Source organism: Leptopilina boulardi, unplaced genomic scaffold (genome assembly GCF_019393585.1).
Source record: "Leptopilina boulardi isolate dan_hultmark-lab unplaced genomic scaffold, ZJU_Lbou_2.1 LbouV2_40, whole genome shotgun sequence".
Lineage (NCBI taxonomy): Eukaryota > Metazoa > Arthropoda > Insecta > Hymenoptera > Figitidae > Leptopilina > Leptopilina boulardi.
Window position 1 is genome coordinate 200,862 of NW_026137974.1, and position 72,089 is coordinate 272,950.

Here is a 72,089-nt window from a genome sequence, read left to right on the forward strand (position 1 = left end):
ATTCTCTCCTTATATATATGTGTCAAAGCGCGATTTTAAAATGTGGTTTGTAACAACTTTTTTTTGCCCCTTTTGTTTTTATGTTGGAGTTTTTTTTTTTTTTTCATTTCCTCTTTAAATACAATTTATTAGCACATAATTAGTAAATAGGAAAAAAATTTATTTCTAGATATATAAATTGCAATTGAGATTTTACTATTTTCACTTTTAACAAAAGAGATTTTTTCTAACATTTTATCAATTTTTTTTTTTAAATGATTTTTATAATATTCAATAATTTTAAACAAAAAAAAAAAGGTATTTGTAAAAAGTTTTTCATGCTTTTGAAAAATAATAATTATTTTATCAAATAAGTTTTTTTTTTAAATTTCCAAAAATTGCAAATTTTTGCATTATTTGATTTGATTTTTTTTTTTTTTGTTTTAAATAAATTAATATTTACGCTTGGAAACAAATAAAAAAAATTTTTCATTAAATAATATTATATAATAAAAAAAAAAATTAAATTAAACGTATTCGCAAAAAGAAAAACATTAATTTTCCATTAAATTTCACTTAATTTTAGAGACTAAATTAATTAGTCATTAATATGCATAATTGATGAAAATTATTACCCTGAAAACTGGTTGTCACGCATCGCAATAATCAATCAACAAGAACTGCGCTTTATATAAATATTTTCATCATTATATCATTTAGCACAAATATTTATCTTTTTTTTTTTTTTTTTTGCAAACAAAAACAGAAAAAAATTTTTGTTTACAAATCTTTAGTAAAATGGAAAAATTAATAATAATAATAATTATTATTATTAAATTAATTTATTTGTTTTATAATAATAATAATAATAATAATAATAATAATAATAATAATAATAATAATAATAAAATTCTCAACCACACGGAAAAAAAATCTTTATCTGGAACAGTGATATGTTTCTCTAGAATAATGAAAACATTCGCTGTTTTAGTGAAATATATCGCTGTTTCAGTGAAACTTATCGCTGTTCCAGCTTAAAAAAAAAAATTTCCGTGCAGTAATAAAAAAAAAATTATAAAATTAAAAATTTAATATTATTTGCCTAAACTTACCATATTCTAAGATGGAAGCAAGCAAACATCTATGATGAAATGTATGAAAGGTTGCCTACTTTCTGGGTTCTTATATATACCATCACATATAGTGATATGCGTCGTGCGATAATTTTCATCATACAATAGAGGCATTGTGTCGTTGATTTCTTATCACATACAAGTGAAATGATGACTTTCTATGTCAAAAAAAAAAAAAAAAAAAAAATTTCCACCGTGAAAGGAAGGTCGTCAACTTGTCGCAAAATCATAATGTTTGATCTAATTCTTCAATGAGTAGATTGACCTGTAACGATACGAAAAAAAGAAAAAAAAAATTTATAACAGCTTTGTTCTGTCTAATATGATTATTATCAGAGGGTTAATTAAAAAAAAATCATTGACATTTAACATATATTATTGAGATTTTTATCGAAATCTTTCTAATTAAATAAAAAAAAAAAAAAAAAAACGAAAAAAAACAAAATTACTAAATAAATTTTCATTAATTACCAATTAAATTAAAAATTACCAATTATTATTATTTCACGTATTTATAAATTAAAGAATAATTTTCAAAAATTAACGAATAAATTTCTATAAATTACCAAAAAAAAAAATACTTTTATCAATAATCTTACATAAATTACCGAATAAATTACCAATAACTTTCCATAAATAACAGAAAAAATTATTTTTTTTCCATGTAATTATAAATTACTGAATAATTTTCAAAAATTACCAAATAAATTTCCATAAATTACCAAAAAATATACTTTTATCAAATAATCTTCCATAAATTACCGAATAAATTTCCAATAAATTTCCATAAATAACAGAAAAAATTATAAATTGCCAATTATTTTTTTTTCCATGAAATTATAAATTACTGAATAATTTTCAAAAATTACCAAATAATTTTCCAATAAATTGTCATAAATTACCAAATATATTACAAAAACAATAGCTTTCCATAAATTACAGAATAATTTTTTAAATTACCAAATAAATTTTCTATAACTTTCCATAAATTACAAAATAAATTATAAATTACCAATTAATTTTTACACATAATTATAAATTACTAAATAATATTTTTTTTCAATAACCGTCCATAAATTACCGAATAACTATTCATAAGTTACAGAATAAATTATAAATTACCATTTATTTTTCTACGTTATTATAAGTTACTGAATAATTTTCAAAAATTACCAAATAAATTTCCATAAATTACCAAATAAATTTCCAATAAATTGCCATAAATCACCAAATATATTTTTCATCAATAACTTTTCATAAATTACAGAATTTTTTATTTTTATAAATTATCGAATAAAGTTTCATAAATAACTAAATTTATTTTCTATCAATAACCTTCTTTAAATTACATAATAAATTTTCAATAACTTTCCATAAATTACAGAATAAATTTCCAATATTTTTCCATAAATTACAAAATAAATTATAAATTACCAATCAATTTTTACACATAATTATAAATTACTAAATAATATTTTTTTTTGTCAATAACTTTCCATAAATTACCAAAGAAATTTCCATAAATTACCAAATAACTTTTCATAAGTTACAGAATAAATTATAAATTAACATTTATTTTTCCACTTTATTATAAGTTACTGAATAATTTTCAAAAATTACCAAATAAATTTCCATAAATTACTAACTATATACTTCTTACCAATAACTTTCCATAAATTACAGAATAATTTTCATATATTACCAAATAAATTTCCAATAAATTGCCATAAATCACCAAATATATTTTTCATCAATAACTTTTCATAAATTACAGAATTTTTTATTTCATAAATAACCGAATAAAGTTTCATAAATAACTAAATATATTTTTTATCAATAACCTTCCATAAATTGCACAATAAATTTCCAATAACTTTCCATAAATTACAGAATAAATTTCCAATATCTTTCCATAAATTACAGAATAAATTATAAATTACCAATTAATTTCCAATAACTTTCTATAAATTACAGAATAAATTTCCAATATCTTTCCATAAATTACACAATAAATTATAAATTACCAATTCATTTCCAAAAAATTTCTATAAATTACCGAATAAATTATAAATTACCAATTAATTTCCAAAAAATTTCTATAAATTACCGAATAAATTACTATATATATATATATATATATGGTAATTTATGGAAATTTTTTGGAAATTAATTGGTAATTTATAATTAAATATTATATGTTGGTAAAACTTTTTCCATCTAATTATAAATTACTAAATAATTTTCAAAAATTTACCGAATAAATTTCCATAAATTACCAAATATATTATTCGACAATACTATCATTTTTCAAATTTATCAATTTTTACAAATTAAAAAAAAAAAGATTATAAAATTAAAAAAAAAATTAAAAATAAAAAATAATTTTTAACTTTATTTTTTTTTCAAATAAAAAAAAAATATGGAATTTAATTTATTCATCGATAATTACAACGAATTAACAATAATATACACAATATTGTATTATTTTAATTTGCAATAATTTATGATGTAATTTATGGAAACTTTCCAGGAAATTCATGTTTGGTATATTATAATGATAATAAAACATAAGTAAAGTTAAGAATGAAAAAAAAAAAACATTAGTAATGCTTCATATAGAAATAATTAACAACTACATTTGGAAAGTTCATAATTTAAAAGATGCAAAAATAATTTACTTTCTACGCGAGTAATATATAGTTTATGGCATTAGGCATAAATTGACAGTTAATTATGCAACATTAGTGCGTAGGTAATTAAAATCAGAAAAAAAAATTTCGGGAATATGCGCACAAGTCAAAAACAAACATTTGTGCATAATTAAATCTGATACTGAGTCAACCGGTCTCATATATGTATATGTATATATATGTACTTATATCGATTAAGAAGTTCCTCGAATGGAACGGAAATGGGGTAAATAGTTCGCGTGCAAAATTGTGTTTACATAAAGATTATAAATTAACGATAAATAAGTCATATATATATAATTATGCAATGAGATCCCATATAATTATATATATATCGACATATTTTAATTAAAAACTGAAATTTAATTATTCAATTATTTAATTATAAAAAGGATTTTAATTGTTTGGTTCATTTTCCCTAACTCCATAAGTAAATTAATTTTATTATTGATAAAACAAAGAATTAGTTTTAGAAAAAAGAAAAGAAAAATAATTTTCTAATATGTTTATTGATAGCAATTTTTTTTTTTTTTTTTTTTGTTATTATTATTAACATTAAAAACACGTTATTTTGCGAAGGTGAAAGTGTCTTCCAAACTGGTTTTATCGAGCACTTTTTAAAAATGCCAAAAGTCATTCTAAAACTGTAGTAGCAAATCGATATTTATTACAATTTTCAATTAATACAATTTTTTTTTTTTTTTTTTTTTTTTTTTTTTTTTTTTTTTTTTTTTTGCGCAAACGTTTATTGAAATTAGATATTTATCTCTTTTATCACATATAATTATTGTTTACTGCTTCAATTAAAAAGCAATAAATAATAACGAATTACAATTATAATTTGTATGTTTGTATATTAATAATAATAACTTAATTAAATTTATACTGAATAGTTTTGAACAAAATTTTCTAAAATTTATTGAAAATTTAAAAAAAAAATTTTTTAATTGTTTCAATTTTAATTAAAAAAAAAAAAAAAAAAAAAATTTGTATTACTTTAAAACACCTTAGAACTAATTTTTGAATAACTTCATTCTTGTATCAAACAGTTTCAAATCGTTTCAAACAAATTCAAACTAGTTTTAATAAGTTAAAAAAAAAAAATTTCAAAATTATTGAAAAAAATTTTCAAACTTATTTTAAACAAGCTAAAACTAGTATCGGACAAATTTAAAAAAAATTTTAAATAGTTTTAAACAGCTCAAAACCACAATTAGACCACTCTGAACAAGTTTCAAACAATTTCAAATCAGTTTCAAACAACTTCAAAGCATTGTCAAATAATGTTAAAACTGTTTAGAACAACTTTCTACTAGTTTTAAAGTGTTTCGAACTTGTTTTGTTCTAGTTCCAACCTGTTATGGCCACTTTCAAACTAGTTTCGGACCATTTCGAACCAGTTCTAAACTGTTTCCATCTAATTGTAACTGTATTAAAACTGTTGAGAACAACCTTATACTAATTTTTTTAGTATTTTGAACTTGTTTTGGAGTACCTCCAACTAGTTCTAAATAATTTCCAACATGTAATGGACAATTTCGAACCAGTTTCAAACAACTTTGAACCAGTTTCAGATGATATTCAAACTATTGTCAAACAATGTTAAAACGATTGAAAACAACTTTCTACTAGTTTAGAAGTGTATCGAACTTGTTTTGGACTAGCTCCAACCTGTTTTGGACAATTTCAAACTAGTTTCGGACAATTTCAAACCAGTTTCAAACAACTTCAAAGAATTGTCAAATAATGTTAAAACTGTTGAGAACAACTTTCTACTAGTTTGAAAGTGTTTCGAACTTGTTTTGTATTAGTTCCAATCTGTTTTGGCCACTTTCAAACTAGTTTCGAACCATTTCGAACCAGTTATAAACGATTTCTATATAGTGTCAAACGAAGTTAAAACGGTTGGTTAGGAACAACTTTCGGTTGGTTTTGGAGTATTTGAACTTGTTATGAAGTACCTTAAACTAGTTTTAAACAACTTCAAACTAGTTTAGGATAATTTCAAACAAGTTTCAAACGATTTTCAAACTATTGTCAAACAATACTAAAAACGGTTGAGAATAATTTTCTACTGGTTCCAAAGTATTTCGAACTTGTCTTGAATTACCTTCAACTAGTTTTGAACAACTTCAAACTAGTTTTGGACAACTTCGAACATGTTTTCAAGTGTTTCAAACTGGTTTTTTGAAATTTTTTTTTCACTTTTTGAATAATTTGGAAATTTTTTTTTACAAAATATCACTGTAATTATTGTCAGGGGGAAAATAAATTGTCAGCTAAAAATTTTAATTAATTTTTTTTAAAAAAATTAATTAAGAGGGAAAAAAAATGGTTTTTCATTTTTTAAATAGAGAAATGAATAAAATAGAAATTGAAATATTGAAAGAAGGCCATTTACATATTTGTATAAAGATTGTATACGCAAACACTGCAATTAGTGTTAATATACAAATAAGCTATTGAAAGATTTGTAAATAATATAAAAGAAGAAAACAAAATTTCTCAATAACAGTAATTGACGCAGAATCCGTTTTGCTGACCAATTAAAGACACGAAAACCAGTGTTACGTGCGTGGTTTATTTTAATTTCATAGTAATATCATTCCATGTGCGTTATATTTTGTATTTTTTTTTTTTTTTTTTTTTTTTTTTTTGTATCATTTGACCAGGTACCAATTGCAAGCGCTCCACTTTCCACGATCACGATTCCTTCTATTACTCGCATATATATATATATATATATACACACACATACACATATATATGTGTGTATACATTTATATATGTTATTCCGCAAACAGTAATTTTTCCGTAATTGTTTCTTTACCCATGAAAACGATAGTGACTTTGTTGAAGGTAATCGCGTAAATTTACCAAGATATATATATATATATATATATATATATATATATATATATATATATATATATATAGTTTTCTATATTAAGAAGTTAGTTCCATTTCAACAACGGAAACTTGCAAAATTATTATTGAAAAATTGAAAAAAATTTTTTTTTTTAATAAAATGAAGAAAACAATTCAATTGTTAAAATAAGAAAATGTTTTTTTTTATTTAATTAAATAATATAGACAAAAATAAATTTTATTTTTGATTTTAAAAATTTTGAAAATTTCCATAAATTTTTATTTATTTATTTTTAATTTATTAATATTTCTTTATAAGTTTTTTTATTAAAATTTTTATTCGAAATTGTTGAAAAGGATTAAATTTTTTAAACCCGTTTACAATTTAAATAAATAAATAAATAAATAATAAATAAATTTTAATAATAATAATAATAATAATAATAATAATAAATAATTTATTAATATTTATAACTATTTATAATTTATTAATATTTATTTAAATTTTTTTTTATAATTTATTAAAATTATTTAAATATATTTATAAATTTATATAAATTTGCTATAGAATTCTTGATATTTGTATATAAATTTTATATTCTAACGAAGAAAGTAAAATTATTAGATAATTATGCCACTTACGTTGCAATACAATCCTTTAAAAGAAATGTTATTTCAATCATACATCAGAAAAAAAGTCACTACAATTCTGCCCTGCAATCCTTATAACTGTACATATATCTAGTTTCGTAATTTTATTAATTGCACAAAATTTCTCTCTCTTTTTTTTTAAAGAACAATTATTTCAATAATCATGATTTAAAAAACAATTTTAAAATACTAAATCATCATTAAAATCCTCAGAATGCGGAATCTTAGAATTTTTTTTCCCTTATAAAACAAATTTTTAAATATTTACATATTTTCAATATTATAATGAATGATCGAGATATAACAGTGAAAAAAAAATAAAACAAAAAAATTGTTCAATTGAATTTAAATAATTTTTTTTTTTCGATTAATTTTTACAATGATTTTTTTCTACTTCTCCAATTTGTTTCAAACAGTTTTTCAATCCAGTCTGAACAGGTTTGAATATATATATATATATATTTTTTTTTTTCAACGATTTTTGAATAATTTACATAAAAATTAAAAACAAAAAATATTGTGTTATTTGTCATTTTTTTTTCTAAAACTGTTCAAAATAGTTTTCAAACATATTCCAACAGATTTGAACTTGTTTTGAAAACAAAATTTTAAATATATTCAAACAAGTTAGAAATTGTTCGAAAACAAATTTCAAATAAAACAAAACAAGTTTTGAACAATATCCGAGTCTGTTTGAACAACTTAGGAGCTAATTGTTTCTGACCTTTTTTTTACAAATCATTCCAAACTGTTTTCAAACAATTTCAAACAAGTTGGAATTAATTTTTTTGAAAAAATGTTTTACTACTTTTCGAATATATTAGAAAACATTTTGAACAATTCAAAACAAGTTCAAAACAAGTTCAAAACTAGTTCAAAACTAGGTCCAAAACTAGTTTAAAACAAGTTCAAAACTAGTTCAAAACTAGTTCAAAACAAGTTCAAAACTACGTCCTAAACTAGTTCAAAACAAGTCCAAAACTAGTTCAAAACTAGGTCCAAAACTAGGTCCAAAACTAGGTCCAAAACTATTTCAAAACAAGTTTAAAACTAGGTCCAAAACTAGTTCAAAACAAGTCCAAAACAAGTCCAAAACTAGTTCAAAACTAGTTCAAAACAAGTTCAAAACTAGGTCCAAAACTAGTTCAAAACAAGTCCAAAACTAGTTCAAAACTAGTTCAAAACAAGTTCAAAACTAGGTCCAAAACTAGTTCAAATCTAGTTCAAAACTAGGTCCAAAACTAGTTCAAAACAAGTTCAAAACTAGGTGCAAAACTAGTTCAAAACAAGTTCAAAACTAGGTCCAAAACTTGTTCAAAACTAGTTCAAAACTAGGTCCAGTTTGTTTTAAACAAGTTTGAATTAATTTTAAACAGATTTTCAAATTTGTTTCAAACAAATATATTTTATTTACCTTGAACGAATTTTAAAAAAAAAAATAAATTGAAACTTGTTTGAAAAAAATTTCTCAACAATCATCTCGATTTTATTTTTATGACTTAATTATATGAAAATTGATTGCGTATAAATTTGTATGCAAGTATTATAGTAGTATAAATCTAAATAAGTAAAGAATTTTCTGTTAAATATTTAGCAGCTATAAGTGATAGAGTGAAAAAAAAAATTAAGGCACCGAGAGGAACTTTGTAAATTGGCATGTAACGACTCCATATTTGTAATGGTAGTTAAAAAATGTGTGTGTATGTGATTATATAAACTAGCCACTTTGAAATTGACTTACTTTTTTTTTTTGCTTCACTTCACTCTAAATAATAATAAAATAGTATTTTTCTTAAAATTTTATGAAAATTTTCACTTTTAACTTGAAGGCCTCTAAAAATTAATTAGATAACACATCTAAATTATAAAATGACTTAAGTGAAGTGTTATCGAATTACTTGCAATATTAATAATTTTTCTTATTTCGATTAAATCAACAAAAAATTTTTTTAAATTTTTTTCCCTCTTAATCTAAATTTATTTATTACTAACTTATGTAAAATAAACACGTGAAAGTATAAAATATATATATATATATATATATATATAGGCGAAATGAAGAATTTTGTCTCTATTTCTTTTTTTTTCTTTTCTGCAAAGAAATAATAAATTAAAAAGAAATTGAAATAATATTTTTTTTATTAATACTATAAAATTATATGCGCACATGATTTGTCATGTGTGTCACAGGTGAGCATTTTCTTTTGCGATCAGTGATGCAAAAATATATGCAAAATGTTACATTTAAAAAAAAAATATATATATACATAATTAAAAATTCAAATTACAAATAAAAATTGTCAAAAAATTGCAAAATAGTAAGTAGAGACAAAAAAAAAAATAGTTAGTAATTGTGAAAAATTTCCAAAATTATTTTTAAAAAACGTGAAAACTGTCCAAAATAAGTTTGAAACAGTCCAAAATATGTTCGAAGTTGTCCGAAACTAGTTTGGTATACTTCGAAACTAGCAGAAATCTGTTTTAACAGTTTTAATATTATTTGACAATAGATTGTAATTATTTGAAACTGGTTTGAAAATGTCCGGAAGTAGTTTTGAAATTCAACAGAACTAGTTAAAAAAGCACCTGTTGAAAACTATTTCAAAGTAGTTTAAAATTGTCTGAAACTAGTTCGGAACTGTTTGATACTAGATTAATAGTAACTGATTTAAAATTAGGTAAAATTATTTCAAAGTAGTCCAAAACGAGTTCAAAGTTGTTCGAAATTGTTTCCAACTAGTTAGAGGTAGTCCGAAACTAGTAGAAATCTATTTTTAACCGTTTTAAAATTGTTTAAAAATAGATATGTAAAACTGTTTGAAACTGGTTCGAAACTATTCAAAACTAGTTTGAAATTGTTTTTAACTAGTTGGAGGTAGTCCGAAACTAATTCAAAATACTTTGAAACTAGTAGAAATCTATTTTTAACCGTTTTAAAATTGTTTAAAAATAGATATGTGAAACTGTTCGTAACTGGTTCGAAATTGTTCAAAACTAGTTTGAAATTGTTTCTAACTAGTTGGAGGTAGTCCGAAACTAGTTCAAAATACTTCGAAACTAGTAGAAATATTTTTTTAAAATTGTTTAAAAATAGATATCTGAAACTGTTTGAAACTGGTTCGAAATTGTCCGAAATTGTTCAAAACTAGTTTGAAATTGTTTCTAACTAGTTGGAGGTTGTCCGAAACTAGTTCAAAATACTTCGAAACTAGTAGAAATATTTTTTAAAATTGTTTAAAAATAGATTTGTGAAACTGTTTTGAAACTGGTTCGAAATTGTCCGAAACTAGTTTGAAATTGTTCAAAACAAGTTGGAACTAGTCCAAAACAAGTACAAAACACTTTGAAACTAGGAGAAAGTTGTTCACTATTGGATTTTTAAAATTCAAAATGTCGGATTCAATGTGGACGTCAAAATTTTAAAAAATTTATCAAATTCGATTACGAAACTTTGTCACTCGGGGGTTTTTGAGGTCGCTGATTACGAATTTGAAGTCAAAATTTCAAAATAAAAAAAAAAAAAATGATGAATCCAGGACAAATAATTTTAATAGTAATAATAATTTTTAAAAAAATGAAATTTTTTTTTTTTGTAAAATAGAAACAAACAAATTTTTTTTGTAGCAAAAAAAAATAATTTTGTTAATGTAAATAAAATGTGGAGAGTCATATATGTATATATGTATAGCAATATCTTGATAAATGCATTCCACAATTGAGTCTTGTCAAATCAATTTTACATCAAAGGAGATTAATTTCATGTCAAGAAATATTTTTTTTTTCTTTTTTTTTTAAATTGATTTAAGATTCGTCGCATGTGATATGTAATACATGTGATTTGACAAGGATAGGCGGTATGGTGGTGAAAGGTTGTCTCGTCTTGATTGAATTGCGAATTCAATGGGGTGCACGCAGTGATGCCAATACAAGTGCACATACGCGTGCCATTCAACATTATATATATATATATATATATATATATATATATATATATATATATATATATATATATATATACCTTTAATCCTATATACGAAAAACATCACGAAACGTCAAATCGCATTTCTCTTTCTCCCTCGCTCTTTCTCTCTCTCTCTCTCACTCACTCACTGTTAGATATCGCGTGGGACATGGTATGGGGTTTAGAAAGATCCCATTCCCATATATATAAGACATTATCCATGAATTCGCAACAGTTTTCATTTTCTTCTGTGCGAGTGTTCAACGACAAGTGTTTTTCATAAATTTTAATATTAAAGTGCTAATAATTACTATTATTATTATTATTATTATTTTTATAATTTTTATTATTATTTTTTTATTTTATTTTTATTTTATTTTTATTTTTATTTTTATTATTATTATTATTATTATTTTTATTATTATTATTATTATTATTATTATTATTATTATTATTATTATTATTATTATTATTATTATTATTATTAGTATTATTAGTATTATTATTACTATTCACGAAAAAAAAATATTTACCTGGAACAGCGATATGTTTCACTGAAACAGCGAAAGTTTTTTCTATTCTAGAGAAACATATCGCTGTTTTAGATAAAAAAAAAATTTTCCATGTTTATTACGCTAGAATTTTTTTTCAAAATTCAATAATTGATAAATTACAAAAGAAAATTAACATATATATTTTTTTTTAATTTAAAAAAAATAAGTAAAAAATAATATAATAATAGTAATAATAAATTATTATAATAATAGTATTATTAATATATTATTTTTTAAAATAAAAAAAATACCCTACAATGCTAAAAATACAAAAAGAAAATTTTTTTTTTCTGTTAAAATAACATTTTTAACGAATGACAAATATTGATATACAATATATATATATATATAGTTTGTGCTAGTTTGTACTAGTTTGTTACTATATTTTTAATTAATTTTTTCTTTTAATTTGTTCAAAAAAAAAAAAAAAACAAAAAAAAATAGATAAATAAAAAAAAAAAATGGAAAATATAAAACATTGGAGAGCCGAATGTGTATTGTTATTGTTGATTGTATTTGTGGGATTTATTGAAAAAAGTGACAGTATACAGGGATGGGGTACACAAATTGGTCGTGCACCATTACTCGAAAGATATGCATGGAATGTATTGGATTTTGCATATCCAGATGAGGGAAGTAGACAAGCGGCCATTGACAAAGGCGATTACATTCCTGAAAATGCATTACCAGTTGGAATTGAAATTTGGCGAAATAAACTTTTTGTCACTGTGCCAAGATGGCGAGACGGTAAGTGGCAAAAACAAAAATGTAAAATTTTATAAATCAAATTTTTTTTTCAATAACAATAATAATTATTATCATCAGATTAAAAAAAAAAATTTGAAAAATTTGAAAAAAAAGAAACTAAATTAACTCTCAACAAGTCACAAACGTATTTTGAACCAGTTAGAATTTGTTCTGAACCAGTTGGAAGCAGTTCGAAACAAGTTCGATTATAAATCGAAAACTGTATGTTTGAAAAGTTTTGTAAACTATTCGAATTTGGTTCAAAACTGTTTTGAATATATTTGAACTTGTTTTAAACTAGTTTGGAGCAGTTTGAACTAGTTTGAACTACTTTAGACTACTTTGATTTACTTTAGATTAGTTTAAACTACTTTGGACTACTTTGAACTAGTTTGGGCTAGTTTAAACTATTTCGAACTACTTTAGACTAGTTTAAACTACTTTGGACTACTTTAAACTACTTTGAACTAGTTTTGACTAGTTTAAACTATTTTGAACTACTTTGAACTAGTTTAAACATGTTACAACTTTTACGGAATTAATTCCATTTTTTTAAAATTCTTTTTAACTATTTAATACTTGTACGCAATTAATTTGTAACAGTACATGAATATTCTTCGAAACTGTTTAGAACTAGTTGATACTTGTACGCGAACTAATTTATAATTGTATAAAAATTTTTTTAAACTATTTTGAACTAATAAAAATTTGTACAGAACTAATTCAAAATTCAAATTTGGTTTAAAACTGTTTTTTAAACTAATTAATATAACAATTTGAAACTTGTGCAAAACTGTTTTTAACAATTTAAAAACTTGTACAAAACTAATTTTAAAAAAAAGTTTAAACATATTTTGAACCAATTAGAACTCGTAAAAAATATTCAAAATTGGTTTAATGTTATTTTGAACCAGTTACAATTTTTGTTCAAAACTAATTTGAAATAGGTTCAAAGTTGTTTTGAACCAGTTCAAAATTGTACGAAATTAATTCAAATTTTTTTTTCAAATTCACTTTGAAACCAGTTAAAACTTGTGCAAAACTAATTCGATGTGGTTCAAAGTTGTTTTAAACCAGTTCAATCTTATACAAAACTAATTTAAAATTTAAATTTTTATTTGAAAACTATTTTTAACTAGTCAAAACTTGTACAAAACTAATTCGAAATTGGTACAAAGTTGTTTGGAACAAGTTAAAACTTGTACAAAAACTAATTCAAAATTAGTTCAATGTTGTTTGGAACCAGTTAAAACTTGTACAAAACTAATTCGAAATAGGTTCAAAGTTGTTTGGAACAAGTTAAAACTTGTACAAAACTAATTCGAAATAGGTTCAAAGTTGTTTGGAACAAGTTAAAACTTGTACAAAACTAATTCGAAATAGGTTCAAAGTTGTTTGGAACAAGTTAAAACTTGTACAAAACTAATTCAAAATTAGTCCAATGTTGTTTGGAACCAGTTAAAACTTGTACAAAACAAATTCGAAATAGGTTCAAAGTTGTTTGGAACAAGTTAAAACTTTTACAAAACTAATTCGAAATTAGTTCGAAGTTGTTTGGAACCAGTTAAAACTTGTACAAAACTAATTCTAAATTAGTTCAAAGTTGTTTGGAACCAGTTAAAACTTGTACAAAACTAATTCGAAATTGATTCCAAAGTTGTTTGGAACTAGTTAAAACTTGTACAAAAGTAATTTAAAAATTGTTATCAAAACTATTTTAAACTAATTTGTAATCATTGCAAAAATTTTCTTTAAAAAAAGTTTTAATAAAAAAAAATATATATATTTAAAAACTTAAACTTCAATTCAAATATACGGACTCAACACAAAAATTAAGGTAGATTGAGCGGAAGTCTGACTCTTGTTCCTTTACTTTCTCTCTCTCTCTCTCTTTCTCTCTCTCGCTGAAATATCTCGTCTGGACGACTTCCGGCTCGCGACAAAATAAGAAACCCCCAAAAAATTTGCGAAGTTTTACTGACGCCTGAATAGAATTTTTGCTTATGCCCACTAAAATCTGAATCAAACTGGTAACCCCGCCGCCGCCAACTCAATGGAACTCATTCAATCTCTCGTTTCTCTTAGATTGGAGAGGGGAATTGTCGTTTTTTCTTCTACTTCTTCCTCTTTTTTTTCTTCTTCTTCTTCTTTCTCTTATTCTTCATCTTCTCTACTTTAGAGTTTCTTGTACTTTATTGTATATGTAATGGCGCGCGCCAGTGCATTGTGAACCTCTTGTTGAACACGTTATAGGAATGACGCTGGCGGCACACACTGTGTATGAGAGATCTCTTCGAGTTCGGCACCTTCTCTCTCTCTCTCTCTCTGGCTTCCTTTTTACTTGAACCCCTCTCCTTAAAAGTACATAAAAATCCTCCAAACAGAGTTAGGTCTCTCTCTCTCTCTCTCTCTCTCTCTCTGTACTCCTCCTTTTCTTTTTTTTATTCTCGGTCTTTTTTTTTAATTCTTTATTTTCAATTCACGAATGAATTTCCGAAACGCGCCAAACCATTGCGGGAAGTACAACCCCTCGAAACTCCCCCCCCCCTCTTTTTTTCTCTCTCTCTCTCTTTTTATCCCCAATCTCTATTTGGACCCCCTCACAAGTTCGTACTATTGTTTAGAGGCAGGTTTTTGTGTGGGCTGCCGGTGCTGTCCCATTATTTCCATATAACGTCAGGTTCCAGACACAAAATCCCTCTTCTTCGTTCAGTGAACTCGCAAATTTCATCCGTCAAACTGGGAGCTAAGTCGATCTTTCTTTTTATTTTCTTCCTTTTTTATTTTCTTTTCGCAAAAAACAAAAAAAAATCATACGAATAAATTATTTAAAACAAAATCCAACATTTTTCAATTATATTTTTTTACATTATTAAGAGGAAAACAAAAAAAAATTATTATTAATTAATAACAACCAGTAATCAGATTATTTAACATTATTTTGAAATTAAAAAAAAAATAAAAAAAAATCTTGTATAAAACTTATTCATACTTGTATAAAAATTGATTTTGAACTTTTATAGACTCGTACTAAATTTATTTTGAAAATACCTGAAAGATGTTTGAACTTGTACGAAACTTATTGGAACTTGTATTAAATCGCTTTAAATTTATTTGAACTTGTACGAAATCCATTTAAATCTTGTACAAAACTTGTTTGAAGTTGTACGAAACTTGTTCGAACTTGTACGAAACTTGTTCAGATTCGTACTAAACTTATTTGAACCTGTACGAAACTTATTAAAACTTGTATAGATCCATACTAAACTTATTTGAACCAGTACGAAACCTGTTTGAACCATGTACAAAAATTTGTTATGGACACGTAAAAAAAACTTATTTGAACTTGTTCGAAACTTATTTGAACCTTGTACGAAACTAGTTTGAACTCGTATAAAAACTTTGTGGTACTTATTCTAAACTAGTTTGAACTTATTTTTAACAAAAACTTGTTTCAACTTGTACATAACTTATTTTGACATTTACAAAACTTGTTTGATCTAGTACGAAATCTATTTGAACCTTGAACAAAATTTATATGAACTTGTACAAAACACATTTAAACGTGTAAGGAACTTGTTTGAACTTGTTTCAATCAATAAGAAAAATGTATTTTAACTTGTTGGAATTTATATCGATTCGTGTTAAATTTATTTAATCATGTTCGGAACGTTTTTAAAACTTGTACAAAATTTGCATGGACCAAACTCATTTAAATGTATACAAAACTTGTTTGAACTTGTATCGACAAGTAAAAAACGTATTATAACTTGTACGAAACTTGTTGGAACTTGCTTCGATCTGTACTAAAGTTATTTCAACATGTTCGAAACTTATTTGAATCTTGTAGAAAATTTTCATAAACACAACTTATTAAAATGTATAAAAATTTGTTTGAACTTGTACGAAACTTGTTTTAACTTGTCTATAACTTATTTAAACATGTATGAAACTTGTTTGAACTTGTATAGACAATTAAAAAAAACACATTTTAACTTGTACAAAACTTGTTTGAACTTGTTTCGATTTGTACTAAAGTTATTTGAACATGTTCGAAACTTGTTTGAAGTTGTACAAAACTTGTTGGAACTTGTATCGACAAGTTAAAAAAAACGCATTTCAACTTTTACGAAACTTGTTGGAACTTGTATCGACATGTTAAAAAAACTCATTTCAACTTGTACGAAACTTGTTGGAACTTGTTTTAATTTGTACTAAATTTATTTGAACATGTACGAAACTTGTTTCAAGTCGTACAAAATTCATTTTAACTTAAAAAAAAGACGTTCGAATAAATTTAAATTTCCAAAATTTAAAGAAAACTTGTTTAAACTTGTACAAAACTTATTTGAACTTGTAAAAAAAATTTTATTTTGACTCATACGGAAAACTCTTTCCAACTTATTCAAAACTGTTTCGATTTTATAGGCAAAAAATTTTTTTGATACCTATGTTTAATTTATTTAAATTTATTTTTAAAATTGTTAAAAAAAGAAATTTGTCTCAACATTTGTATTCCATTATTATTATTATTATTATTATTATTAAAAATTTAATTTGATTCTTATAAATAAAAAATAAAATAAAAAAGTCTATAAAAGAAAAATAAAGAAAAATTTTGTAAACTGTTGATTATTATTTATGACCAAAAAAAAGTCATGTTTCTTTTTTTTTTATTTTAATATGACAGGAACACTTCTATGATATATACCAATCAATGGAATATTGTAATTACTTCTATCCTTAAAAAAAAGCGGAAAAATAAAAACAAGTCATTGTAATTTATTTAGTTCGTTTATAATTTGTTATTAGCTTTATAAGTCAATAATATTGCTTCCTTAATGTATAATCAATGGCAGTTTTTCTTTACTCAACGGGAAAAAATAATATGTGATAGAGAAAGAGAGAGAGAGAGAAAGAGATTGGGTGGGACATACGGTGATCGTGTTTTATAGTCGTTATTAACAGTCGTAAAGTTTAATGAGTACATTGAAACCTTCATTTCAACGTGCTTTTGATGTAATTTCAAATCTCTATCTTTGATTAGAAATATAGAACCAAGTACAGTACACTTTCGATTATTTCTATAACATTAAACGAAACTGAATTTTTAATACAAGGACAGATACTTAAAATTGAAATTAATAATAAGAAAAAATTTCATATTTCCAAATAATTATCTTTCAATTGAATTAATTTTTTGTAACGAATTTTTTTTTTATCCATTTATTAGAGTGTAATTGTCTCTCCTTTTTCTTATAATATCTATAATAATTTCAATTTTGTTTCGTGTAATGTAATTTCATTACAACTTTGCTTACTACATTTTCCCATGGTTTTTTTTCGACAAAATTGTTGGATCTTTTAAAAACAAAAAATCTAAAATGTGATTAAAAAAATATTTCAAAAAAAATTTATAAAATTATTAAATTTATTCAATAAAATTTTAAAAAAAATTTAAACTTGTTTCAAACTTTTTGAAAACAATCAGAAAATTATTTTAAAAAAGTTCAGAACTTTTTTGAAACAATTTAAAACTTGTTTAAAACTTTTTTTAATAATTTGAAACTTGATTAAAACTTTTTAAAACAATTTAAAAATTATTTAAAACTATATTAAATAACTTAAAACTTTTTAAAATAATCTAAAAGTTGTTTAAAAGTTTTTTAAAACTACATAAAATTTTGTAAAACAATCTAAAAATAATCTAAAACCAGATTTAAACTATTTGAAATTTAATTAAACTATTTACAACTTGTTTAAACAATTTAAAACTTTTTAGAATAGTTTAAAACTTATTTAAAACTTTTTTTAATAACTTGAAACTTGATTAAAACTTTTTAAAACAGTTTAAAATAATTTAAAAATAACTTAAAACAAATTTTAAAATATATAAAATAAATTTAAAACTATTTAAAACAATTTAAAACTTTTTGAAACAACTTAAAACATTTAAAAATTTTGTAAAACAATCTAAAAATAATTTTAAACTACTTTAAATAACTTAAAACTTGCTTTAAATTTTTTAAAGCTATCTAAAATTTGTTTTAAACTTTTTGAAATAACTTAAAATTTACTTAAAACTTTTTAAAACAATTTACAACTTGTTTAAAACTTGTTTAATACTTATAAAATCTATTTAAAACAAGTTTAAAACAATTTACAACTAGTTTAAAACTTTTTAGAATAACGTAAAATTTGATTACAATTTTGCAAAACAATTCAAAAATTATTTAAAACTATATTAAATAATTTAAAATTTTTTAAAACAATCTAAAACTTGTTTAAAACTTTTTTAAAACTACTTAAAACTTTGTAGAACAATCTAAAAATAATTTCAAACCAGTTTTAAGCTATTTAAAATTTGTTTAAACAATTTAAAACTTTTTAGAAAAATTTAAAACTTGTTTAAAACTTCTTAAAACAACTTAAAACTTTCTAAAACTGTGTAAAATAATCTAAAAATAATTTAAAACAAATTTAAAAATATTTAAAATAAGTTTAAAACTATTTAAAACAATTAAAAACTTTTTAGAATAATTTAAAACTTTTTTAAAACTTCTTTAAACAACTTAAAACTTTCTAAAACTTTGTAAAATAATCTAAAAATAATTTAAAACAAATTTAAAAATATTTAAAATATGTTTAAAACTATTTAAAATAATTTAAAACTTTTTGAAACAACTTAAAACATTTAAAAAATTTATAAAACAATCTAAAAATAATTTAAAACTATTTTAAATAACTTAAAACTTGCTTAAAACTTTCTAAAATTTGTTTTAAACTTTTTGAAATAACTTTAAATTTGCTTAAAACTTATTAAAACAATTTAAAGCTTGTTTAAAACTTTTCAGAATAACTTAAAATTAGCTTACAATTTTTTAAAACAATTTAAAACTTGTTTAAAACTTTTTAATACAAGTTTAAAACAATTTAAAATTTGTTTAAATAATTTAAAACTTGTTAAAAACTTTTTAAAATAACTTAAAATTTTCTTACAATTTTTTAAAACAATTTAAAATTTGTTGGAAATTTTTTGAAATAACTTAAAACATTTTAAAACAATCGAAAACTTGTTTAAAACTTTTTAAAAACAATTAATTAAATTTAAAATTAATTATAAAACTGAAATTACACTGTTAATTTAACTAGTTGTATTTAGTTCCGATTTTTTTTTATTTTAAAATAAATTAATGTATTTTAAAATTTAACAAAAATAATAAATAAAAAAAAATGTTTGATAGTTAAAGAAATAATTGTTTCTAAGTTTTTTAGAACCACTTAAGAAATTTACAATTTTTGATGAAAAATTTAAAAAAAAATGAGTTCATTCAGTTACTTATATATATATATATATATATATATATATATATATATATATATATATATATATATATATATATATATATATATATATTCTATACACAGGTGTTCATTTATAATGACTATCGACACGCTACTTTTCAAATATTCTCAAATTATATCTTTTTTTTCTATAGACACACAAAGAGAATATTATTATATCGATTATAATTAACATGTCAGTAGAATATTGGTTTGTTCCACAACACAAATTGGTAATTATTAGCTAGATTATTGGTCACTAAATTCTCTCATATTTTTCTCTAATATTTGTTTTTTTCTTCTTCTTCTAAAAAAACGAAATGCAAACATTTCTATTTGCTTTGAATAAATTATTTATAAAGTTCCGTGTGTGCGCGCGCGATAGAAATATCAAATGTGTAACGAGATTTCTCAGAAAGTGACAAGTAAACAGGAAATTCTTTCTAACCCATTGAAATCTGGCAATTAATTTGTAAAAATGTTAATTAACATTTAAAACTTTCTCAACTCATTCATTAATTTATTGAAAAATAAATTCTTAAATCAATTTTTAATTTACATTTACTGCATAATTTTAGTATTTTCCAAAAAAATTAATTTTTCTAAAAAATTTAACAAACAAAAGTACAAAAATTTGTTTTTATAATAAATGAAAAAAATATTTGAAAAATAATAAAAAAATATAATAAAATTTATTTTCTAAAATCTATATTTGCAAATTTTTACAGGTATTCCAGGAACTCTAAATTACATTTCTTTGGACACGAATCAAAGTGGATCGCCAAAATTAAATCCCTATCCAAATTGGGCTCAAAATACAGCGGGAGCATGCGGTAGTGGTCTAACAACTGTCTACAGGTATAGTAATAGTTTTTTCAACTAAAAAACCTGATTTTTCATATGAATAAATAAAAAAATTTCATTTCTTGTAACAAAAATTATTTCTAATTTTTTTCATAATTATTATTTTTTAGAATTCATGCAGACGCATGTGACAGACTTTGGGTATTAGATACAGGAACAATTGGAATTGGAAATACAACAGTTCAAGCATGTCCTTATACCCTTAATGTTTTCGATTTGACAACTGACAAACTTATCAGGCAATATAAACTTCGACCTGATGACATTAATCAGGTTAGTCTTCAAAAAAATAATTTTTATTAAAAAAAAATTTTTTTTCAAGTTTTAAAAACAGATGCAGATTGGATCCAAAGTGGTTTCAACTGGTTTAAATTTGTTTCATTCAAACCGGTTCGAATAAGTTTATAATAGGTTTGAATTTGTTTTGATCTAATTTCAAATTGCTATAAACTGATTTTAAATTGCTACAAACTAGATTTAAATTGTTACAAAGTAGTTTCTAATTGTATGAAACTATTTTAGATTGGTTTCTAACTAGTTTTTATTTGTTAAAATCGGTTCTAGTTTTATTAAACAAGTTTGAATTTGTTTTATACAGATTCAGATGCATAGTTCAAAATGTTCTCAACTAGTTTGCATTCGTTTGAATCAAATAAGTTTGGATATGTTTCAAACAAGTTTGGATATGTTTCAAATAAGTTCAAATATGTTTAAAATTGGTTCGAATTTGTTTCAAACTAATTTCAAGTGATTACAAACTACTTTCAAATTGTCAGAAACTAGTTTCAAATGGTTACAAACTTGTTTTTAATTTTTGATAAAAAGTTTGGCTTCGATAGAAAACATGTTTCAGTTTGTTTCAAACAGGTCCCTATTGGGCCCAAAGCGGTTCAAAATAGTTTTGAATTTAATTAAAAGAAATACGTTTTAAAATTGTTTTAAATAACATCTAGCTGGTTCGAACAAGTTTGGATTTGTTTCAAAAATAAGTTCGTAAATAGTTTTGTAATTGTTTGTAACAAGTTCATAACTAGTTTCAAACTAGTTTTGTACTTGTTTGAAACAAGTTGGAAACTAGTTTTGTATTTGTTTAAAACAAGTTTGTAACTAGTTTCGAAGTTGTTTGAAATACGTTGGAAACTATGTTTTTACTTGTTCGAAACAATTTGAAACTAGTTTTGTATTTGTTCAAAACAAGTATGTAACTAGTTTCGAAGTTGTTTGAAATAAGTTGAAAACTAGTTTTGTATTTGTTCAAAACAAGTTTGTAACTAGTTTCAAAGTTGTTTAAAATAAGTTTAAAACAAGTTGGAAACATGTTTTATATTTGTTTGAAACAAGTTTGAGGCTGTTTTGAACAACTGGATTTGGTTTTAAACAATTTTTGATTAAAATAAAAAAAAAAAAGTTTTCTATTCCAACTTGTTTATATTCGTCCAAAATTGATTTAAACTTGTTTGAAACTAATTTAAATCTCTTCAAAACAAGTTTGTAAAAGTAAAATGAAAAAAATTTTTCTAATAATAATATATAATTAAAAAAAAAAAAAAAATCATTTAATTTCTTTCAGAATACATTTATAGCAAACATTGCCGTTGATTTGGGTAAAAATGGATGTGACGATGCATTTGCCTATATGTCTGATGAATTGGGTTATGGTTTAATTGTTTATTCATGGGCATTGAATAAATCGTGGCGTGTTACTCATGGTTTTTTCATGCCCGATCCATTACGTGGTGATTATAATATTGGTGGTCTTAATTTTCAATGGAGTGAAGAAGGTATTTTTGGTATGAGCCTGTCGCCATTGGCCGCCGATGGTTTTAGAACATTATTCTTTCATCCTTTAAGTAGCAATCGAGAATTCGCCGTATCGACCAGAGTTCTTCGAGACGAACAGCTGGCCCTCGATAGTTATCACGAGTTTCAGGTAATATAATTATTATTAATTTCTCTTTTTTTTAAAAAAAAAAAAAAAAAAAAAACTCATCTCATCGACACCTTTGCGTCAAATGATTTACGAGATTTTAAATCTGTACCTTTCTCTCTCACTCTCTCTTAAAAAAAAAAAAAACTCTGCCGTTAATTCTCTTCAAGGAAGTGTGAACAGTTTTAAGTGGTTTTGAATTATTAAAATAAAAAAAAAAATTTGAAATTCATCTTCACAATTCCAGGATAAACGAAATAATCGAGAGAAAGTTTAATCGGCATAAATTTTTTTTTTTCAATAAGCGAAAAATTAATAAAAAATTAATAAAAAAAATTGTACAATTATTATTTAGTGGTTTCAATATAATATGAGAAAAATTTTTATTTTTTTAAGCCATTATCAGAACGAGGACCACTTTCACATTCAACGGCAGAAATTATGGATGAAAATGGACTTCAATTCTTTAATTTAGTTGATCAAAATGCTGTTGGATGTTGGAATTCTCTTTTGCCTTTTAGTCCTGCAAATCATGCAGTCGTTGCCCGACACGACGAGGCCATAATTTTCCCCGCTGATGTCAAGGTAATTAGTTTCTTAATTATCATTTAATTAATATCCGACTAATTACTATACAAAATGGGACGGGCGAGAGCGCGCGCGCAAGATAATTTACAATTTTTTATTTTTTTTTAATTTTCTCTCTTAATAAGCAAAATATTAAGTAATTATAATATACAATTAATTTACGTTAATCATGTGATAAATTTATATAAAACTTTTTTTAAACATTGTTTGTCAAAATTTGTTAAAAATTATTTTTAAAAGTAATTTTAAATTGTTTCAACAATTTTAAATTGTTCAAAACTAGTTCTAACAAGTCAAAAGTGGTTTTAAATAATCTGAAACTTGTTTTAAATTTTTTAAACTAGTTGGAACATGTTCGAAACTAATTTTAAATTATCATAACAATTTTAAATTGTCACAAACAAGTTCTAACAAGTCAAAAGTGGTTTTAAATTGTCTGAAACTTGTTATAAATTGTTTAGAATAGGTTAAACTTGATTCAAACTAATTTTAAATTGTCAAAAACTAGTTCTAACAAGTCTAAATTGCTTTTAAATAAACGGAAACTTGTTTAAAATTGTTAAAACTCTTTACAACATGTTTGAAACTTGTCCTAACAAATACAAACTGCTTTTAAATGGTTTGAAATATATTTTAAACTTTTTAAAATCATTAAAATATATTCGAAACTAATTTTAAATTGTTGAAAACTAGTTCTAACAAGTTCAAAGTGGTTTTAAATGGTCTGAAACTTATTTGAAATTGTTAGAACTGATTATAACGTGTTTCAAACAAGTTTTAAATTGTCCTAATAATCTTAAAACTAGTTTTAATAAGTCGAAACTTTTTTTAAGTGATCTGAAACTTGTTGGAACTTATTCGAACAAGTTAAAACGTATTTCAAACTAATTTTTTATTGGTCTAACAATTTTAAACTGTCTAAAACTAGTTTCATTAAGTCTAAACTTCTTTTTAATGGTCTAAAACATGTTCGAACTTGTTCGAACTAGTTAAAAAGTGTTCCAAACTAATTTTAAATTGTTCAAAACTAATTCTAATAAGTTAAAACTGTTTTGAAATAGTCTGAAACTTGTTTGAAATTGATTTAATTAGTTGGAACGTATTTGAAACTTATTTTAAATTATCCTAACAATTTTAAATTATCACAAACTAGTTCTAACAAGTCAAAAGTTGTTTTAAATGGTCTGAAACTTATTTTAAATTGTTTAGAATAGGTTACACTTGATCCAAACTAATTTTAAATTGTCCAAAACTAGTTCTAAAAAGTCTAAACTGCTTTTAAATGATCTGAAACTTGTTTAAAATTGTTAAAACTCTTTACAACATGTTTGAAACTAGTCCTAACAAATACAAACTGCTTTTAAATGGTTTGAAATATATTTTAAACTGTTTAAATACATTAAAACATATTTGAAACTAATTTTACATTGTTCAAAACTAGTTCTAATAAGTTAAAACTGCTTTGAAATAGTGTAAAACTTGTTCGAAATTGATTTAACTAGTTGGAACGTGTTCGAAACTAATTTAAAATTATCCCAACAATTTTACAATGTCACAAACTAGTTCTAACAAGTTTAAAATGGTTTTAAATGGTCTGTAACTTATTTGAAATTGTTCGAACTAGTTATAACGTGTTTCAAACAAGTTTTAAATTGTCCTAATAATTTAAAAACTAGTTTTAATAAATCGAAACTTCTTTTAAGTGATCTGAAACTTGTTGGAACTTATTCGAACAAGTCAAAACGTATTCCAAACTAATTTTTAATTGTCCTAACAATTTTAAACTGTCTAAAACTAGTTTTATTAAGTCCAAACTTTATTTTAATGGTCTAAAACACGTTCGAACTTGTTCGAACTAGTTAAAAAGTGTTCCAAACTAATTTTTAATTGTCCTAAACTAGTCCCAAAAAGTAATATCAAATTTGAACGTCATTATTTAAGAGAAAATAATTAAAAAAACGAAATTTTTCTATAAATTCATTCTTAACTATTCAAAATGTATTTAAAAATAATTTTCCATCTATTTTAAAGTTATTAAATATATTTCAATTGACAATAAATTTAATTTTAACATTTTCTAAAGTTTTTCGATTAAAAAAAATTCTAATTTTTCTTAATTAAAAATCATTATTAAAATTTGAAATAGTAAAAAGAAGAAATTAAAATAAAATTGTAGATGTTTAGTAAAAGTAGAAATTGATTAAAAAAAAAGAAAAAAAAAAAAAAAAAAAAATTCACAAAACCCAGAAGTTTGTGCAATAAAATATAAATGTTAAACAGGTTATTCAATAACCAGAATATCATGGGCCTCATCAATAAATGTAACACATATATATATGAAAAAATTGTTGACACGCTAGTTCTAAAAGACCTACATCAAGATAATACGAAAAATTGAACTTGTCTCTCGAGAAATTTTCTATTAAAATATTGCTCAAGCCACACACACACATATATATATATATATATATATTTATAAATATATTATAAATTATAAATGTTTTGGAGAGTGTATAATATTTGATATCATTGTACAGCTAGTGGCATACAATCTGATTCTAATTGCCAATTTCTGAAGCAACTGACAACTAGAGTGAAAGAGGGCGATGCAAATCAAACATAGAAAACGATCGAGATAATATGTTTTACGAATAGAAAATGGTCCATTCACTTCTAACTCTATAATCGTTGACGTGAGATTGGTTTCTCTCACGGTATAAAATCAATTCCTAAATTTCAAATGGAAAATGGAAAATTAATCTCGTATGTTTAAAGAAAGAAAATAAAGAAATAAAATAAAATTTTTAAATAAAAATTATAAGAGAAAGAAGGGGGAAAAATTGTTTATACATTCAAACTGTTTCAAACTAGTTAAAAAATAGTTTAATTTAAATAAATAAATAAATTTCTAAAGAAATAATTTAATAATAAAAAATCAATAATAATAATAATAATAATAATAATAATAATAATAATAATAATAATAATAATAATAATAAAAATAATAATATAATTAATATTAATAATAATAATAATAAAAATAAAATAATAATGATAATAATAACAATAATAATAATAATAGTAATACACCCATAAGACAGATTTCTTTGATTTAAAGAAATCAATTTTTTTGACAAATTTTTTTTTTATACAGAGAAAATTCAATTGTTTCAAACAAATTATCTTTGAACAAAAAAAAATTATCGTCGTTTCAAAGAAACTTTTTATTTAATTCAAATAATTAAAAAACAAATAAAAATAAAATAAATATAAAACAAATAAAAAAAATAAATAAATAAATGTTTCTTTGACTCTACCCTGAAAAAAAAATTATTTGATTCAAATAATCATTTTACTATTATCAAATAAATATTTTCCTGTACCAAATAAATATTTTCCTGTACCAAATAATTTTTATTTGAATTAAATAAACTATATATTTGAATCAATAATTTCTTTATTTAAAAAAAATACCATTTAATTGATTCAAATAAAAATTATTTGGTTCAAGTAAATATTTATTTGATAATAATTTATTTGAATCAAATTTTTTTTTCAAAATCAAAATTTTTTTTTTTTCAATGTAAAAAGTTTTCTTTGTATCAAAGAAAATTTTATTTTGAATGAAACAAAAAAGAGCAAAGAAATTGGTTTCTTTAAATCAAAGAACTCTTTTCTCTGGGTGATATAATTTAATAATAATTATATTTAATCTAATAATAAATATTATTAATTAAAAAAAAAATTACATAAATACAAAAAGTATTAAATTTCATCAAATTTTTAATAATTTAATTTCTAAAGTAATTAATTATTATCAAATAAAGAAATTATTAAAATTATTTATACTTAAATCAATAATAATAACAATAATAATAATAATTAGTCAAAAAATTTTCACGGTGAAAGTTGAAAATTTTTTTTTTTTTGTGGGGGGAAACAAATTTTTTTTTACGCCCCTGTTTAATTATATTAATATATAAATAATAATATATATTAATAAATTAATATATAATTAAACAGGGGCGTAAAAAAAATTTATTTCCCCCCACAAAAAAAAAATTTTCAACTTTCACCGTGAAAATTTTTTGACTAATTATTATTATTGTTATTATTATTGATTTAAGTATAAATAATTTATAGAGCATATATAATACAATTTTAAGAAATTGAAATGAAATTAGCATAAGAGCATAACGAAAGAGAAAGACTAAAAAAAGAAAGAAAAAAAAAAAAATGGTAGAAGGAGAAAAATTATTTTCAGTGGGCGTAACCAGTTTACAATCAGCAGCCGAGCATGATATGGATGGTAATATATAAACTAATTTCCTGATTTCGTTTTCAGATTGACCGCCGAGGCACACTTTGGATAATTTCCGATCGAATGCCAATTTTTCTCATGTCGACCTTGAACTATACGGACATTAATTTCAGAATATTAACGGTACCAGTTCAAGATGCAATTGCAGGTACTGTTTGTGACACAGCGCCCTGGAAACAGCACGTCAGCAATCATCTTTGGTGGAATCGATGATGAAAAAAAAAAAATTGAAATAATAATAAATAAAAACAAAAAAAAAAAAGAAATCATTTCTCACGATTCCTCTTTTTTTTCTTATGTAAAATTTAGAAAATTGTGTTTAGAGATGAGAAAAAATTGTTTTTTTTTTTTTTTTAAAAAAGTTGATCAAAAAAATAAAACAAAACAGGAGGATGTTTCTGTTTTTGCAGAAAAAAAAATTTTTTTATAGGCAAATTATTAATATTAATTAAATTATTTTTTTTATATATAGACGTAGTGTAAATTTTATAGAGACAAAAATTTTTCTATATATATATTTTTTTTTATAAATTATTATTGTAAATAATAATTTTTTATTTATTAAATAATTACGAGTTTTTTAAAATTTGAATTATAAAATATTACACTATTTTTTTAGTCATAAAAATTCCATTTTTTTAGTTATAAAAATTCCCTTTCTTCTAATTAGAAAAATTTAATTTCTTTAATTATAAAAATTGCATTTTTTTTTAAATTACAGGAAAAAAAATCTTTACCTGGAACAGCGATATGTTTCACTAAAACAGCAAAAGTTTTCGCTATTCTAGATAAACATATAGCTGTTGCAGATAAAGATTTTTTCCCTGATATAAAATTATAAAAACTACATTTTTTAAAATTATAAACTTATAAGAAATAGATTTTTTTTTAATTATAAAAGTTATTAAAAAATTACATTTTTTTAAATTATAAAATTATAAACAAAATTTTACAAAATGATTTTACAAAATGAATTATAATTCAAAATTATAATGTATCAGATTTCAGTAAATACGAAAAGAAGAAAAATAATACGAATTTTCTAAAAAAAAAAATTGAGATTGAAATAAAAATTTGGAAAAATTGCGATAAATTTTTAATTATCAGGAATTTTTATGTTTAAAATAATAATAATAAAAAACATGCTTTCATATGTAATGTACCCTATCAATAAAGGACCTCTTGTATGTTTTGAGTCTTAAATTATTTTTTTCCTATTTAATTTCAAGTTAATAATAATATTAATACAGTATAAAATCCCACCGCTGCCACCATGTCACTCCAGCAGTGATAAAAATGATTTTAAAAACAATTTAAAATTATTCCAACAAATTTTAAATTCTCAAAAACTAGTTCTTACAAGTCCAATGTGATTTAAAATGGTCTTAAACTTGTTTAAAATTATTTAAACTCGTTAAAACATGTTTGAAATTAATTTTAAATTGTCACAAACTAGTTCTAATAAGTCCATAGTGATTTTAATGGTCTAAAAATTTTCTTGAAATTTTTTAAACCTTTTGAAACAAGTTCAAAACTAACTTTAAATTGTTCCAAACTAGTTCTAATAAGTGCAAACTAATTTAAAATAGTCTAAAACTTGTTCGAAATTGATTGAACTAGTTGGAACATATTCGAAAGTAACTTTAAATTGTCCTAACAAATTTTTAAATTATCATAAGCTAGTTCTATCAAGTCCAAAGTGGTTTTAAATGGTCCGAAACTTGTTTGCACTTATTCAAACTACTAAAAATGTATTTCAAACAAATTTTGATTTGTAATAAAAATTTTAAACTGTCCAAAACTAGTTTGAATAAATCCAAACTTCTTTTAAATGATTTAAAACTTGTTCAAACTTATCACTCCAGTGGTGATAAATTATTAAAATAAACTGAATTATTATTTTATTATAATAAATATTTTCAATATTATTATATAATATTATAATATATAATTAAAATTTATTATTATAATATTATAATATTATAATATTAATATAATAAATATATTTATTTATAATATGAATAATTTAGTATAGAAATTTAAATTACGCGCCATTTCATATTAGAGGGCGCTGCACTAAGCAACTAGCAATCGAATATTTTAATGTGACGTCATCTTCCCTACCAGATGGTAATTTTTCTCAGATATTTTATTATTATTATTTTATGATCAGCAAATTTCTACAGTAACTAAATTAAAGAAATTATGCCCCAAAGTAATAAAAATGTTAATATGAAAAAAATTTAAAGAAAAATTTTTTTTTTTTTTTGAGAGAGAGGGAGAGAAAACGAAATAAGTCGTTTTTGGTGAAGATGTCTCTCGACATGGTAAGAGTTCCCATTTCTTTTCAGCAGCGCGCATTTATTTGTAAAACACTTGTATGTACGCGTACAAAAGCGAGTAACATTGTGCGCTTCGAATCGAAAGATCTTGGTAGATAGCAATCTAAATACAATCGGTCGTTTACCACGTTACCCATCTTGGTCTTATTTATTCTCTGTCGTTCGCCAGCGCGCCCCTAACCTCACATTTTGCTCTCATTTCATTGTAACTTCTTTTTTTTTTATTCTTTTATTTTTCTTTTACCGCAGCATCCCGCCCAAATAAATCCCAATGATAAAAATCGATATACTACATATATATATATATATATATATACAATATACGTAAATACAACTTTTTTCTTGTATCCGTATTATTCGAATTTAATCGGCGCAAATTCACACTAGAAAATATAATATTTACAATATATGAACACACCGCTGTCACCGGGAAAAAAAAAAATATTTTTTAAAAATATAGAAAAAAAATTCAACATTTTATTTAATTACTAAAAAAAGAAATTAATTTTTAAAAAAATTCTTAATATAATACAAATGTATTTAGAAAATTAATAAAAAAAACAACATATTTTTATAATTAATCGAATTAATTTACAATTGTAATAAAAAATTACAATGCAATTTATAGAGAAATTATAAATTTGTTAATAAAATAATAATAATAATATAATAATAAATAAAGTAATAATAAAAAATAAATAAAATTATTTAATTTCTTTAATTATATTTATTTACACGTGTAAAATTACTAGAAAAATATTTGTGACAATTTTTTTTTTATAAATTTTCGTTAATACTAGGAATAATCTTAAAAAAAAACCTACTAATTGAACCTAAATTGCAGTAGGCTAAGAATAATCAATTTTATTCCATTTTTTTGGATAGAATGTTTTCCTGGAAAATGAAAAAATTCATTACACATTCAAAAAAAAAATTAATCAGCATGTCTCTATTATTTTTTTTACCTTAAACCAACATTGGTAACCTTCAAAAAAACCTACCAATTGAACCTAAATTGCAGTAGACTAAGAATAATCAATTTTATTCCATTTTTTGAAATAGAATGTTTTCCTGGAAAATAAAAAATTCCAAAAAAATTAATCAGCATGTCTCTATTATTTTTTTACCTTAAACCTACATTGGTAACCTTCAAAAAAACCTACCTATTGAACCTAAATTGCAGTAGACTAAGATTAATCAATTTTATTCCATTTTTTGAAATAGAATATTTTCCTGGAAAATGAAAAAATTCCTTACAAATTCAAAAAAAATTAATCAGCATGTCTCTATTATTTTTTTACCTTAAAACAACACGTATAACTTTGTTTTTAATTTTTTATAATTTTGTATTACTAGACTTTCTGAAGAGGAAATCAGTGTGATTTCGATTCCTTTGGGGAAAATTTAATTAAAAATCCATTTGTCCGAATGTTATCGTTTTTTGTTGCATAACCTTTTTTTTTAAATTACTATCGCCCTTTTTATATTTTTTATAATTTTGATTTTGTATTTTATTATAATCATATTTTTCCAATAGAAGTATAAGAAAAAAAAAATTATCAAAACAATTATAACAAATGGTAAAATTAGTTAAGGCTTTAGAAATAATATAGTTTGTGGGGGGGGGGGGAAAGAGGGGTCCTACGTAGATTTTTGGGCGTCAAATCTGGGAGCGCCACACGGTGGTCATATTTTATACTCGCGTGGGCGTGAAACGGATAATTTTCGAAGGAGCGAGAAAACGATACACACACACACACACATTCTCTCTGGTGTTCTGTGATCGTATATCAGGAGAGATCGCGCTCGTACCCTACAAATTATCGGAAACAAGAGCCAAACTAATGGGGCACACACACATACGCACTGCGTGTTTATTCCAAATGTGTGGCGAACCATCTGGCTCCTGCGGGGCTGATTCATACCGATTCGATCGTCCTCTTTTCACGCGGTACAACACTATATAGAAATTAGGGCCATGTTTAGAGGAATATTAACCTAATGCAACCAAAAGAAAAGAATAGCGCCCAAAGTGTAATATGCGCGCGCGTTCCATAAAGAGGACGGAATATATATATATATATATATTTTTTAAAAAAGAGATAAACTTTCTAACGAGGTCGGTTTTTTAAACAAAAAAAAAAATTCTGTCCTTTTCTTAAAAAAAAAAAAGAACAAAATCTTTACGAAAGAATATTTTTATCTGATAGTAATAGTAAAAAAAAGATTACAATTTTTGTTTTTTTTTTTTTGATAAAATAAAAATATTAAAATTAGTAATTTTTTTTCACTTACCATTTGAGGTTTAATAAAAGAGATCCAAATTCCATTAACCTGTTAATAACAACAATAAAAATACAATAGATGAATAAAAATAAAATAGAATTGAAAAATAAATATAAATTTTATTTAAAAAAAAAACACAAATAAGTACTAAAACTACTTTGAAATATATTTTAAACTTGTTCGTAACTATTTAAAACATGTCCAAACTATTTAAAACTATTTAAAACTAGTTTGAACTAGTTTTAATACAAGTTCGAAAGTATTCAAAACATGTCCGAAACTAGTTAAAAACTAGTTTTAAAACAGGTTTGAAACTGTTTAAAATATGTTCAAAACTAGTTCGAAGTAGTTTTAATACATGTCCGAATCTATTTGAAACTAATTAGAACTAGTTTTAATGCAAGTTCGAAAGTATTCAAAACATGTCCGAAACTAGTTAAAAACTAGTTTTAAAACAGGTTTGAAACTGTTTAAAATATGTTCAAAACTAGTTCGAAGTAGTTTTAATACATGTCCGAATCTATTTGAAACTAATTAGAACTAGTTTTAATGCAAGTTTGAAAGTATTCAAAACATGTCCGAAACTAGTTTAAAACTAGTTTTAAAACATGTTTGAAACTATTTAAAATATGTTCGACACTAGTTCGGACTAGTTTTAATACATGTCCGTATCTGTTCGATACTAGTTTGCATACAAGTTAGAAAGTATTCGAAACATATCCGAAACTAGTTTTAAAACATGTTTAAAACTATTGAAAATATGTTCGAAACTTGTTCGAACTAGTTTTAATACATGTCCGAATATATTTGAAACTAGTTTAGTTTGAAAAACAAGTTTAAACCAAGTTCAAAAAAAGTTTGAAACAAGTTTAAAACCATTTCAAACATGTCCGAAACTGTTTGAAACTAATTTAGTTTGAAATAGGTTTCAAATATGTTCGAAAATATTTAAAAACATGTCCGATACTATTTGAGACTAATTTAAAACATTTAAAATTAATTTTTAAAACATTTCTGAAACTAGTTTGAAATAGGTTTAAAACATGCTCTAATCTATTTAAAATGTGTCTGAATCTTTTTGAAACTAGTTTGAAATAGATATGAAACATGTCTGAATCTGTTTGAAACTAGTTTTTAAAAAAACTAGTTTGAAATAGGTTTGAAGCATGTTCGAAACTATTTAAAACATGTCCGAAACTGTTTGGAAACTAATTTGAAATAGGTTTAAAACATAGTTGATGCTATTAAAAAAAATATGTCCTAAACTATTTGAAACTAGTTTTAAAACATGTACGTAACTATTTGAAACAAGTTCGAACTAGTTTTAATACATCTTCGAAAGTATTAAAAAAAAAAAAAAAAAAAAACATGTTCGAAACAAGTTTGAACTAGTTTTAATACATCTTCGAAAGTATTTAAAACATGTCCAAAACTTGTTTTTAAATTTTTATAAAACTAGTTTGAAATTGTTTCAAATATTCTAAAACTAATAAAATTCCAATTATGGAAAATACATATTTTTTTGTATATTTATTTAATATAAATAATACTATAGTTGGGAAAAAAATAACCAATTACTGAATTGTCCATAATTTATTAAAACTTGTTCGATTTATATTTATAAAGCAGAAATAAAAAAAAAAAATGAAATTTAAAATTATTTCTCGGTGAAATAATAATTGAAGTATATATGTGAAATTTTGAAATTTAATTAAATTGTATTATAAGCCACTGTTTTTCTCCACAAAATGAAGAAAAAAAAAACAAGAAAAGAAATTGCTTGAGGCTACGATACCTTATAGCTAATAGGATAAGATCTCTTGGCGCATAGTTGTCCGGGTTAAGAAACCCTGAAGCGTGGATCTTGTTGTTGAGGATCGTGTTATTACATTATATTATATACCACTACAGACTATCGTGAATCATCGAGATGTATTAGATGATGGTTTCTCTCTCTTACATATAGTATCGAAGATACCAACTGTAATAATTGTAAAAGTATCTTCAGAATCTCAATTCCTCTCTCTCTCTCTCTCCCTCTCTCTCTCTCTCTCTCTCTCTCTCTCTTTTGCGTCCTAAGATATAATTAATCAAAGTGTAGGGTACAGCATCATAAAATACTTTCATTCACTCAATTTTTGGAAGGTGTTCATTATCTATCTAACACTTTCAAATATAATTCTCTCTCTCTCTCTCGCGCGCTCTCTCTCTCTCTCTCTCTCTCTCGCTCTCTCTCTCGCACGCGCGCTCTCCCCCCCTCTCTCTCTCTCTCTCTCTCTCTCTCTTTTTCTCTTTTCCATAAGTTAACAAACCCAATCGTAATTCATTCATTTCATTTGGAAAACAAATAAATAGTAATTATCAAAGAATTCGAATAAAAAAGTTATTTTGTAAAAAAAAAAAAATTATTTTTTAAATTTAATATATTTTTTATGGTATAATAATTTAATAAAATTATAGTTTAATAATTGTAATTATAATTTTTATTTGCTGGTAAATAAAAAAATTTTTAGATTTTGAGGTTATGTCAATTGGTTGAATCTCTCTTTAGGCAGATGGTCAAATTTTTTTCTGATTATCCACATTCTAAGAAGTTGCTACGTGTTTTATATTTTATCGATTGAAAAAAAAAGAGGGGGAGACGAATTTTTCTACATAAAATGTATAATATCGTGATTCTCAATCTCTCTCTCCTTCTCTCTTGAACCCAGTAAAAAAATTTTTAGGACTTTTAAACACAAAGTGCCTTTTAGGCGAAAACTGTGAATTTCTAGAGGCGAGAGAGAGAGGGGGGGGGGAGGGAGGGAGAGGGAGGGAGAGAGAAAAAAGATTTCTCGAGAGATTCACGCCTCGAATGCTAATTCTCCTCTCCTCGTAGTTGAAAAATATCGATAGATCGTGAAATGCAATAGTGTGTTTAAAAGTGGATTCGATGCAGTCGCGAGGGGTAAAAAAAAAGGTTCAACTTTTATTCCAATCAATAACCGCGATCAGTAGCGAAAAAGAAGGAGAGAGAGAGAGAGAGGGGGGGGGGGGAGAGACTTTTAGGATCCTGCGTCTTTTCAATTTTCAAGATGAAAAAAAATATAAAGAATTCAAGAGAGATTTTCCTCAAAGATAGAAAACAAATTATTTTTCTAAATCCTCCTTTTAGAAAAAAAACCAATTTTCCACTTTAATTTTCTTCAAAAAAAAAAAAATAAAAATAAAAATAAAATATTCGCAATTTCAATTTTTTTTTTCAAAAAAATTCTCGAGAAATACAATTTGTATATTAGAATATACTATATTTACAAGAACGTTTCTGTACATGTCCAAAACTATTTGAAACTATTTTAAAACATGTTCGAAACTAGTTAGAAATAGTTTAAAATCTTTTGGAAACTATTTGAAATTAGTTTGGTTTAATTTAACTTGTTTAAAATTATTTTAAACTAGTTTTGAAATATTTCTGAAACTAGTTTGAAATAGATTTCATACATGTTTGAAACTATTGAAAAACATGTACGAAATAGTTTGAAACAAGTTTAAAACATGTCCAAATCTATTTGAAACTAGTTTAGTTTGAAATAGGTTTAAAACATGTTCAAAACTATTTAAAATATGTCCGAAACTGTTTGAACCTAATTTATTTTTAAATAGCTTTGAAACATGTTCGAAACAATTTAAAACATGTCCAATACTCTTTGAGATTAGTTTCTAAAATATTTCTGAAACTAGTTTAAAATAGATTTCATACATGTTCGAAACTATTTAAAACATGTTTGAAATAGTTTGAAATATATTTACAACATGTCCAAATCTATTTGAAAATAGTTTAGTTCGAAAAAAAGGTTAGTAACATATTCTTAACTATTTAAAACATGTCCAAAGCTGTTTGAAACTAGTTTAAAATAGTTTTAAAACATGTCCGAATCTGTTTAAAACTAGTTTAGTCGGAAAAACTAATTTGAAGTAGATTTGAAATATGTTTGAAACAATTTAAAATACGCTCAAAACTATTTGAAACTAATTTAATTTGAAATCTAGTTTGAAACAGGTTCGAAACTATATAAAACATGTACGAAACTGTTTGAAACTAGTTTGAACTAGTTTCAATACAAGTTCGAAATTATTCAAAACATGTCCGAAACTAGTTTAAAACTAGTTTTAAAAAAATGTTTTAAACTGTTTAAAATATGTTCGAAACTAGTTCGAAGTAGTTTTAATACATGTCCGAATCTATTTGAAACTAGTTTGAACTAGTTTTAATGCAAGTTCAAAAATATTCAAAACATGTCCGAAACTAGTTCAAAACATGTCCGAAACTAGTTTAAAACATGTTTGAAACTAGTTTTAAAATATTTTTTTATTTATAACATTCCATATACACTGGAAAAAAAATTTATTTTGATTTAAATAATAATTGATTACTTGACTATTATTAAAAAAATATACGTTTACATGAACCAATTAATTCTTTTTATTTGAATTAAATAAACTTTTATTTAAAACAATAATTTTTCTATTTAATACAAAAATCATATTAAATTGAATTTGTGAATATCAATTATTAAATATAAATAAAAATTTATAAAAAAAAGTAACCGTTTATTTGGATCAAAAAAAAAAAAAAAAAATTTTTTTTTCCCTCTATCTAAAATTAATTGGAACAAGTTCAATGGAGAAAAATCAAACATTGGCGCCAATTAAAAAAAAAAAAATAATAAAATTATTTTCTCCAAAAAATTTTGATTTTTCAAACTAAATAAAAAAAAAAACATGTGGCATATATATATATATATATATATATATGGTAAATTTTAATTTTTTGCGGGGATTATTTTTTTATTCTCTCTCAACTATCACAACAGTCGATAGGTTCTTGTAAAAATTTGTAATTCGTTGGCTCTCACGAATAATGAGGGGAAAGGTGCGAAGGTCGAGAGAAGGATGAGAGTGTGCGCGCCGCGCTTTTGAATGATGAAAGGAAAAAAAAAAAAAGAAAAAAAAATAAAATTAAAAAAAAAAACCTTGCAGAAAATCGCCGCGCGTTGATTACACGGTACCCGAATTCGTACGCCATCCACGAATTGGGGTTTGTTTTAAATTAACACCTTATGCTTACACACGGGGCACGCTTTAACACCTTTTTAAAGACTGGGCCCGACCCACCTTTTTGCTTCGGCGATTCTCTTGTTTAACAAGAGAGAGAGAGAGAGAGAGAGAGAGAGAGAGAGAGAGAGAGAGAGAGAGAGAGAGAGAGAGAGAGAGAGAGAGAGAGAGAGAGAGAGAGAGAGAGAGAGAGAGAGAGAGAGAGATTTTTTCTTACATTGACTCCCCCCCAATAATAGGGCGTTTTTTCACCCCCCCCCCTCCTCCTCTCCCTTCAAAGGAAAAAAAACCTACAAGTCTATAACCACGAATTTCGAGAATTTATTTTCAACACTTTTACGAGCTAACGTATTTACTTTTATGCATTGCACTTTGGCAAACCCCCGGAGGATTCACGTAGAGTTTTGTGTAATAGAGACGTTCCCGGGGCCAATTGTCTCGGAAAGAGGTTGAAGCAAAGCAGAAGAAAAAAAAAAAAAACAAAAAAATTTATTTTTTATTTTTTGAAGGTGTGAAGGGTCAAAAAATTAAGGGGATAGAAAAAAAAATTTCTTTTTCTCTCACACTCTATTTTTTTGAATCCCGCCGCAATGAGGTGCGAGAAAACGAAAAGAAATATTCTTGAGAAATATATTACTGTCATTATTTTCAAGTGCAATTGGAAGCGAAAAGAAAGAAAAAAAAAAAAAAAAAATTTCGTACCAAAAAATCCGGAGGCTAAAACATTATTTGGTTTCGAGTAAAAGTATTTTTTTTTTTTTTTTTTAAATGTTAAATAAATTTTTTTCCCAAAAAAAAAATATTTTTAAAAATAGAAAAAAATTAGAGAAATTGGCAAAAAAAAAAAATTTTGTCTAAAAGTAACGATTTGTTAGAATATAATTATTTATCAATAATTAAAATTAATGTAGGAAATAAAATTAAAATCGTTTCAAGTTGTTCGAAACTAGTTTGAAATAAAAACAAACCGGATTGGAAAATAAAATTTGTAAAATAATTTATAAAATAACGCAAATGAATGTTTGGAAATAAAAAAAAAAAAAAAAAAAAAATTGTCAACAGATAATTTTGAAATAATTTTCAAAAACATGTTCAAACTTGTTTTCCAAATTTTATTTGAGACTAGTTTTAAAATATGTTCATAGTGTTTAAATAGTAAAAAAAAAAAATGATCTAAAAAAATAATACAAAAAAGAAATTATTGCAAATTTTTTTTCATTTTCATTCCAAAATTGTTGAAATTTGTTCAAAAATTGTCAAAACTAGTTTAAACTTGTTCAAAAATATTTCCAATTATTTTGAGACTAGTTTAAAATATGTTCATAGTAGTTAAATATAGTAAAACATTTATCTAAAAAATAATACGAAAAAAAAAAATTGCAAATTTTTTCACTTTTACTACAAACTTGTTCTAAAATTGTCAAAACTAATTTTAACTTGTCGAAACTCGTTAGAAATTAGTTAAAACAGATTCAAAATAGTTTTTTTTTAAATTTTTCAGATCGTGGAATAATGTGTGGGAAAAAATATTTTTGAAAGTTACAAATTTTTTTTTTTTTTTTAATAAATTATCAAAAAAAATAAACAAAATTTAAATTGTTCCAAATGTTGTTTCAAGTTGTCCGAAACTAGTTTGAAGTATAACAAAACTGGTTTTGTAAAATAAACGCTGTAAAATAATTTATAAAATATCGAAAGAATTTTTAGTATATTTGGAAATCCAAAAAAAAAAAAAAAAAAAAAAAAAAAAAAAAAAAAAAAAAAAAAAAAAAATTGTTCAAAAAGTAGTTTTAAATTTTTTTTACAAAAACAGGTTTGAACTTGTTTTAAATTGTTTTCAAACTGGTTTGAAATATGTTCATAGTGGTTAAATAGTCAAATAATAATTATTTGAAAAATAATACGAAAAAAATTTACACATGTTTGTAATCATTATTTAAAAAATTATTGTTAATTTTTTTTTATTTTATTACAAACTTGTTGAAACTTGTTCAAAATTTGTCAAAACTAGTATTAAAATTGTTTAAACTCGTTTATAAAATGGTCAAAACAGATTCAAACTATTTTCAAATTGTTTAGATGACTCAATAATGTGGGGAAGAAAATATTTTAAAAGCTATCGAAAAAAAAATTTATTGCTAATAAATTGTCTAAAACATTTTTTAAATTATCCAAAACTGTTTTAAATATGTTTCAACAGGTTAAAATATTACAAAATCAATCAAAAAAAATTTTTTTTTTTTTTAATTTAAAACTTTGGAATTATTTTTTAAGTATTATTTTATCAAGTTATAATTTTATTTTTAAAGTTAACTAAAGTAAAAAAATATTCAAAAATAAAATAAAAAAAAAAAAATCTTAAAAATTTTCACATTAATAAATTAATTTTAAATATTCAGTTAATTAATTTTTATTGTTATTATTTTTTTTCATTTATTAAAAATTCAATTTACAGTATAATAAAATTAATTTCAGTAATTTTTCTGAATTAAATAGAAATTCTTAGAAAAAAAAAAAATTTTCTTATTTATATATAAAATGTGTAATATAACGCCATCTGTTAGTCGCTAGGAACGGAAAAAAGATTCTAAAGAATTTCTCAGCTCGATGCTGCCGCAGTCGTCGACTTTAGAAAGTATATCGATAAATTTTTAACTCGCTAGATAATTAAAGAATAAAAATTTTTTATCATTGGCAAAAAAAAACTACAAATATAAAAAATAAAAAATAAAAAAAAATAAAAAAAAAATAAAAATTGCGAAATTTAAAAAAAAAATGCATTAACAGTTTTTTTTTCAATTTAAAAAAATATATATGAAAATTAATTAAAATTGTTAACAGAATCAAAAAATAAAATAAAAATAAAAAAATTTTATTATAATTTATTTTATAGATATTTAAACTAAAAAAAAAATTTATTTGATTCAAATACTCGATTACTTGACTATTATCAATTAAATATTTATTTGAACCAAATAATTTTTATTTGAATTAAAAATAAATTTTATTTGAACCAACAATTTCTGTATTTGAAATAAATACAATTTAAATTAGCTCGAATAATAATTATTTTATAAAAATAAATATTTATTTGGATAATAGTCAAGTAATCGAGTATATTTGAATCAAATAAATTTTTTTTTTCAGTGTAATTATATTTAGTATATTATTAATTATAGTAATTGTAATTATTTTTTCTATATTTAATTATAATAATTATAACTAATTTTTCTATTATTAATTTTTACTATTTTATTTTATTACAATTATTATAAAAATTGACTCATAAAAAATTTTGTCATTTTAATAAATTAAAAAAAAAAAATATCGATTTTTAAAAATAATTTTAAAAAATTTAAAGTTCACATTAATAACAAGCTGAGAAATTGAATTATTTTCATTTTTTTTTTTATAAATATATATATATATATATATATATATATATATATATATATAAACCGATTGAATGGATTTCTTATAAGCTTATTAGTGATCCATTATATTCGACGTTGCAGGTAATTGCCAATTTAATAGAATTACCGAGATCCAGTGATTAAGATTAATGAAAATTAGAATCTGATATCCTCGGAGATTATTATTCTCTGATACACACAGCTTTGTGTCTAATTTCCTTGATCTGATGTTGTTCCACATAAATAAATTCCCATTTTGTGTATGAAACATTGAAACGAATGAAGAAAAAAAGAAAAAAGCAAAACAAAAAAAAAAAAAACGGAGTAAAGTTTTCTCAATTCGAAAGTTTTCGTTAGTATTCACGCGCAAAGTATGAAAAGAACAAAACAAAAAAAAAAAAAAAGAAGTAAAAGAGATAAAACCTTTTCTCAACTTCAATGGATTTTTGTATTCAGGATATAGTCGAAATCTTCAATCTGACGGAATTCAAAGTTTACCTTAAAAAAAAAAAAAAATTTGAATAGCCAAAGATACAGCGAAAAAAAGTTCTATTCATATTATTATCGAGTTTCTTTATTCACATTTCAAAGGATTATTAGTTTTCTCCTTTTTTTTTGGGAATTATTGAAGAAAAACAAAAATTTTCAAAAACATTTTCTTCAATTAAAATAGCAAGTACTTTTAATTTTAAATTTTTATTTATTATTATAAATATTAATATTTTTAATTATCTCATTAATTTTCTGAAAAAAATTCGAAATAAATATAAATTTTTTTTTTTAATAGAAAACAAAATTTAAAACTATTTCTATTTTTTGGGATTTTTTTTTTTACAGTTTTCTAATTATTTTCTCTCTTTATTTTATAAAAAAAAATAATTTTCAACACAAAAAATTTATTTTTACAAATAAAATTTTTTACATTTCATTATTTCTCTCTCACATATTTTTTTTTTTATTTTAAAATTAAAATAATATACCTTCTTTTTCATATTTTTATATTTATTTCAAATTTTTTTTTTTTCCATATAAACTCTAAAATAACAAATATAATTTTTATTATTATTTTCTCTCAAAAACTTGTCATTTTTCTTTTCCAATAATCTTCAATTTTTAATTAAATGGATTGAAAAAAAAAAAAAAAATTTGAGACAATATTTTTAATTAAATGGATTGGGAAAAAAAAATTGAGACAATATTTTTTATTTCAATAAAAAAAACAAAAGAGAAGGAAAAAAAAATTTAATAATTTTAACGTTATTTTGTTGACAATTGTTTTTTTTATATATTTCAAAAAAAAAAAAAAAAAAAAAACAGAGAGAGAGAGAGAGAGAGGTAGAAGAAAAATTACTTTCTTATGATATGGAAAATTTAAAAAATAAATATTCACATATGTATACAAAGTTTTGTTGGGGTAAAATTTTACACGAGAAAATGAGAAGTGATACACGCGCGCATGATTTAACGGGGTAAACATTTTTTTTTTCCTCCAATTTCGTAACATGACACAATGCAATTTTCTCTCTCTCTCTCTCTCTCTTTCGTTCTTTTACCGCAAAAAATAAATAATAAAAAATAAATAATAATAATAATAATGAAAATAATAAAAATATTAAAAATGAAAATAATAAAAAAATAATAATATAAATAATAAATAATAATAATAATAATAATAATGAAAATAATAAAAATATTAAAAATGAAAATAATAAAAAAATAATAATATAAATAATAAATAATAATAATAATAATAATAATAATAATAATAATAATAATAATAATAATAATGAAAATAATAAAAATATTAAAAATGAAAATAATAAAAAAATAATAATATAAATAATAAATATAATAATAATAATAAAAAGCATATATTTCTGGTCTCTTATGCATTTTATTCCAATTTTTTTTTTCTTATACCATTTATTTCCAATTTTTAATTTCTTTTAAAAACAAAAAAAAAAAACGTGCACGATATGCTATAAATTTCACTTTCATCAGCAGAACATTCACAAAAATAATGACACTATGTATGTGTCTACTGAGGGGAAGTGGGGGGGGGTTTACACATTTACATTTACAAATCTCATTTAAATTACTTTGAGAGATTTTGTAGAGGTTCCTGGGATGTAAGAGCGGTTTTCAGGGACAATTAGTGCTCAAGTATGAAATGCGTACCGAATTTAATTAAACTCTGTGCATGGCAAAGTAGGGGGATGACACAAATGCAACCATTTTGCTACTGTGAAATTCAATCATATTTTAGTATCAAACATAAATTTTTTTTTTTGTTTCACATTCTCATAATGTGTAAAACAATTAAATTTCAAGAAAATATTTTTTATCAAAAATTTTTCAAAATTAAATTCTTTTCCCTTCATTAATTTTTTTTTTTTTTTTTTTTTTTTTTTTTTGAAATTAATATAATATTTTTAGAGAAACAGTTTTTCTTTTTTATTTTAAATAGCACAAGTTTAAAAAAGAGGAAAATAATGGTAAAATAATAATGACAAGAGAGAAAAAAAAAAGGAAAACTCAACTTTACTTTTGAACAAGAATAGTTCTACTTTGAAGAAGTTGCCTTGTCAGCTTTAAAAGTTTTTCGTCTTGATACAAGAATTGTCTATTTCCTTTTTACGTGACATTGAGACTGAAAGAAAGAAAGAAAGAAAGAAAGAAAGAGAGAGAGGGAGAAAGTAGACAGGATAAAGAATGAGAAAATCAGACTCACAGGGACTCGTATATGAAATATTTTATGCTTTTGACACAACTAAGAAGAAAATTCCCACTTATCAAGATAGCAAAAGCTAATTAATAGTTTTATGACATTTTATAATTATTATCCAAACCAGTAAATTAACTCCTCTATATCCCGAGGACATGTTCAAAATAATTATAAATCCCTCCCTCCCCCTTCACCACAAAATAACTATAATCAATTTCAAATTTAATTATTATTTTCTATACGATATTCTCTTTATGAAATTTTCAATTATTTTCATTGTTTTTTTTCTATTATTATCGAATGTTACACAAAATTATGAACAGTATAAAAAATTATTCTCACATTAAGACTTTAAAAAATATATATATCACGCCCAATGGGCGGTACTTGTGCCAGACACGCCCCTCAAAGGGGTGGAGCTTCTAAAAACACCTTTATTGGGCGGTGCTTAAATTAAGACACGCCTCCAAGTCAGTACGTTGTATATAAACAACGTCCCCCTTAACCAGTATATAACGTGTTGTAAATAACTATAAGGCGGAGCCTCTATTAAAAATACTCCCACTGGGCGGTGCTTAAAATTAGATACACCTCCAAGGCGGAGATTTTCACTGTCCTCTTGGATAGTATAAAAAATCATGGCGTAAATAAGTATTGGGCGGAGCTTCTACTTTAAGACACTCTCACTGGGAGGTGCTTACAATTAGACACGCCTTCAAGGCGGAACGTTGTATCAAAGTAACGCCCCTTTGTCTAGAATAAAATATGGGACGTGGCGTAAATCACTATTAGGCGGAGCTTACACTTCAAGACACTCCTACTGGGCGGTGCTAAAACTAAGACACGCCTCCAAGGCGGAGCGTTGTATTTAACGAACGCCCCTTTGTCAGGATAAACACATAGGGCGTGGCGTAAATCACTATTGTTTGGACCTTATACTTTAAGACACTCCTACTGAGCGTAGAAGTAAGTAATCTCTTAGTGTAGAACACGCCCCCGAAATGGGAAGTTGATTTTAAGTAATTCGTCTTTTTTTTTAAAAAAAATATTAAACTACAATGTTTGAAAATTATGATTAAAAAAATTTCACTTTAATCAAATGAGTAGTTTAACTTTAAAAAGTACACATATCTGACATATCCTTATAATGTTTCACGCGTTTAAAAACAAAATTTAAAAAACAGATTTTTGAAACGTTGTTTATTTGAATAGATATAAATAAAGTATTAGAAACAGAATTTTTTTTTTTTGTCAAAGTAAATATATATTTTCCCCTCTGCTCATTGAAGCGTAATTTCAATTAAAATGCAAAACACGATTACGTGAAATAATAAAATAAATAAAAATAAAAAAAACAACTTTTTTATTTGAAATAAAATAAACAAGAAATTTAATATAAAATTCCTATTTCGATGCATTTATTTATATTTATTTAGCTATTGGTCTGTTTCATGTGAAAATTAAATGTTTCTTTGATGAGAAAAGGAATGCTGATTTAATTAAAAAATAAAAAAAAATATATAAATGAAGATTATTAAAAAATTCAGTGATATGTATGTACGTGGATGTATAATTATTTTACTAGTATTATTATATTTTTTTTTATATTTTGAAAAAAAAATTTTTTCTTTTTTATCTTGAATATTATTTTTTTTCCTTTGGTTAAAATTTTTTTTTTTTTTTTGAAATCATATTATTTAATTAATTTTGTTGTATTTTTTTACAATTTGACCTATTATTTGTATGTGTCACAATTGAGAACAGTGAAATCGATTTTTTCCTAACTATATATATGTCACTCCCTGAGATACAACGAATAACATTGTGTGATTGAAATATTAGTATTCGCGAGGAATATATATATATATATATATATATATATAATTAAAATCTTACAATATAGTGAATTCATTTTATGCAATTTGATATCGAGTCAAAAAACAGAGAGCTGCGCACCACAAACTTCACATCCACTTTAACTTAATAAGAGAAAACTTAGTATCGAAACATTTCCAATGTACCAACATCTGGAAATCTTGGTAAATTGCATCTGGAAAATTGAATTCCAAGCTGATATCGATAGAGGAGGAAAAAAAATATATATATATATATATTTAATAATACACCACTACGAACTAATTTTTTTTACAGAAAGATATAAAACAAAAATTTTTCCAATTCTAAATTACTAAAAAATTGAAAAATGTCTCTCCAACAAATTCAACTTTATTATTTATCATTTATTTTAATTTTTTAAAACATTTATCATGAGCAAGAGATTTTATTTATTAAAATAATAGTAATAAAAATGTCTGTTTTATAACATTAAAATTTTGTGGGTGTGGTTTCCAATATAAACTACGCCCCTAAGGGCGGTCCTACAGTACACTATTCGCCTTAGAGGCGTTACTTATCAATCCAATATTATATGTTAACCGAAAGGGTTGTGATTTCATTTTTAAAGCAAATCCTAAATATATTATCTAATACGCTGGCCACGTCTTGGGGGCGTTGCTATAAATTTAATCACGCCCACAAAGGCGGGGCTAGTATTGTTAATCAAAAGGGGCGTGGTTTCGTTTTGTAAATCAAGTCATAAACATGTTAAATAATATACTGATCACGCCTTGGGTCGTTGCTATAAATCTAACCACGCCCACAAAGGCGGGGCTAGTATTGTTAATGAAAAGGGGCGTGATTTCGTTTTTAAATCAAGTCATAAACATGTTTTAAATAATATACTGATCACGCCTTAGGGCGTTGCTATAAATCTAACCACGTCCACAAAGTCGGGACTAATATTGTTAATAAAAAAGGGCGTGGTTTCGCTTTTAAACCAAGCCATAATATTATATAATACGCTAGTCACGCCTTTGGGGGCGTTTCTATAAATTTAATCACGCCCATAAAGGCGGGACTAGTATTTTATCAAAAAGGGGCGTCTTTTAAACCACGCCTCTTGGGCAGTACTTAAACAATTAAAATAAAATTTTAATAAAATTCTTTTTTGTTTTTAATTTTTAATTATTCTAATTAATTATGTTTTCTTATAAATTATTTTTTGAGTTAGACATTCTTTTACAAATTTATATACAACCTAAAAATTATAATAATATATATTTAACTTTCTAAATTACTTGAATCATTTGGATAAGTTTATGTTGGATTAAAATTTCATTTTGGTAATGTGACATTTTGCCGGAGAGAAAATTGAACAGTGACAAGAGGACAAAGACAAAGTTAAAACAAGAGAAAATCCTTTGACGCGCAAACAAAATCTTTCCGACAGTTAGACCAGCAGGTGTGAGATTCGCGGAAACGCTCAATAGAAAATCTTTCTCTCTTGTTTGTGTCACTGTAATCTTTTACAAAAAAAAAAAAACTATTGTTCAGCATCATTCAAAGCGTATATATCCCCATAGCTATTTTCTCGTAAATAATTAAGTACTATTTAATTAAACTTAGAATACCATTCAATAATTAAAGATTATATAATTAGTTTTGTGAAAATTTATATTTTCAAATTATCAAACTTTGAAAAGGAGCTTTATACAAATATTTCACTATCAATTAAACCCCTTGAAAATCGGAATGTCAAGAATTAAGTTCTTTAATAACATTCTTTATTGTAGTAAAAACTTTTCTAATGACTTATTATTATTATTATTATTATTATTATTACTTCCACTATTTTTTTTTGTAAATTATTATTATTATTATTATTATTTTAGAATTATTAGATAAAGAATTAATTATAATTAAACAACTTTTCCTTTCTTTCTTTCTATTTTTCCAATGAGATTTTATATTATTCGATTAAACGTTGATTGCTCACGTTTTCTAAAGAGGAAAAAGAAGAAAAAGAAGTAGAGGAAGAATAAAAAAAAGAAAATAAGAAGAAGAAGAAAAAAGAAAGTGACAGTCTTCTTCTTCTTTTTTCTCTATTTTCAACTCTCACCTTATCTGAAAGATTTAATCGTTGTAACTATCTTCTTTTTTTTCACGATTGGAAAAGAGAGTGCCCTGAAGAAATTCTGCAAAGATTCATACGTTTGACACACTGCCAATTTCCGATATTGTACTCGCTCAATTACTTATCGTCATTTATTGCAGCTACGGGCTGTTAAAAGCACACTCTTAACAAAAAGATAAAATAAAATTGGGTTAGACCAAAAAAAAAAAAATAATAGTTATTATCACAAATTACATTACTCTTTTTCTTCAATTACTTGTGTATTTCTTGTTGAATTATTACACAATGAATTTATATTTTTCCCTTAAAGGACGATTTTTTGAAAAAAAAATAGGTCACGCCTTGAAGGCGGAGTCCATAGTAAAGATTACAACTATAGAAATGTTTTAATAATAAATCACGCTCCCAATATTAAATGGCGTGATCTATGTTTTAAGCCACGCCTTGAAGGCGGAGTCAGAAGTACAAATTATACATATGGGCGTGGTTTATTATTTAAACCACGCCCCCAACGTTAAAGAGCGTGTTTAAAAAATAGGTCACGCCTTGAGGGCGGATTTTGACGTGCAAATTACACCTGTGGGCGTGACTTATTATGTAAATCACGCCCCTCAACATTAAAAGGTGTGGTTTAAAACATGGGCCACTTCTTGAAGGCGGAGTCTGTCGTACAAATTATACCTATGGGCGTGGCTTATTCTTTAAATCACGCCTCCAACATTGAAGGGCGTGGTTTAAAAAATGCCACTCCTTAAAAGTGGAGTCTAGAGTGTATATTATACCTATGGGCTTGGTTTATTATGTGAAGCATGCCCCTAACATTAAAAGGCGTGGTAAGAAATATAGGTCACGCCTTGTAGGCGGAGTCTAAACTATACTATATGTCTAGAGGGCGTTGCCTTTTATGTAAACCACGCCCCCCTAAAAAAGTGGAGTTACAATTTCTAACCACTCTCATAGATTGTGCTTTATTTGAGTAGAAAGTACATTTTATTAAAATAAACAAAAACTATTTTTTTTAGATTTTAAAAATAAATAAATTAATATTAAAGGGATTAATGGTTTTGTAAATAAATTTTCTATTATACGTATGGTATGATAGAATATATTATCGGGGTAATTTCACAACAACTTTGAGGCTGAATAAAGGGGAGAAACAATGTTATCGCCACGTTCAAGTTTAATATCATGAGAAATTCCGAAAATTTGATTACAAGATTTCCTAACATACTAATTAGTGTCACGATCGAATATCAATTTAAGTAAATAATTGCCTGTATTATAATTTCCTAGACACACAAACTTTAAAACTATGTCAAGATTTCTAAACTTTGTAAATTCTTTCCTTAATTTATTAAAAAAAAAAAAAAAAAAAAATTTTTTTGACGTATATTTTGTTTTATATTCCCAATTTTGTATATGTAAATATGTATAATATAGTCTTAATTAAACTCAATTAGAATCAGTCAATTTCAAAAGTGTCTGCGCTTGAAATATTTCATTAGCTGTTATATAGTGAGTTTATAACTTTAAACTTTCATATATATATATATATATATATATATATATATATATATGAATTTCGTGACAGTTCAATTTTCAATTAAAAACTAACTAGCAATCATATTTGGCAACAACTTTCAAGAAGGAATCTCGAAATATTACTGTTTAATCTACTTTAAAACATGGAAGTCATAAATGAAGTTATTTTAGAAAATGAGTAATTACAAAACAAGAACGAGATGCAGTTTAAAAAGAGCAATGTAACTTTTCAACTTTTCCATCTTCATTCTCACAAATTTTAAAACCCTATTCCCCCCCCCCCCGACTTTAAAAATTCACGACATTCCAACCCATCTCCTTCAAAAACCAAGAAGGCAGTAGAATACCTGACTTTATAGATCATATCAACCAACCACCCTCCTGCCCCTCTCAAGAAAGTGATCCAGAGGCGAAATGTGCCAAGGATAATTAGAAGATTAGTCTTACCTCGTTATACGACTCGAAAAGTATAACATCATATTAAATAATAATAATGATAATGATTATAGTCTAGAAAAAGCAACAATCATTTTTATATCGAAATATAATATTTACTCTCTTAATATTGATATATGCAAAAATTAGAAAATAATTAAAAAAAAAAAAGATAAAAGAATTAAATAAAGGTGTCTTAACGAAAAGAAAACGATTATAATAATAAGCATCATAATCTAATGATAAATGACGTTAAAGATCATGAAAATTGACATAGCAATTTACCTCAAATTACTCCTGCTTCAAGAGAAATGTCATTAAACAAATTTTCCAGTTGAATTAAATGACAATTATTAAAATTAACAGAGAGAGAGAGAGAGGGAGAGAGGGAGAGAGAGAGTATTTATTTAGAACCTTGTTTAGCAAATGTAAGTATCTTCTCAATTATTCTGTACTTTTAGAAACACGATTTCTTGTTTCGAATTTATATTAATGGAAATAACTATAGAAATAACGACAACAATAATAATAATAATAATAATTAAAACAATATTTTAATCGATTTTCTTTTTTTGTAACAGCAGTAAAATAGAAATTTATTCGATACTACGAAAAAAAAGTAGGCGTGTCTATTGTCAAAGGGGCGGATATAAAACTCCAGCTTCATTTAAAGCCACGCCTTGAAACGCCCCAAAATTAAATAATTGAAAAATAAACTTAGAAAAGTAGGCGTGTCAATTGTTATGGGGTGGAGACACAAAAACTCCGCCTTTATTAAAAGCCACGCCTTAAAAATGCAACTTTTACCCCAAAAATACTGCAAAATAGTATACCTAAAATAAGTGGGCGTGTCTATTAACATAGGGCGGCGACACAAAACTCCGCCTATAATCAAAGCCACGCCTTGAAAGTGAAACAAGCTCTTATGATAAATTACTTGTAAATTGTAGACCTAAAAGGAGGGCATGTCTATGAGGTCTTAAAATTGTGACGTTTAATTATTGTAAAATAGTAGAGATAAAAAGTGTGTGTGTCTATTAACATAGGGCGGAGACACAAAATTCTTCTTTATTAAAGCCACGTTTTGACAAAAAAGCAAGCTCTTAAGATAAATTACTGCAAAATAGTGAACCAAAAAAGTGGGCGTGTCTATTACTATGAGGTGGAGTCACAATAAATCCCCCTTCTTGCAAAGCCACGCCTTGAAACTAAAAAACGCCCTAACGTTAAATTATTACAAAATCTACCTAAAAAGTAGGCGTATCTATTTCCATAAGGCGGAGACATAATACTCCGCCTTTATTAAAAGTCACGCCCTAAAACTGTAGCGTTCTAAATAAATTACTGCAAAATAGTAGACCTAAAAAGTAGACGCATCTATTACTATACGGCGGAGACACAAAACTCTGCCTTTTGTTATAAGGCACGCCATGAAAGTAATTTTTAGAATAAAAATATTTATTTTATGATTTTATCCACGTTTATTTTGGGGGCGTGGCTTATGAAATAGATGGGCGTTTTACATTTTCTCCTTCTTACAATAGACACGCCTACTTTTAACAGCGATATATTTTTGGCGTGTGTGTAATATGAGGTTTTATTAACGTCTTCGGGGGTATGGTTATTATTAAAAAAAAGGCGTGATTTTTACTGTAGGCGGGATTTAACATACCGAAATATTATTATTATTTCTCCTTCTTTTTTTTACAATATATTTTTAATGTCTACTTTGCTTTAAGGGCGTGGTTATAAGAAAACCAGATAGGCAGAGCGTAATGCAAAAACCCCACCTCGTAGGCGTGGCTATAAAAAGGGGTGTGACTTATATAGTATAGATTAAATTTAATTTTTCTTCCTTTTAGCAATTTTTTCTTTAGTACGTTTGTGTTTTACAATTTAACATTAAGGGGTGTGTTTATGTGTGTCTACTTCACCTTGAGGGCGTGGCTATAAGAAAGGTTTGAATTATTGTATTGTTTTAAAAACAACTCGGTAGGCGGTACTTGGCACTAAAACCTCTTCTCGAAGGCGTGGTCATAAAAAAAAACCAAGAAAAATTTTTTCACATTGACACTAGCTTTTTTTGAATGAAATTTTGTATTCTATTTTTTTCTTTGTTGTTGACCAAAAAAAAAAAGGTAAAGGTAATGAATCCACTTTGGTGAGAAAGAAATGTTTAATGGTGTGGCAAAAAAAAAAAAGGTTTCGAGGGTGGGGGGGCGCGGGTGGTTGACAAAGCGATTCTCCTTTTTTTTCTCACTCTTTGGAAATAAGCTTAATTTCTATGTTCTCATATTCCATTTCATTGAATAAAAGAAGTTAGAAAGTCTCTCTTTCTCTCTCTCTCTCTCTCTCTCTCTCTCAAAAAAAAAAAATCTTGAAAACAATTTTAAAATCATAAAATGACAAAGTGAATTTATTAGCCTTCTTGAAGATTGCTTTCTCAATGAATAATAAGGAGCTTTTAACAAGTGGACGCTTTTTACCTCTTCAAGACTATGAGAAGAGAGAACGAGTGGCAATTGTTCAATATTCCATTGATTTTAGTGAAACTTGTGTTTGCATAAGCACGGTGACATTTTCTATGAACTATCACTAAATTTATTTGCATTTTTAGTAAAATTTTGAAAATTTTATTTTTTTTAAAAATTATATCTTTTTAATTTTTCTTTACAAATAATTCAATATTAGAAATTTTTATAAATATTTTTTACTTTCAATTAATTAATTTAAATAATTTATTGTTAATATTGTCATATATAGGCGACAAATTTTTTGACGGGGTAAAATCGACACATGTGAATACACACATATATAGAAGGTCAATTTTTTGCAATTTATCAAGATCCTTGGAAAAGACAAACCAAAAGAAAGAGAAAAAAAAAGGCAAAAAAATCTTCTCGCCAATTTTGCGATCATTTGTAACCCGAAGCAATTCGAAAAGTACAAAAGAAACTTCTTCACTATTTGGAAAGAAACTGAGAAATGGATCGGCTTTAATGAAGGGGGAGAGTAAAAGAATATATATATATATATATGTTCGTTCATATCATATAAAAGGAGAACAAATATTAATATTTCATACATATATATTTTTTTTATATAATAAACAAAAAATAATTTAAATTAAATTATAATTTTTTCCCTTTTTCTCATGAAAATAATAAAATTATATAATTTATAATATATTTATAATTCAATTAATATTTTAATTTAATTATAAATTTTCTCAAAAATTTTAATATTATTTTATTAAAATAAATTGTTGTCAATATTACATTCCAAGAATTTTAATTAAGATCCTAAATGAAAATTTCCTTTATCTCATTTATTGTTAATTTAAAAAAAAAAAAAAAAAAGATTTTTAATTAAATGTAAAAATTTTGGAAATTTTTTTTTTTAATAAATATATTTTTCTAGGAGCTTAATTCTATTTTAAATGCTACCTGTACCTATATCTGTACCTGTACTTGTATCTAAGGACAAAAACTTTATAATAGTATTTAAAATGAAATTTGTTTAAAACATTTCATTTAATAAATACCTTCATTATTTTGGAGAATAATAATAATAATAATAATAATAATAATAATAATAAAAATAATAATAATAAAAGTCAGTGAAATGAAAAGCAAGCCAAATAAATTCTTTGATCTATTCGATTTTGAGGCCTTATTAAATTATTCATTATAGTTAAAAATACGTTTTGTTATATGGGAATTCGCTACTGGTTCCAATTGTCGTATAAATGTTCGGAGAATGCATATACACATAATTCGATAAAGTAATTTAATTAATCAAGTGGAATTTGCAGCAACGGCAGCAGCAACGGCAGCAGTAGCAGTAGGTTTATTCAATAAACCGTTAGTTGAGGAGCAATCAAATTTACTTACAATTGAAACTTGTGATATCACATTGAATACCCAATCACGAATTCATATACTAATAATATACATATATATAAATTTTTATATTCATTAAAAACTTCCTCGGCAAATAATTTCCGTTAAACTGTTTTCAATTTATCTTCATTTATAATTGCTTTTAAATTAAAAACAATATAATAAATAAATTATATTTAAAAATTTGTTTCTTCAATTCGTTTAATTAAAGTCTAATCTACGTGCCACAATCAATTTTTTTCTAAAATTTAATAAAAAAAAAAGAAAAAAATTACCGACTGATGAAAAAGTTGAAACTTTGTATCTTGAATTATCGACAATTATTATATGTCTTAATAAAATAATGTTGTTAATCTAATGTAGATAAGTTATTACAAATATATTAATATTAGATATTTTATTCTCAGATAATTTTATAAAGATATTGTAATATTATTAGATAAATCATATATATATTTGAATTATATTACAATTATAGAAATAATATTACGTAAATTATTTGATATCGTGGAGATAATTTGGATCAAAATTAGATAATCCTAATTATCCTAATCTGCTCAACTAAACATTATTATATTAATAAGATAATCAATATATTATTACATTGATAAGATAATTTAGATAATATTTGGGTAAAATAATCTAGATAATAGCTTGGTAAGATAATCAATATTATATCATTTTTATAAGATAATATAGATATTAAATTGGTAAAATAATCTAGATAATAGATTGGTAAAATAATCTAGATAATAGATTGATAAGATAATCTAGATATTAAATTGGTAAAATAATCTAGATAATATATTGGTAAGATAATCTAGATAATAATATCTTAGTAAGATAATTAATATAATATTATCTTGATAAGATAATCTAGATATTAAATTGGTAAAATAATCTAGATAACAGATTGGTAAAATAATCTAGATAATAGTTTGGTAAGATAATCTAGATATTAAATTGGTAAAATAATCTAGATAATAGATTGGTAAGATAATCTAGATATTAAATTGGTAAAATAATCTAGATAATATATTGGTAAGATAATCTAGATAATATTATCTTAATAAGATAATTAATATAATATTATCTTGATAAGATAATCTAGATAATATTATCCTAATAAGATAATCTAGATAATATTATCCTAATGAGATAATCTAGATAATATTATCTTAAAAAGATAATATATAATTTTTGATAAGATAATCAAGATAATATTGTGATAAGATAATCTAAATAGTATGGCATTTTTTTTTTTTTAATAACTTTAATTGACTGACAATTGACGGCAATATATTGTTCATTAGAAATTTCTCTTACAACAGTGATTATTATTACATTATCGTGAGAGTGAGTGAGACTTATGTCAAGTCGCGCTATCATTACCCCTTTGTTACCCCTTTACCCCCCTCCCTCCCCCCCTCTCTCTCTCTTTCTCAATTTTCCCCAGAGTATAACGTGAGTAAAGTTGAAACATGAATAATTAAATGACAGACGCCAGAATTAATTAAAATTTCATTAACGCAATTATAATTTTCTTTTTTTTTCACTGCATTTACCATAAGAGGAGAAAAAATTTTCTTTTCCTTCCGGAAAGGATTTATGTTGAATTTATTTTCAATTAGTAAAAAAATATTCTCTCACGTGTAATATTTCATATTTTTATATATATATATATATATATATTTTTTTTTTCTCTCTCTTTCTCACTCTGTCATCCAAGTTAGGATATTTTATATTCCACATCATTCGAATCACTAAAAAGGGGGATTTATTTTCATATATTATTAAATATAATTTTTTTTAATGAACGTTGATTTGAAATTTTAATTTTTGCATCTTTCATTTAATTTAAAAAAAAGGAGTTTGCAATTTAAAATTTTTTAATTTTATTTCATTTAATTTTGCAATTTAATAAAAGAAAAATATTTTTAATAATTTTTTGATCAATTTAATTAAAATAATTATATTTTTAGAATTAATACGCATTATAATTATATATAATTCACAGCTCGAAAAAAAATTTTTCTTTTATTTAAAGAAACCAATATTTTTTTGACTTGTTTGTTCTTTCATCTAAAATAAAATTTTCTTTGAAACAAAAAAAAAGTTTTTTAGTTTCCAAGAAAAATTTCTTTAAATAAAAGAATAAAAAATAAAAATTTCTTTCATTCAAAGAAATTTTCTTTGAAACAACGAAATTTGTGCATTAAATTAAATAAATTCTAACATTGATATATAGGGTCAAAGAAACATTTATTTGAATTAAATAAAAAATTTCTTTGAAACGAAGATAATTTTTTTTTGCATCAAAGATAATTTGTTTGAAACAAATATAAATTTGTCAAAGAAATCTTTTTCAATACAATTAATTATTTAATTAATATAATATAATCATATAGTAATAATAATAATATTATTATTATTATTAATAAACTATAAAATCTTTTAATTAATTAATTAAAAATTCTTTTCAATTAATTGAAAATTAAATAAAATTTTGTGAAAATGTAAATTTTGAAATTTTTTGTTTTCTCGTACAAAAGGAAGAATTTTTTTTTTATTCTTTGCTAATAAGACATAATTTAAAATGTAGAAAAAAAATTTCTCTCTCTCTTTTTCTCTCTATATAAAAGTGAACAAATCTTTGACCTCGTCCAGCAAGTGCGCGAATGGTTGAAGAATCAATTTAATCGATATGATGAAATGAACCTCGGGAACACCTCAGACTATCCTTTATTGGCTTACATTTACCTCGAAACTAACCATGCTTTCCTCACTCACCCCACCCCACCCCCCATCCTTCTGTCCTCTCACCCTCCCCTTCCCCCTTTAAAAATCACCTTACGCTCATCCCTCAAAAAAGGGTGTCACATTTCCTATGTCATAAAGTCAGCAAGTCTAGTGAAACTTATATTCATAAAACGATTTCTGTTTCCTCGAAGCGGGAAAATGGAGAAAATATGGAAGACGAGACTGTTACCCAATCCCCTTGCCCTCTTCTCTCACCACCCTACCAACCCTCACCAATAACGTCACTGCTACCAATCCACACCCCGTGTGACGACAAAGGAAAACCAAAAAACTTTGTGTGTGACTTTTCAGTGTTGGTTTTTTAACAAAACGGAAAAAGTATATGAATCACTTGCATAGTTATTTCCGGAAAATGTACACTTTTCCCGTGTCGCGTAGTTTAAAATATAAAATACGATATGCATCATATATATATTTGTACAATATGTTGACTTTTGAAAATATGAAATTTCTTTAAAAAATAAAAAAAAGATTTAAAAAAAAATGCTGTAAATATTTACCTATAGACTTCAAAAATTTCTGACTCAAATAATAATTATTTTCATACTATTGATAATACATTTATAACGTTTGTAAATATATCCGAAACTAATTGAAACTAGTTTGAAAAATGTTTGAAACATGTACAATAATCCATTTGAAACTAGTTTACTTTGAAATATGTTTGAAATACGTTCCAAACTATTTAAAACATTTCCGAAACTGTTTTAAACTAATTTTGTTTCAAACAGGTCAAAAATATGTTCAAAACTATTTAAAACATGCCCGAAACTGTTTTAAACTAGTTTGAAATATGTTTAAAACATGTACAAATCTATTTGAACCTAGATTAGTTTAAAAAACTAGTTTGAAGTATGTTTGAAACAGGTTCGAAACTATTTAAAACATGTCCGAAACGATTTTAAACTAATTTAGTTTGAAACAGATTTAAAACTATTTAAAAATGTCCAAAACTGTTTTAAACTAGTTTGAAATATGTTTAAAACATGTACAGATTTGTTTTGAACCTAGTTTAGTTTGAAAAACTAGTTTGAAATAGGTTTGAAACACGTTCGAAACTATATAAAACATGTTTAAAACTGTTTTAAAATAATTTTGTTTCAAACAGGTTTAAAATATGTTCCAAACTATTTAAAACATGATCGAAACTGTTTTAAACTAATTTAATTTCAAACAGATTTGAAACATGTTCGAAACTATTTAGAACATTTCCGAAACTGTTTTAAACTAGTTTGAAATAGATTTAAAACATGTTCAAATCTAATTGAATCTAGTTTAGTTTAAAAACATTTTGAAAACTATTTAAAACATGCCCGAAACTGTTTTAAACTAATTTTGTTTCAAACAGGTTTAAAACTATTTAAAACATGTCCGAAACTGTTTTAAACTAGTTTGAAATATGTTTGAAACATGTACAAATCTATTTGAACCTAGTTTAATTTGAAAAAGGTTTGAAACACGTTCGAAACTATATAAAACATGTTCAAAACTGTTTTAAACTAATTTTGTTTCCAAACAGGTTTAAAATATGTTCAAAACTATTTAAAACATGACCGAAACTATTTTAAACTAGTTTGAAATATGTTTAAAACATGTTCAAATCTAATTGAACCTAGTTTAGTTTAAAAACATGTTGAAAACTATTTAAAACATGTCCGAAACTGTTTTAAACTAATTTTGTTTCAAACAGGTTTCAAACTATTTAAAACATGTCCGAAACTGTTTTAAACTAGTTTGAAATATGTTTGAAACATGTACAAATCTATTTGAACCTAGTTTAGTTTGAAATAGGTTTGAAACACGTTCGAAACTATATAAAACATGTTCAAAACTGTTTTAAACTAATTTTGTTTCCAAACAGGTTTAAAATATGTTCAAAACTATTTAAAACATGCCCGAAACTATTTTAAACTAGTTTGAAATATGTTTAAAACATGTTCAAATCTAATTGAACCTAGTTTAGTTTAAAAACATGTTGAAAACTATTTAAAACATGTCCGAAACTGTTTTAAACTAATTTTGTTTCAAACAGGTTTCAAACTATTTAAAACATGTCCGAAACTGTTTTAAACTAGTTTGAAATATGTTTGAAACATGTACAAATCTATTTGAACCTAGTTTAGTTTGAAATAGGTTTGAAACACGTTCGAAACTATATAAAACATGTTCAAAACTGTTTTAAACTAATTTTGTTTCCAAACAGGTTTAAAATATGTTCAAAACTATTTAAAACATGCCCGAAACTATTTTAAACTAGTTTGTAATATGTTTAAAACATGTACAAATTTGTTTTAACTTAGTTTAGTTTAAAAAACTAGTTTGAAATATGTTTGAAACATGTTCGAAACTATTTAAAACATGTCCGAAACTGTTTTAAACTAGTTTGAAATAGATTTAAAACATTTTCAAATCTAATTGAATCTAGTTTAGTTTGAAAAACATGTTCGAAACTATTTACAACATGTCCGAAACTGTTTTAAACTAATTTAGTTTAAAACAGGTTTAAAACTATTTAAAACATGTCCGAAACTATTTTAAACTAGTTAGAAATAGGTTTAAAACATGTCGAAATCTTTTTGAATTTAGTTTAGTTTGAAAAACTAGTTTGAAATAGGTTTGAAACATGTTTAGAACTAAAACATGTCCAAAACTGTTTTAAACTTATTTAGTTTGAAACAGATTTGAAATATGTTTGAAACATGTTTGAAACTATTAAAAACATGTCAAATTGAACCTATAATTTATGTATTTAAAACAAATATACCATTTAATTGACTCAAATAATAATTAGTTTGATATAAATAAATATTTAGTTGTGTCAAGTAAATATTTATTTATGAAAATTTTTGGTAAATATCATTAGTCGGTAATGAAGATTTTTTTACCTAATAATTTTTTCCTAATAAATTCTAAAAATTTTAAATAGAAAATTTTTTATATAATATACAAATTTTTTTTTTTTTTTTTAAAAAATAATGAAAATCGTGTCTTTTTTCTATTAAATGAGAAATTTAATAATAAATATTTTACAACCCCATTTTATAAAACCTATAAAATTTTACATTTCCTATATGCCCAGTATTATATATCCGGATGATAAGGTTGACTTTGTATATAACTTCATTTTTTCAACAAAAAAAAAAAGGATAAAATTATTTTACAATAATATTTTTTTCCATGTGATAAATTGAAAAAAAAATATAAAATTTTAATCGAAAAATAACTAATAAAAGAAGCTTTATAATGGAACAAAATTTGCAACTGTGAAATATGCAGATCGTCATTAGATAAGAGAAAAAAAAATTCACTACAATCGATAATTTCAATGGCATTTTTTTTTTTTTTTGAGGTTAAAAGATTTATTCTTTACGTACTCTATATATATATTTTTTTTTCTCCTTCCTTCATTCTGCATATATAGACATTGATTTATCTCCTCGAAAAGTATTCATCTTTTTAAGTGTTTTCTATTTATGCAAAGGAAGGAATTTTTTTTACAATTTTGATTACCAATTAATTAAAAGAAAAAGAAAATAATTTAAATTTACATTAAAAAATAATCTTAATTAATAAATTTTCCTATGTATTAGGCAAATAAAATATCGTTACTGCTTTAAGAACGGAAAATATAACCTCAAAATTATTATGGAAGGGAGAGAGGCGAACATAACCTTAAATTTTGAAAAAGTCGAGTGGTAATCATAACCTCAAAATTTCGATCACGAAGAATAGAATATCGAAAAATTTGTCCAATGGACAAAAGGCGAACATAACCTCAAAATTTTCAGTCTCAATTATACTTTTTTAATAGCAGTTCAACAATTTTTTTTTTCATAAAAGTAAATATGTAATTAATTAATTTATAATTAATTTTTTTAATAAAAAATAAATAAAAAAAAAAATTACATACCTTTTGTTTGCTGTATTTTGGAGTTGTCCTTGAAGCAATGAAAAATTTACACTAAAATCACACGCGGTTTAAATATTTTCGAAACACTACCGGAATTTACTTTTTTTTTATTTTACTCACTTAAAACTAATAATTTAATAATTAATAATAATATAATTATTATTAATTAACTAAATTAATAATTACTAATAATTTTAATTAATTGAATGAATAGGAAATTTTCAATAAAAATTTTACGCCATTTTGAAACGCGCCACGTGCTCTCGAAATATTACTGATAAGTAAAAGCAAGGCTTCAAGGGACTTCCGTGACTTCTAGCAATGTCGACCAATTAAATTACTTGATACTTCCAGTTCAGGAGTTTGAATAAAAACGATTGGCTGCATCTATATTTTTACGTCACTTGAATATTGTGTCCTAATTTTTTCCTGATATTTTCAAAAAAATTTTTATAAAATGCAACAAAAAAAAATTGCCGAATTTTACCAAATAGAATTAATAATAAAAAGAAAAAAATAACAAAAGAAAATAATAATTAATTATATTTTCTGCTAATTATTATTTTCTTTATTTTATAAATAAATAAAAAATTACCAATCAAAATTCACTAAATTTTAAAAGACAAAAATATTATCAATTTCCGTAAAAAGAATTAATAAAATAATAATAATTAAATTTTCCTCAATAAAAAATTAGCAATCAATGTATATTGATTTTAAGGAAACAAAAAATTTTAATAGAGGAAATTTTTTTAAAATTTAATATTTACGTAAATATTAAATATTATTAATAAAAATTAAGTTTTTGAATTCATAAAAAATTATTGCATTTAAAAGTAAATCTAAATAAACAAATCGGATATAAACAATTCATCAAAACAAAGGATCAGAATTGTATTCTCTCTGATTTTTGTTTACATCTCGTGCTGTTGTATTTACAATTGTGCTTTAAAAAAAAACACACCTGATATTGATTTATATGAATTGAATACACGATTTTCTAAATTCAGTTAAATCATTTTTTTAAACAAAACTTTATTATGGATTTCTTAAATTTATAATTTTGGGGGATAATAATAATTTATAATTTTTTAATTCGTAAATTGAAATTTATTATTAGTATAATGCCAAATTAGATTAATTAAAAAAAATAGTATTACTGATTGCAAGCCAGTGACAAAAAAAAAATTATTTTCTAGGGAAAGAAGAAAACATAGACGAGCTATTGCTTGTAGTAGCAGCGGCGCTTGAATGAGCGAGCCTGCTCGGCGAGTCAACTTTTATCCTCGTGTCGAAACGAGAGTGGGGGGACGCGCTCGCTATTCGTTGACGGCGGGACTCGCTCAAGGTCATGCGCGTCGTTGTTGCGCAGTGGAACACTTTGGCTTTCACGCCTCGCATTTCCAAACCCTAAAAACATATAGCGCGGGAATTTTTAAAAAAATTTTCACTTTATGAACACTATATTATATTTACTAAATTTTTTTCTACATTCATTTCAATAAAATATAAATCTATTTATTATATAAATATAATAGCTAAAATATTCAATAAAACTAAAGCATTTCTATTTAAAAAATATATATTTATAAAAAAAAAAATTTAAATAGAAAAATTTGACGAACTGTAACGTTTTTTTTATCTTTTAAACTAATAAAAAAACAATAAAAATTTTATTTCATTTAGAAAAAAAGAGCACTATCTAAATTGAATTGAATTTTGTAATTAACTATACTATCATATTGAAAGAGGGGTGAAAAAAAAATTACAGCTTTACACTTACCAGTGAAGTAATGTATGATCTCGAAATAACAAGGAACAGAAGAATGTAGACTTCAAGAATGGCGAGAGAGAGAGAGGAGAATTTAAGGTCTTACTAAAAGGGGTTTAATACCTCTAGAGAATGTGTAATCCTGGTTCTTTGCTTCATGAATTTTGTTGCCACTTTTTTTTTTACTTATTTTTTTACCTCTTTTTATTTTCCAACTACCCACCTACACTTTCTCGAATCTCTTTCTTTTTTTCTCTTCTCCCGCATTTAAAAATTATCCAAATCTCTTGCACCTAAATCCATATGAAATGAAGAGAATAAAAAAACAAAAGAAAAGCACACACATAAAAAGAATTATTACCATTATAAGAGTATGGCTGCTAAAGGAGAAAAAAAAATTATTAAAAACTCTTTAGAAAAGTTATAAAAAAAAAAAAATGAGAATAAAAATTTGTAAAATACTCATCTTTTGAGAAAAAAAAAAAATTTTAAATTGTTGTTTGAGAGAAAAAAAAAGTTTTGGAAATAAATTTTATATCCATTTCTTGGTGAAACACGTAAAAAGTTTTTTTTTCCTCTCTATATATTTTTATCGATAAATCCCACGCATAGAAACTATAATAAAAAAAAAACAAGAAAAACAGTATAAAAAGATTTTCTTTACTTTTCTCGTGTTCTTTTCGATAAATATTTCTTATATATATATATATATATATATATATATATATATACAGTTATATATGGTAATAAAAATTTTTTTGAAATATATTTCACACTTTATTTTCTATAAATAATTTTCGTTTTTCACAATACACTTTAAAATGAAAACACGAAAAATATTTTCAAAGAAAAGTAATAAATAATTTTTTTTTTCTCTAAAAACACGTAAAATATTTTCGAAAAAAAAAATAAATTTTTCTATTTCTAAGAACACGTAAAATATTTTCGAAAAAAAATTTCTTTTTCTAAATTTTAAATAAAAACACGGAAAATATTTTCAAAAATAAATTTTCGTTTTTTACTGAAAAAATATTCTACACTAAAAAAAAATTATTAAAAAAAAAAATTAGAAAAATCAATGAAACAAATTGCATAATAAATTGTAAATTCAATGAGATTCAATGTCTCGTGTATATATAAGATCAGAAAACGGAAACAAGAATCACACTTCTTCTTCTTCTTCTTCTACTATCTTCTTCATGAAATTTTAATAGACTTTAATAATTCACGATTTCGAAATTGTGGAAAAAGAAATATCATAAAAATTTAATGTTCATCTTCAGAAAATTGCTTTCTCATTACTCTCTTCACAATAGTGAAATAAATTTATTTTTTTTCCATTGTCAAAAATTTATATTTTACTTTCTAATAGTTTTTTAAATTTTTGTAAAAAAAAACGGTCTTGATATTATTTTTTAAAATGACTGTACATTATTAATAAAAATAAATAAAATTTACAATACCGAGAAATTGAAATAATAATAATAATAAAAGCCATCTGTTTTTGTTTTGAAAAAAAAAATAAAATTTAAATTTCGCGCCATTTATAACTCGGCTATTGTCCGCGAGATGGCGGATAACTTTATTGCTCGTAAACGACATGAAGAGTCAAAGGGTATAAGTACCGGTGACTCTAGGAGATTTTTCCAACGCAAAGAAAAAATATTTTTATTACAGGTCTTTATTATATTATTATAATAATAATAATATTGTATTATTATTACTATTATTATTATATTATTATTATATTATTATAATAGTATTATTATGTTATTATAATAGTAATATTACATTATTAGTATTGTAATAGTAATTAGTTAAAGTAGGTATTATAATATTTTTATAATATTATAATAACATTATTATTATTATTATATTATTTTTTATTTATTATTGACAGTAATAAATAAAAAAATAATTATTAATAATTATTCTCGTAAATTAAAAATTGTTTCCAGTCAACTATTATTGTTATTATCTAATTTATTATTGTTTAGTTATTTTTAGTTAAAAATTATTTTTCCTATGTTAATCTTAATTTATTTTTTCAATTTCATTTATTATAGTCATTCATCCCGTAATTTATTTAATTAAACTAAAAAAATTTCGTCGCCAACTAATTTTTATGTTATCATTTCTTTTTTCGGTGACTAATTTTTTTTTTACACAAAAACAAAAAGATTTATGTCACTGTTTCACTGAAGCACGCAATCTTTAAATTGTATTACTGGTTTTTTTTCCACCAGCAAAAGAAGTAACTCGAGTTGATATAATTTCTCCATTGAGTGAAACAAAGAAAAAAAAAAAAATTTTTTTTTTCTCTTGCAAATCAGATAAAATGTCATCTGCACATGTAACTTTTTTTTCCTTTCATATATAACTTTTTTTTTCTACCCCCTTTCATCCTTATCAAAACTTTACTTGTAGGTATAGAGTAAAAAAAAAAGAATGTATCCAAAATATTTGCTTTGGACAAAAATTTTTTTTCTCTCTCACAAAAAAAAAATTATCTAATCTATATTTATTTTGAAGCAGAAAAATGAAAAGAAATTTCCAATTAACAATTTATATTCGAGGTGTTGAAAAAAGTTTAGTGTAATTATAATTTTTTTTTTTTTTTTTATTTTATTTGTTCAGATTAACATGTGAAGATTGCGTGTGTATTATATAAACACATCAGGGGCAGCTAATGACCAGCTCAAAATTGTCTCTACTATAATTAATAGTTTAGGTAACTGAAACAATACTGTCACGTCACTGTCTAAATTAATGAGCCCTTCAAGAAAATTATCTTAAATATTAACTTCGTTATATTGTTAAATTATTATTTATTAATTTATTAAAAAAAAATTTCATTTTTCTTTTTAACACAAAAAAAAAGAAAAATATTTTAATTTTATTCAATTTACAATAAAAATATATTTTTCAATATTTTAAATCCTGTTCCAAATAATTCTATACTTATTATAATATTATTATTGTTATTATTATAATTGATATATTTATAATTATAATTGTTATTAATATTATTATTATTATTAATATTTTTATTTATTAATTTTTTTTTAAATAATACTATTAAAAAATAATAAAATTTTAGAAAATTAATTATTTTAAAATTTCTTTTTTTAATATATGTATATATAGAGAGAGAGGGAACAATATTTCTTGGCAAATATTATATTGCAGGAAGAATGATGGAATATAATTGATGACGTAATCAAAACGTCAAATATAATAACGCTGCTAATAAATTCAGCTTATTGGAAATATGAAGGACAGAAATGAAGTAGGAATCACTTATTTGAATGTGGATTTAAAATAAGCCGATCAAGTTTATTTAAAATTTAAATATATATATAGATAAGTGATTGTAGATGGAAATCAGGAAAAAAAATTTTTTTTCTTTTTTTGCTCCATTTTTTTTTTTTTTTTAATGAACATTATAATTATTAAAACAAAAAAATTATATTTTTAATTTTGAAAAAAAATCCACAAAAAGGTAATTTTACGATATATAATTATATTATAATAAGCTTTCAATAAAAATAGGAATAATAATAATAATAATAATAATAATAATAATAATAATAATAATAATAATAATAATAATAATAATAATAATAATAATAATAATAATAATAATAATAATAATAATAATAATAATAATAATAATAATAATAATAATAATAATAATATTAATATTAATAATAATAATAATAATAATAATAATAGTAATAATAAAATATAAATTTTTCAGATTATTTAAAAAAAAAATTATTTTTATTCTCACCGGAAATTTTCCTCCTGGAAATAAAAATGTTTCTCGCAAAATTGTCCGCCAAAAATTAAAAAATTAATAATTTAACCTATGAAAGTAAATAAAAAAAATTATAAATAAAAATAATAAGTAAATAATAAATAAATAATATATAAATAAATTATAAATAATAAATTAGTAATAAATAAATAATAAATAATAAATAATAAATAATAAATAATAAATAATAAATAATAAATAATAAATAATAAATAATAAATAATAAATAATAAATAATAAATAATAAATAATAAATAAATAAATAGGTAATAAATAATTTATTATATAAATAAAAATAAATAATTAAAAAACTATTTTTTTATAATTAAAAACAAAATAAAAAAAAAATACATTAAAACATTTTTTTTTATAAATAAATTACTTTTCAATTCAATTGTTTTGCAGCAATTAATTTATTCCTATAGAATTTTTTTTTTTTTTATATAAAATTTATATATACACATAAGTTTATTATATTATAGATGAATGGGGTGGGGGGGGGGGGGTAAAGAGGTAAAAAACACGAAATATTCGCCCTAGATGTTAAAATTTATAACATGATCAGTGTGGCATGATTTTATATACCAAGAAATTTTTTTTTTTTTTTTTTAATATTTTTTCCACAATATACCTATATCATTATTTCGATTATCGTAAAATGCATCGTTAAAACTAATACGATACGATTTATGTATTTATATACAAAGTTAATCGAAAAATATTGAATATCAAAAAGAAAAAAAAAACGACGCAAATATTCGATGCTTATCAGTAATTGTTTAAAATTTTTAATATAAAAAACTTTTTTTAAAAAAAAGAGAGAAAAATATTGATAAAAAATATTTACATATAACAATATAAAAAGGAATTTAAAAAAAAAATATTGTATATAAAATTAAAAATTATTTCATTGAAATAAAAAAATATATATATTAAATTTCATTATTTCAATAGCGACACAGAGTTTTAAATAGAAAATAATTCCTATATATTTCAAAATTGATAATAATCAAAGTTCGATGTAAAATAATACTCTTCATAGTTACCAAAAAAAAATTGTCTTATACTAAATTTTCATAGTCATAACTTTTTTCAGGAATAAAAAAAAATTTGAATCAATTTTTCCTTCTCTTCCAATTAAAAGAGTCAAATTTACTCACAATTTTTTTTCACGATTCTTTTTTATCCATTTTTTTTTCTTCCTTTTTGTTGCCCCTTTTTTTTGCCAAAACGACAAAAAAAAAAAAAAATACAAAATTAAAGTGCCATTTTCAAGTGGAAATTGAAAAATTTTTTTTTTAATATTATTTCTAAATATAGAGAATTGAGATTATATTTCGTAAAATTTACGATTTCAACTTCAAATGTGAATCACAAATTATTTCAGTCGTCTTCAAACATCTCCTGGAACATGAATTATCGATCGTTCCAGGCAAAGCTCTTTGCTAAACACGATCCTCATCGCCTAATAGTCGAACCACTTCTGCAAAAAAAAAGAGGAGAAGAAAAAAAAATTATACAAATATTTTTCTCTTTGTGCTCCCTTTTTTTACTTATTTTATGTGAAAAGAGAATTTTTGTTTGAAATAATTCAAAAAATAAACAAAATTACGATTACGATTTGAATTTAGTAATTATTTAAAAATTACTTTAATATTGTAAATTACATTAAAAGTAGTAAAGATAGGTCGGTAATGGCATTTTTCTACATTACCGACTGATGGTAAAACTCTTCGGAAGAAGTAAAAAGTAATTAACCATTAGTGGATAAATACGATTTCTACTTTACCGACCGTCGGTAAAGTAGTTTGTTAGTTATGAAAAAAGTAATTCACCATCAGTCGGTAAATATGATGTCTACATTGCCGACCGCCGGTAAAGCAGTTCAATAGAGATAAAAAAGGGTTTTTACTATCGGTCGGTAAATATGCTGCCTACATTACCGACCGCCAGTAAAACAGTTTAAAAAGATAAAAAAGGTAATTTACCATCAGTCGGTAAATATACTGTCTACATTACCGACTGACGGAAAAACAGTCAGGAAGAGATAAAAAGGAATTAACCATCAGACGGTAAGTATGCTGTCTAAATTACCAACCGCCGGTAAATTAGTTCAAAAGAGTTAAACGGTACTTTACCATCAGTCAGTAAATATGCCATCTACTTTACCAACCGCTGATAACCAGTTCGGAACTTTTATATTCGCTTCAGAATACTTTATTTAAAACGACAGTAATGATAATACTACCGCAGTTTACCACCGATTAGCATTGTTAACCCTAAATAAAAAATAGGACCAAATAATTGAACGGTAAGTAACGTAAAATAAAAATTGTAACATTTGGTATAAACCATAGTCAGTAAGTGCCATAGACTGTAAGTACCACTGAATACAGTAAATTATCCACATGCAATAGTTAACTTAAAGTAAAAAAACTTAGAATTCAGCATATTTACCATCAGTCGGTAATGTAGATCGAAAAATATTCATATTACACTGGTATTAAGTCAAAATTATCGGGCGGTATTATAAACGGTTTCCTTACATGTTACCATCAGTCAATAAACCAACACAGTCGGTACCAACAGTCGGTAAAGATACAATCTACATTACCGTCTGTCGGTAAAGACGAAATCTACATTACCAATAGTCGGTAAATGCGAAATCTTCATTACCATCAGTCGAATTTTGTAATCTACATTACCGGCAGTCGATAAATGACATTGTTACAACATTTTTGAGACATTTAATTTAAAAAAAAATTTTAATTGAAATATTAATTAATTCTAAAATATTGTAATTTTTTTTAAAGTATTATTATTATTATTAAGTTCGAAAATTTTTTTTCTCGCTCTAAAAAAATTAAATTATATTTTGCTGTCAAAGAAAAATGGAACAAAGAAAAGAAAATAAATGAGGGGATAAAAAAAGAAAGAAGTGTTGGAAGTTTTAATTGAGACTTGCCCGATTTGCCAATGAGTGATGCTCTGTTTAAGTAAATGGCTGAGTCGTTTGCACTGACTTCACTGTTTCCAGCTTGAGTGATATTTCTTGTGACCCCTGTGGAGGTACCACGGTCCCCGCATCGCAATCTAAAACAAATTAGCCAACTTCAAGAACGTGTCTCTCACAACGTGACATTTGAAAAGAGAGAGAAATGCGTTTGTTCGTTTCTTGAATTTGTGAATGTGGAAATAAACTTTTTTTTTGAGAATACAAGAATAACTGAAGAAATGGGTGAAATTCTTTTTGAAAATTTATTTTTTATTTTCAATATAATTTCCATTTTTTATTCAATTGTTTTATTATTTATATTTATAATTTATAATAATTTAAATTTTATATTATTTACCAAAAAGAAACATTTTATTTTCATTTCTTAAAAAAATTACTCTGATATTAATAATTAATATTTTAATAATATTATTTTTTATTAATATTTAATTAATAAAGAAATAAAATATTTTTTAGTTAAAAAAAATAATGAAATAAAATCCACATAATAATTAGAAACAATGAAAGAAAAGAATTGTTATAAACTTTCGCCTAAAGATGTGCAGTGGTCGCGTGGTTAGAGCTTCAGATTTGCCAAAAAAAAATCCAGGGTTCGATTCCTTGCGTAGGTGAGATTTTTTTTCAAGGTAAAAAAATATTTGTTTCGAACAAATTTAAGTTTGTTAGTATAATAATAAGTAATAAATAAAAAAAATAGAATTTTCTTTCGAAATAAGTTATAAATATAGTAAGTGGAAGATGAACTTGCCTCCAGCAACTGCACCAATCAAAGAGACTGAGAAAAGCATCTCGGAACTTCCGGTTCATGAAGCAATAGGTGATAGGATTGCAGCAACTTGAAATATAAGCCAAGAGTTGTACGAGACTAATTCCAGTGCTACCAACAAGGGAATATAGCAAATCTGGTTCAAATAGATACCACGTATTGATGACGTATAAAGGCGCCCAACAGACGAAAAATTCCAATACAATGGCAAAAAGCATTCTTATTACCTGTTAATGAATTTAGAAAAAGAAAAACAAATTATTTTTAAAAATATTATTATCTACTAAAAAAAGAATATCAAATTATTTAATAATAATAAAAAATCTAATGATAAAAAAAATTATCTAATAAGAAAAAAAAAATTATCTAACAATAAAAAAAAGTTATCTAATAATAAAAAATATCTAATAAAAAAAAAATATTACAAAATTAAAAAAAAAATGTAAAAACAGTTGTTTATACAAAATATATTAATATTTTTCATTTGACATTTGTTTTCAAATAAAAAAATTTGTTTAATTTTTAAAAAAAAATTTTATAAAAGCTTTTGATAAAATGGAATTTTAAACCTTTTTTTTTTCTTTTTTTATACTCGGAGAATAATAAAATTCATAGAAAAATTATTTATAAAAAGTTTATGAGCAGTGTACACGACAAAATGAAAGTTCAGAGGCTCGTAAATTATTTTTCAAATAAATGACATTGTTTCGTAATTACTAATAACTAATGAACTTTAGCATTAGAGGTTATTTTAAATTTAGATGAGCTATTACAGTTCTCAAGGAAACTTTACTTCATTCAATATAATATGTCAAGCTGAGGGGGATCAATACAATGAATAAATAAATATATATATATATATATATATATATATCAAGTAAATTAGACAATTAAAACTTTCCCGGGATCAATAATTAGTTTTATTCAGAATAAAAAGAAAAAAGTGTCTAGCAAATAACAAAGTGATAATTAAACTAAATAATAATAATAATATAAATAATAAAAATTATTATTAATATTATCATTATTATTTATTATTATTTTTTTTTGTTATTTTTATTAATATTTGTTATTAAAAAATAGAACAATAACGACTGTAATAATAAATTTTTAAAAAAGTACCAAAAACTGTTAAATTTTTGTTACAAACTTTTTATAACTTATTTCTAATGGTTTCAAACGTGTTTTAAATTATTCCAAAATATATTAAAAATATTCATATAATTTTTTCTAATCTAATTTCAATGGTTTAAAATTGATTTTTAATTTTTGAAAATGTTTCAAATTTTCACTAAATTATTTATAACTTGTTTAAACTTGTTTTATATGATTCAAACTTGTTTTAAATTTGTTTCAAACAATTTAAAACTTATTTAAAAATATTTAAAATTATTGAAAATTTGTTTAAATTTGTTTTATACGATTCAAACTTGTTTTAAAATTGTTTCGAACAGTTTAAAACTTATTTGAAAATATTTAAAATTATTGAAAACTTGTTTAAATTTGTTTTATACGGTTCAAAATGGTTTAAAATTATATCAAACAGTTTTAAACACGTTCGTAATTGTTTCAAACAGTTTAAAACTTGTTTAGAATAAATTAAAATTATTTAATCTCATTTAGAATTTTTTCAAACGGTTTAGAACTTGTTTAGTGTTAATTAAATGATTTAAAACTCATTCGAAATTGTTTCAAACAGTTTAAAACTGGTTTAAAATTATTTTAAATTTAAAAAAACTTGTTTGGAATTGTTCTAAACGGTTCAAAGTAGTTCTAAATTGTTTTAAATATTTTAAAACTGATTTGGAATTATTTTTAATTATTAAAAATTTGTTTGAAATTGTTCTAAACGGTTCGAACTTGTTTAAAATTGTTCCAAACAGTTTTAAACCGGTTGAAAAATTGTTTAAATTTATTTAAAACTTGTTTAACATTGTTTTAAACGATTTAAAACTTATTTGAAATAATTTAAAACAGTTTTAAACACGTTCGTAATTGTTTCAAACAGTTGAAAACTTGTTCAGATTTGTTTAAAACGGTTTGAAACTTATTGAGAATTAATTGAATGGTTTAAAACTTGTTCTTAATTGTTTCTAATAGTTTAAAATTTATTTAAAATTATTTGAAATTATTGAAAACTTGTTTAGAATTATTTTAAACAATTCAAACTGGTTCAAAATTATTTCAAACAGTTTTAAACTTGTTTGAAACTACTTTAAATTATTTAAAATATATTTAGAATTATTTCAAATGGAATATAAATTTGTTTAGAGCTATGTAAATGATTTAAAATTCGTTTTAAAATGTTGCAAACAGTTTAAAACATTAAAAAATGATTTTTAATAAATTTTTTTTTTGTTATTTTTACCGAAAATTGTTATTAAAAAATTTTTTTTTGACAAATTATTTTAAAATTTCTTTTTTTTGCATGAAAATTTTGTAAAAAGAAAAAAAATTGTTAAATAAAAATAGTCTATAATATTTCTTTTTTTTCTATCAAAAAAATCTTATTTTTCTATAGGAGTAAATAATTTCCTGTTTGAAAATTTTAATATGAAAAAATGGTAATAATCTTCTTCGCATGTGAAATTTGCAATTTCCTGTGATAGGTCAGTTTATATAGAGAGGCCAAAAAAAAAAAAAAAAA

General features: G+C 23.6%; 2 protein-coding genes and 1 long non-coding RNA gene across 4 annotated transcripts in view; 1 reads left to right on the plus strand and 2 right to left on the minus strand.

Annotated features, from left to right (window-relative positions):
• Window positions 1–1,097: 1,097 nt before the first annotated feature.
• Window positions 1,098–60,241, minus strand: LOC127289199 (uncharacterized). Its single transcript, XR_007844138.1, has 3 exons — window positions 60,070–60,241; window positions 32,265–32,303; window positions 1,098–1,377 (listed from the first exon to the last, which is right to left on the minus strand). It is a non-coding gene; the product is annotated as an uncharacterized LOC127289199 (long non-coding RNA).
• On the plus strand, window positions 11,509–27,889 carry LOC127289198 (protein yellow-like). Its single transcript, XM_051316998.1, has 7 exons — window positions 11,509–11,579; window positions 12,281–12,583; window positions 20,656–20,785; window positions 20,902–21,064; window positions 22,362–22,721; window positions 23,115–23,303; window positions 27,652–27,889. Exons 2-7 carry the CDS (start codon window positions 12,298–12,300, stop codon window positions 27,838–27,840), a joined length of 1,317 nt encoding a protein of 438 aa, XP_051172955.1. The 5' UTR covers window positions 11,509–11,579; window positions 12,281–12,297; the 3' UTR covers window positions 27,841–27,889.
• A 6,352-nt stretch (window positions 60,242–66,593) lies between the features above and the next one.
• LOC127289190 (cholecystokinin receptor type A-like) overlaps window positions 66,594–72,089 on the minus strand; it is a 53,273-nt gene continuing 47,777 nt past the window's right edge. For both annotated transcript variants that reach the window (XM_051316989.1, XM_051316990.1), the window contains exons 9-11: window positions 69,425–69,669; window positions 68,626–68,753; window positions 66,594–67,143 (exon numbers count right to left, since the gene is read on the minus strand). In XM_051316989.1, coding sequence (XP_051172946.1) covers window positions 67,106–67,143; window positions 68,626–68,753; window positions 69,425–69,669 — 411 coding nt within the window. In that variant the 3' untranslated portion in view covers window positions 66,594–67,105. The remainder of the gene's footprint in view (window positions 67,144–68,625; window positions 68,754–69,424; window positions 69,670–72,089) is intronic.

Excerpts from the sequence above, each read along its gene's own strand:
- LOC127289198 (XM_051316998.1), top strand. The coding sequence starts at position 12,298 with ATGGAAAATATAAAACATTGGAGAGCCGAATGTGTATTGTTATTGTTG. Across the intron at positions 20,786-20,901 it reads GGTCTAACAACTGTCTACAG|AATTCATGCAGACGCATGTG; the intron begins GTATAGTAATAG and ends ATTATTTTTTAG. Across the intron at positions 22,722-23,114 it reads ATAGTTATCACGAGTTTCAG|CCATTATCAGAACGAGGACC; the intron begins GTAATATAATTA and ends TATTTTTTTAAG.